At 42.8% G+C, this 72,089-nt stretch overlaps 1 protein-coding gene across 1 annotated transcript; it reads left to right on the forward strand.

Annotated features, from left to right (window-relative positions):
• Positions 1 to 17,719: 17,719 nt before the first annotated feature.
• On the forward strand, positions 17,720 to 48,042 carry RNF144B (ring finger protein 144B; the record flags this gene model as incomplete). The annotated part of the gene is made up of 7 exons (XM_079533754.1): positions 17,720 to 17,905; positions 30,797 to 30,901; positions 37,383 to 37,443; positions 44,902 to 45,103; positions 45,515 to 45,659; positions 47,626 to 47,715; positions 47,902 to 48,042. The coding sequence occupies exons 1-7, from the start codon at positions 17,741 to 17,743 to the stop codon at positions 48,040 to 48,042; spliced, it is 909 nt and encodes a 302-aa protein (XP_079389880.1). The 5' UTR covers positions 17,720 to 17,740.
• Positions 48,043 to 72,089: the final 24,047 nt, after the last annotated feature.

Consider the following 72,089-nt stretch of genomic DNA (forward strand, 5'->3'; position numbering starts at 1 on the left):
GTATTTTGGGGTTTTTTTTCCTCGCGGGCTAATTCTGATTCCTTATCTCCAATTATATGGGTCATTCCAAAAGTAATGCCTCCTGTTTATCTCCATGGAAACTCCAACAGCTACATAGAGCGCAGGAATGCTGTTTGATAAAGCAAATTCTCAGCTACAGAACACTTTTTTCAACATAACCACCACCGTTAGCTGAGTGTTTCCACCAGTGATGAACAAGAGCCTGCATGCTGTGCTAGTAACAATCTGCACCAGCAGAGCTGACCTGCTGTCAGTGTCTCCATGCTGAAATGTGCCACCCACCACCTCACTGTGCTCACATCCACTGTTTGGTCTCCATAAGCATTCAGTAAGCACAGGTGAATGTCAGTAGGTGCCATTTTTTCCCACATGGAGAAATTCAATTCCACACCTTTGCTTCATCTTCACTTCCATTTCAGATGCCTGCTCCTCTGTTGCCGTCTGTCACGTGGTAACAAAATGTAATGGGATACTGGCAGGAAAGTTCAACCTTTACTGCCATACCACCAACGTGAGCCTATGACACTGTGGGCCAACACAATAAAACAGGCATTACTTTTGGAGCAGCCTTCATATAAGGAAACTGTGTTAGTTTTACCCTAACCCAATGTTTTCATTTGCTGTTAATAGTATTCTTTTTGTGGCACGTGGGAGACCATTGCAGGGGTCAAACTATTACTTTTTTACCCAACTATGTCATAAATTAATTAGTAATTTTGTTAACACCAGTGTGGCTTAGTCATTTTGTAAGCATTTCAAGTAGCTGCAAGGATGACACAGCAATGTTAGTAATTAACTTTTCTCTCCGTCTGGCGGTTAAATGCAAATTCACTGTGAGGTTGTGATTTGGCATGTATCATCGCAGAGACTCGTAGATTCCCCCACCTCTCTGCCATAAAAGTGCCTGTTAAAAGCATCCGGAAAATTAATCGGACTCTCTCTGTTTTGTGCCTTGTGCTACTGTTCATTGAGGAAGAAATCAAGCGGTGTGAGGGTTCAGTGTCTGCCACGACTGGCATTGTGAGACATTCCCTACTTGTGTTTTTTTATTGGTTGGCTCAGAAAGGAAATCAGTCAATCTGAGTTAAGAGATGTAGGCATTTCAGCTGGATAGAACTTTTAGCATGACTCATAACACTTTACACAATTAACTTGCCAAGAAAATGTGCTTCTACAAAACTGTGAAGCACTTGGGCTTGAAGTGCAGCTGGAAGAAAAATCATTTTGATAGAAGAGTTCATGACAGTCCAGCTGAGGATTTTCGGCAGCGGTGGCGGAAAGAATCATCAGCATTGATCGTCTCACATCCTTATAGCTTTAGTTGTGGCACAGTGCCATGGCACCTTCAGCTCTCCTTTGCCATAAAGATCCAGGATAGGCAGCATAGAAGCAAATACAGAACTGAAGACAGAAGCTTGGGAATACCAGCTGCCCACAGAGCTTCAGGAAGTGACTGTCCTCCATATAGACACAGGGAGCACTGTTTAGGATTTGCTATTCTCGAAGTGCAATGATTGGTATGATGGCATCTTAACATTTTCCAGAAAATTAAGTGTCTTGAGGAACTCTCCTGATGTTTCTCACCAATTTTGTGAAGTTTAAGGGAAATCTGCAGTAAGCAGTTTTGCATGTTTGTGTAGTCACATAACTTTCATGCAAAGATATACTGAGTAGGAAACCAAATGAAAAATATGATGTGATTTTTGCAACTGAAGCTTTCAGAATTTATCTGCATTTTAATGGACTAATCTAGTTTTGTTAATTTAGAAGAACAGCTCCCCAGATACAAACAGGACTAACCATATATCTGAAAAGATAATTTGTCTTTACTTGCAGTTGTTTTCTTTGGCTGGTAGAGGCTACCGCACTGAAGCTTGGTTAGTTTTACTATGCCAGCAGAGGGTACCAACCAGATGCCACTGTGGGCTGCTCCCCCACTCCACTTCTGGACCCACCACCCTACCATTTTCCTTACACCTGCAAGAATGACTTGCCTTCTTCATCCTCCCTCTCTCTCCACTTTCCTCCTTGAGATAACTGTCCTTTTACTGTTGATGTGCTGTAATGCTGGACACCGGAACTGAGCAAGAAGAGTTTTCTTGCTGCACTTCATCTGTTCATCTGCCTAATGAGTACCTGTGTGATGAGACACAGTAGCAAAGGTAGCAGCTGCAGGAAGAAAATACAGGAGCTGGAAGGGAGAGAGGGAGAAGAGAGGGAATGTAGTGAAAAAGTGGTAGGGGCTTAAGCAATTTCATATTGGAACAGAAGATGGAGGAGAACAAACCACTGTAGAGCACTCCTTTTCAGTTATGAACTTGGACACACACATTTTCATGACTGCTCTGCAGCCCAAAAAGTAGGTCTGAATCCCAAGTGTTTGTTGAGTACTGTCTGGGGTTGGTGACTGCTGAGGATAAGTTGTTACTGCTATAAAGTGCTCTACTTGCTTAAGTGGTGAGGTTCCTGGCTCTAGGCTGCCTGATCCAACTGATGAATACTGTAGGATCAGCGTGGTCCCACATGCTGGAGTGGCTGGATACTATTCCCTTCCTGTACAGAGAAAAGAATTACACTGATGTCAAATTGAGAAAGATTGTGCTCATTCCAAAGGGGAAAGAGTGGATGTAAATTCAAACAAAGCTGTAATGTTGAGGTGTGAGGAAGCTGAATTAGAGCTATGCAATCTTTCTGCCTTCTCCTTAAATTCACCTGATGCAGCATAATTGTCTGAAAACAGGTAAAAGCACAGCTATGAGCTTCTGCAAACCCCTGAAGAAATGCCTGTACCTCAGTCTTCACAGCAAAGTATTGAAGGCAAAATGCCAGCAAGAATTGCATGAAGTACAAAGTAAACTTGTTTCGTAATTTAAAGAAAATTATAGATTAGCATCTCTACTTGCTTCTCCCCCTGTTTTTCTGCACCCGCTGCACTCTGGTGTGTCTGTACTTCTTATTACCTCCTCCTGCTTCATTGCATCCACAGGATCAGAATACAGAACTGCAGTATTTCCCACCCCTCTTGCACATCTTAAAGTGTCAAAATGTAGTCTTGTGAGAATAAACTGAGCACAAGCATCATTGCTAAGCACTCAGATTTGAAATCACACTGGCACTGCTGAGTTTAGATTATTTGCTTGTGAAGAAATCACTTTTAGCCCACATTTTTCACAGGTGGAGATAAGCAGAAGTTGCAGTGTTGAAGGCATCGTCCTCCGGTAGTGGGTACAGATCGTACAGACTGCTATCCTGAAACAGGTTAAATGGCAATTGGGCTGTTGCATCTATTGCGTTCCCTCTTTCAGTTTTATCTCGCTGGGGCACAGATGGGAGTTACAAGCAGCACGGATATCCAGATAAGAACGTAGGATATGCATTGGCTGGAATCTGACAGGGTTGAAGAAATCACCTGCCGCTGAATTGAGACTCAGATGGGAAGTAGGAAGTGCTGTGCTCAAGCTTCCTGTATAAATAAATGCAGCTTTCCCACAGCTACTGCATACAAGCTGTGACGTGCTTTTAAGATATAATGGCAGCATGCTCTTAATAGCAGGGAGGAGATTATTTATCAGAGTGGCAAAGGAACTGAGAGGCAAGTCCTTCTGCAGTCCTACGAAGTGCACAGCTGTCAGATACACGGAGAAGAGAAAGGGCGTGTGAGAGGAATCTGCCTCTGCTTCTGATTGCAAGCTGCAGTGGTTGTGACATGATTCTTGGGAGCGCTGGAGTGTGAGTGAAGCTATTGAAAAGTCAAACAGCTGGGACTGAATACTACTCTCCTTTCAAGGTATGTTGGAATACAGCTTTCTTTCTATTTTTCCATTATAAGCAAAAAATAATTAAAAAAAGCAGAAAACCAAAGATTGCTTATAATGGAAGAGAACAGAAAAGGCTTTGTTAATAGACAAAGTAAGAAACAGAATGATTAAAGGGCTAGAATAAATGTTACTTGTGGTTTGGTTAAAATCTAACCGAGTGGTGCTTAGAACTGAGGCAAAAAGGAAATCTTGGAGTCTGGATGATTAAAGATACAGAAAATCAGACATCAAGTACTTGCCAGAAGGGTGAAATTACTTCTGTCAGTGTAACTTTTAAAGGAATATGTGCATGAGGGGGTTGAAAATGCTGCAGTATTAGAACATACAGCTGTGTGGAAAGCAATTGCCAAGATGGCATGCTATGTCATATATCTGTTCTAGCTTAAACACAAAAACTCACTTCATACTGAAGATACAGCTTGGGCTAGAGGGAGCCTGAATTTAAAATTTAGATTTCCTTCTGCTTTAAAGCCATTTCTTCTGTCCCAGCATTGTGCAGCTGGTGTCAGGAATGAAAAACATTCTGATCTGTGTTCTAAGCATTAACGTACACTTGTAATCTGCTTGGGGTCGTAGTTTTTTAGGTAAGCACTTAGCAAACATGCAATACCTTGTTTCCTAGTAGGCACTATTTCTTCCTCCCCCTTCTCCCCCCTTTTCTCCCCCCCCCGACTAAGAACAGAGAATAGCATTTACTGGTATGGCACTGCTTTCTCTTTCTCTTTGTAGAGCTTTCCCAGTACAAAGCTTCTTCAGTAATGATGTTTCACTGTGACTTACAGTAAGTCTGTATTTTCTGTAGTAAGAAGGCACTCTGCTCCTAACTGTCTGTGACAATATCAAATAATATCCTCCTTCAGAGAGCAGTGTAAGTAGTAAAATATTTAGGATGATGATAGTTAAGGAAACATCGCAGGCTGACTCCCATCCCCTTGGTAAATAGCGAATGCTTCTAAGAAATACATTTCAGCAGATAGAGAGGCTGTGACTGAAATGCCCCTGTGCAGCCTTGCAGCCGGCTGTGAGCAGGCACAGTAACGTGATATGTTTGGCTGCCCTCAGCCTCAAGGGCAAGTGGTCTTGGTTAAGGACAAGCACTGCGTTTGGAACACCAATATTTCTGGAAACAGAAGTTCCAAAATGCTGTCCTTAAATATTTTCCAAAACAAATCAGTCGGCCTGATTCTCCTGCCATTTAGGACTTGTCTGTGCCTGAAAATGAGTGGGTGTACGGGTTGTTGTCATAGCATGAAAGTGGCGGAAGCCCTTCTCGTGGTGAACGTGGGCTATTTTGGAAGAAATACAGTACGTTGATAAGGGGATGGCTGTAGTTATGATACTGAAAGTAGTGCTTTACATTATGGATTAGGAAGAATGTGTTTGCGGAGCATCTAAAGCTCTGGTAAAGCTATGGTAAACTGGGAGGTATTCCTTCAGAATAAACTGGAGCAATTCCATAGCCAAGTCAGTATGATGAGAATCAGACTTGTTTTCTCCCATGCATCTTAACAGTGTTGTCTGCTCATAGAAGTACATGGAAACCTCCCTACACTTCATGTAGGAACAGCATTTGGCAACTAGATCAAGTTTTGTACTATATCCCGTGTGCTCCTTCCTGGCAGTCATTCTTCTTTCCTGCAAATAGTGATATTTTGGTGATTGTGTTTGAGCAGAGCATAAGTCAATAATATAAATAGCCAACAATGTGGAAATGTTCCTCTCTAGCTGGGTTTTTAGGTTATGCTGTATTCTCTAAAAGCTTCAGAAGCTTTCTAAAAACAAATAAACAACATGGAAGAGATTATTTGACCTTTCTTTTTTGCTGGAGGAAGAAAGCATCCACTTGACCTTAATAACATCTTCAGTTTAAAATGCAACTATGGAAAGCAGCAAGTGAATTGACAGAAAAACAAGCAGCACTAATACTTAACCAGGTTCCCAGTTCATTGGTATACTACTGAAAGTATTTATTATATGAGTCTGAGTCTTGTGCCTGTAACCTGCTCTGCCCAGACCTTTCAGGGATTTTTAGTAGTGAGACCCACTGATGGCTATTGCTTTGGTGTGTGGTTTAAAGAAAAAGGCAACAGACTTGCTGTGCCTCTTTGTGAGTGAGTGAGTGAGTTTTCTTGAATATACCTGAAACTATGCAATGCAGATAGATTGCACATATCAGACCCATAAATATCTCCCAGACTGGTAGTATTGTGAAATCTGAGACTGTAATTACATCTCTAGGCCCATGGATCACAAGCACACATGAACAAAATACCATGGCAAGCTGCCAGTGTCACTGTTAACTGAGTCCACTGGACCTCCTTGCATGTACCCAAGCATACACTGCCTTCACGTCTGTGAGGCTGAACCTGTCTTTTTCCTCTGCCTGCTTGCTGAAAGGTGACCACAGTTCTCTTCTCTCCCCTTGGCTTTCCTGTGCCACAGCCCAGTCCTGTGTAATGCACTTCACAAATTCCCTTCGTGACCCAACAGCCAGGAATAGCCTTACATTCATTCCATCTCAAAATTAATCATCTTTGTGTTTGTGAAGGGTAACATGGAACAAAACCAAAAAGATCATAAGGGAAAGATAGCAATGTTAGTCAGCTCAGCCTCTATCATGTTGTATTTCTGCTGAAGCACAGCTGAGCTTCAGTGCTCAACTGTGAGCCTTGACAGAGAGAAGTACAGGTCTGAGGGCCATCGTACACAGCAAATTTACCCAGTCCTCAACAAATATTTACAGAGGTGCTTGTGCCAAATAACATTGTGCTGATCAGTAGAAAAATAGTGTTCAGTAATCTTTCTGTGTCTCTTGTAAATGGTTTCAACTCAGTGGGAATGGAGTGGGCATTGCATTCACAAAGTAGATCATTGCTAGCAGTTCTTAAAACATTAATAATAAAAAAAATAAAGCATCTCAAATTACACTTCCCACTTAAGTTGGACTTCCCCAACTTCTCTTCTTCCAGGGAGGAGCAGAGGTCTGAGTGGAAATTTCAGTACCTGAGATCATGACTTGTTTAACTGCATTGTAAACACACTTTCGAATAAAGGTGGCTATACAAAAAAATATTTTGTTGATGATGTTTCCTAGGTACCTTGGTATGTGTAGATACTTCACACAATGACATTTGTTCTCCATATCTGGTTCCTTTTATTCTATTTTAATAAAGAAATAAGATTATGGATTGCCCCAGATCTATGTGGGTTTTTTTTTACTGTGTTTCTAGGGGAATCTGCTCAGCCACCAAGGGAAAATCCATTGTTTAAGCACAGGAACAAAATGGTGTTTTAGTTAGAAATGCTATCAAGTGGCCTGATTCTTTGAATGTCCTTGGTGCCTATTAGAATGTCCTCGGTGCCTGCAAGTACAGTTCTGACTTTGCTGGAGTTTGGGCCGTTCTGTGAGCATCCTTGTGCCCCTTCTTTCTGATGGGTCAACATCTCTATTGTCCAAACTAGCGCTGGGCACAGCAACTGGGGCCATGGAAGTCAGACTTGAGAGAATGCTTAGCTCCTCTCAAGTGAGGTAGTCTCAGACACGCTTTAGTCAAAAGGCAATTTGTTTAAATTATGTTTGTATGAAACCTAATGAGAAATTTTGTATTCTTCTGACAGACTTCAAAGGCCATAAATAAGGGCAGTTGAATGAGTTGGACTGGGACTGAACTCTAGAACTGTGACTTGATATGTTTAGCTTTTGGTCTGGATGTGCTGATCATGGAAATCACAGTCAGCATTCTACTGTGAAAGATTCCAGCTTGTGCATGTGGTTTTATACGTGATAGAACATATCACTTGTATGGATTTTCTTCTGCATTAGAGGTTGTTATTTAGAGCAGTTATGGGGAGTTGTTCTACGTGCTTTTTGTCTGATGGAGAGACAAGGGGTGCTGATCAAGGGACAAACAGTACAAAATTACTTCTAACTAGAAGGGAAAAAATACCATTTTACTGTTGTGCTCATGTTCCTCCTCTTTAATTGAGAATGTTGCTATTTGTCTGTGTCTGTTGCAAGCTTTTCTGCCTTTCACTTTGCTATAATAATGAGGAGAGAAGGAAGAGCATGAGACATGAGTCATCCAAAGCGTGGACTCTGCCTAGGTCTGCAACAGAAGCTTTGATATTCATGCTTGCGTATACAAAATACTGTATCCTCAGACTGTCAATGAGAAAATGTGCAGATCTGAAAACCTTCACGTGCTCTGTTTGCAAAAAGAAAGAATATATTGCAGTAGAAGAGCTGTCTCCCTATCTTCAGGGGCTTAAAGAGGTCCCCAGTGGCTGCCTACACTTGCACTTTTATGTACTATATATCAGTGTGGCTTAGGGGTGAACTCCTTGCTGATGAATATACAGCTAGAGATCACTCAAAAGTGAATGCTGTAAAACCCCGTGTACGTAGAAGGAAAAACACATTTTATGACAGCTAGCATATAGGCTGATCGTTTGCATGCAAAGAAAATTCTGAGATTGACTAGAAGCTGTGATGTACAGGCTGATACTGGTTATGTTTGAACTGTATATATGAACGTTCATGTGTTCTGGCTCTTCTTAATTTTGGAAGCATTCAGGTGGGTGGATGTGGGGAGAAGGTGAAGGAAAACAAGCTGGTATCCCCTATCCCTTCACCCCCCTCCAAAAAAAAAAAAGGTAACAGGGATGTAGTCAGTGGGGGGGAAAAAAAAAGCTGACCCTCTGGGCTGCCCAGCAGTGCACTCACTTGAAATTTCTCAAGCAGCAAAATCTCAGCTAATCCCTGATCCTGGAACCTGTCCCAGTGGAGTTTCCCCAATTTAGGACTAAGACAACATACAGAGGGCCAGCAATAACTTGCTCCGTGAAGTTTCACGCAATGGAGAAAATGCTATCTTGAGCCCTTCCCACCTCTTCACATTTGTGCTGATGGGTTCAGTGGTGAAGAGTCTCCATCACACTCTCCAGGGAGGGTTTGTGGGAAAGAAAATCATGCCCTTTGCCTAGAGTGGAGTAAGTGTATGTAACATCTATAAATGTATATAACATCTAGCTAATGCTGCTTTAAGGATGTGTGTTTTTTATACTGGCCACTTGCAATAAAAATATTGCAAACACTCAAGTAGTCAACATGGTTTGACCAATTTCAAACCCCTTGCTGACATAGCCTCTCTCTTCTTGGCATATTGGGCCAACAAATGAAAGAAATAGGCACCTATGGGGAGAGGAGTAAAGAAGGAGTTGAGATGTCTTCCCATACTTCCTTTTCTTAATTATTTAACAGAGATGACAAAAGACATTTTGAAGGGCATGGTGTAATTAAGGCCATCCACCAGAAAGGTATCCTTGGAAAGATTTTTAGAAGATTGTCATGCTATAGTATATATAGCAAGGCTATGAGGTCTTTCAGGGCTGTGTTATTAGATGTACATTGTTTGGAGTGTTTGGGAGGTTTTGGAAGGGCAGCTTTTAACTATCACTAGTTGCTTATCTGTGCATTCATGAACAGGCCTTCTGGAGCCATTGGCAGCATTTTCATTGCCGCGGCTTTGACTTTCTGGGTAGGGTAATGTAGGGACCAGCCCGTCAGATACTAAGGTTCTTAAGGCTGAGATCTGTGTTTACAGCTTTCTGTTCTCCTTTGAAGTTATTTCCATAATGAAAGTTGAAATTTGGAATTTAAGTGAGGAATGCAACAAGCAGACTAGAAAAGAGGAAGAGCAAATGTGGACATTGAGAGGACTAGGAGAGAGAAGCTCACACAGGGATTGCCACAGGAGCTTCTTTCCCTTTCTTGCCTCTGCAGATCTGGCTGGAGCTGTACAGCTCTCTGTCCTTCCCTCACCTCCTGTTGCAGCTGACTTTGGTAGGGTTTGATCGTTGAGGACCTGGCAGAGATTTCAGGATACACTGCAATGAGATTGATAACCAGCTATGAGAAGAAGTGTCAGTTACTTCAATAAATGCAGGTGTTCGTTGCAAAACAAGCTGCTTTCATATTAGATTCCCAAACCTCCTCTATTACTTCTTAATGATTCTGAATTATTTCTTATCAAACTATAGCACAGTGAGTACTTTCTCGTGTTGTTTTCTTAAAGTAAAGTGTTGTATTAACTACTGTGACTCCCACAAGGTGTAATCTTTGGACTAGATCTCAGTCTTTGATGCCTGTTACTCTTCCCAATGTTCTATGTCATTGAGACATTCTTTGGTTGAAGGTAGTTTTCAATCCTTTATTGTTTTTATCTTAGTTATCTTGAACAGCATGTTTTATTTAGAATAATACACAGCATATTTGACTGAAAGATTAGATAGAGGGCAAACGAAACCTTCATTGTGTTTAGTTTTACTCGCTGAGCAGGCACACAAAAATTGTAAAAGGAAAACAAACTTGTACTTTGATTGTCCTTTTGATGTAAATCCAAAATTGTGTGGAAGTACTTTTTGATGCTCACAGTAAACAAGATGGCAGGACCATAATCTTTCAAGTTTGCAGATGTCTTGGCCTCACAGAATGAAATGACTGAGACGTTAAAGTTATCATCTTGTTGCAGGCTCTGAAAAGAAAGCATTACTCAGATCATCTCTTCTAAAAATAAATAAGTAAACAGATGCCATTTTCTCAATATATGACGTTCAGTTGATTTCTTCCGTATGCAGCGTTCCTACAGAGCTCAGTGGAAGATCTTTCATTGTTGTGCTCAGCTCAGGTGTTTTTTGCCTACTGGAAAATTCTGCATGCTTGCCTTGGCGCTAAGAAATGTTTTGCTGTCACCTTCAAGGCCTGGCTGTGAGTCGTGTCCCTACTTGCCTTGGATTGCCTGCTTTGCAGTCGGACGCTATTCCCTGCACGCAGCCTTGGCTGCTCTGAAGGAGCAGTCTGCAGCCAGAGGAGCCCAGCAGCTCACTGATTTTCTTCTTAGAAGAGAATTTGCTATGACCAAACAGATGTAGTCGGCCCCTCTGTCAAATACAGTTCTACTGCTTTAACATGAATTTACAAGTACCTTCTGAAAATTCCTTGACCTCAGAATAGGCCAATGTCACAAATATCTTCTGAAAACTATCTGGACTGTAAACATTCCATTTCAAGGATTTAATGTATCCCAAGGTTTTGTTATCAAGTTAACAAAAATAAACCGTGGGTTTTTTTTGTTTGTTTTTTGTTTTTCTCCTGTGTCAAAGTCAAATTGTTGCATTTGACTTCCTATTCCTGTTTTGGCTGAGCCAAACAGCTAGCCAAGTTATCTACCCACTTGACATCCCAAGGGTTCTATTCCTTTTTACTTAGTATGTTGTGGTTTCCAAAAACCCTCACATGGTCAAAAAGGAAGATCTATCATTTGCTTTTGACATTGATGTCATGAAGAGTGGGGGTTTTTTTAGTAGTGGTGTATTACCTCTTGACAACAGGAAATTCAAAATAAAGGACGCCAAACTAGTTAGAATGGAAATTCCTTGTAGCTTAGCATTGGCAGACATTGCATAGTATCATTAAGAATAGGGAGTGTCATTTAGATAAGCTTTGGAGTCTAATCTTGCGTTGGTCGCTAATACTTGAAATTCCAGTTGGCACAATTTTCTTGTTCTGATGTGTTTTGGAAATACTTGGAAATGTTTGATGCCACATTTGCAAGTGCTTTTGTCTAGCTGCAGTTTGTGCTGTTTGAATTCAGCTTCACAGTGTGTAGGGTGAGCGTGAAACATCAGGAGAGTCCTGCTACTAACAAGCTGCAGGACCAGATATATTGCCATGGCTTGCTGTGGGCACCCTGAACCATCATGCTGCTTAGGCAGAGCAAGCTCAGTTCATCTGGGTCACCCTAAATTGCTTGCCTGAAGGCCTCCAGCGCCTGAGTCACAGAATCATATAATATAATGAGTTGGGAGGGACCCACAAAGACTACCAAGTCCTGACTCCACATAAGACCACCCAGAATTCAAACCATATGTTTTACAGTATTGTCCAACATGGAGTGCTTTGACCACTGTCTTGGGGAGTCTGACCACCCTCTGATGAAGAGCTTCTTTCTAGTAGCCAGGCTGAGCCTGCCCTGCTGGCTTAGTCCAGTAGATGTGATGTGGGGAGCTTGCTTCCTAGCCTGGCAGTGTTGATGGAGCTGTCTCCTCAGCATCTGTACCATCCTTGTTCCAGCAGAACACGATGAAGGTGGTGGCTTCTGCAATGCAGTGATCTGACACCATCCCCCCAGAAAGGCTTACTTTTGTCCTCATGGGGTCAGTGAGTTTTGCTGTTGCATGGCTCCTGACTGTAACGAGGAGAGATGAAGATCAGAATTCTGCATTATTTCTTTTTCAGTCTTTAGAAGTGATTGGGAAGTATCACAGTATTACAAAACAGTATTGCAGTAGAGATAGTGTTACTGAACAACTGTGCCCTCAAAGGGTTGTGGAGTGTAATGATTTACATATGCTCTAACGATGTTTTGATTTACTAGAATAATTTGAAACTTTTGGGTTTGCGTGGGATTTGGGAAACTGTTCAATATGTGCTTTAAGCATCCTAAAATCTAGTATAAAAATACCTTACAGGAAGCGGGATGATATTCTGAGTTAGTGCATTCTGTTCCTTACTTTTGTGTGTGTGTATGAAAGGCTTCCCACTCAGTATATCCTTTACAAAATATTTTATATATTTATGTTCTGGTTGCTAGCTTGCTATGATGATACTCTATACAGCCAATACTTCTTGAACAGCAGCTCAAGGGCTTGTTTTTTTCCTGACTTTCCAACAAAAACAAGTGATAGAAACTGCCTTCAGTGTGTTCTCATGCAACATACAGAAATTTACTTAGGCTGCTTGATTTTTAAACAAGCTTATTTTAAAATAGCATTTTACATTGTCTGACGTATTAATCATCTGACTTCTCTCAGTCTCTGCTCAAAGAGTACAGATACTGAAATGTTTTTATTCTCTCTAATACTTCACCTTGGTAGCGTATCATGGTATCCAAAATGGGTTTTCCTTGTGCATGCATGTAATCAAGTCATTGGCTTGCTTGCTTGTATTAAGGCACAGATGTATTATGGGAAATCCAAATACACAAAAAATGTATTTTAAATTAGACCCTACATTCATGGATCTGATTGCTGACTGCAGTTTCAGAAAAAAAATTAAACACTTGTTTGACTTGTTAATAATCACATTTTAATAAGGCAAACACTGAGACTTTTTTTTTTTTTTACATAAAAACACTTAAGCATATGATGAAGCATCCGCCTCGAAGATGATGGCTTTCTGGAAGTAGAGCTTTAATCACATGTTTTATAACCTTCCTTAGCTGGTACTTGATAAGTAGTGCTGTGTGGACTAGATTGGTAGCTCTGTGTAGGCACTGCGTATCAAAAGAGGAGATGATTGCATTGTGGTTTAGCGGCCAGTGTATTAGACCACAGAAGCAATAGCATGGCTTGATTCAGACCAATCTTTGTGCAGAATCACGGAGTTCAAAAAAACTACCCTAAATGCAAATTTTGAATAACACTGCCCTGAGAGAGTTGGGACAGCTAAGGACACACAGCCAGAACTGGTCAGGGTCGCCAACCAGCAGAGCAGGCTGCCCGGAGCCACATCCAGCCTGGCCTTGAATGCCTGCAGGGATGGGGCATCCACAGCCTCCTTGGGCAACCTGTTCCAATATGTCACCACCCTCTGTGTGAAAAACTTCCTCCTGATATCTAACCTAAACCTCCCTGTCTCAGTTTAAAACCATTCCCCCTTGTCCTATCACCATCCACCCTCGTAAACGTGTAACACAAACTGTTTCTGACACCTGTCTTCACATGTCCTAATTTCACAGTGATCTGACTCCATTATCTCAATACTACTGTTAGATTTTTGAAATCTTTTATGATGATTCTTTTTGTAATGGGTGGAGTACCTCAAAAATCTCTAGGGCATGAGAAATGCAGCGCTTGCAAACATTTCTCTAATAAAGTTTGATAAATACCTGGAACACTAAATGGGAATTTTACAGGTGCTGTCAGTTCTGTCATTCTGTTACTGTTTTTTTGCAAAGTGGGGAGGCATTGTTATGTGCTGGGCCCACACCTGACCTTAAGCCGAACCCCAAACCTCTTTGTGATCCCACCTTGTGCATGCACGTCCACCCTTCCTTGGGAGCTGGCTTATGGCAACCTGGGGGCGAAGCTTGGCGTAGACAGCATGTCAGGGTTTTTACCCTGTCTCATCATCTGGGCACACAGCAGCCTGAAAAAAAAAAAGGGCCCTTTTTGTCCTGTGAATATTTCCTGCAGCAGCTTGTTCATTTTGGTACTTTCCTTGGCTTCCTTTAAACTCAGCATTGAGCTAAAAGCATAGAGCTCTGCTAACTTCAGCAGAATTGCTTGTAAACGCAAGGCTTGAAGGAGCTTCTCTAAGAACTCTTGTTGTTATTGGATACAGCGTATGAAAAATGAAAGGGTGATTTATGGCACTGAATACAATCCATTCATTCTCCTCCAGTACCAGTGCGGAAACCTTTCATGTTTTTGCATGATGTTTCTAAGTGGCAGAAGTCACACCCACACACATCTTTTCAGCTAAATAGTGACTTGGTTGCAGGTACACAGATAATGTCCTGATGTTGCAGTTTAGGAGACTGCCTGGCCTGCTTGTGCTATCATTTACACAGAGTAACTTTTGTTTTTCCAGACTGGTAATCTTGCTTTGAGGCAGCTGGGCAGACTTACCTGAGCCTTTGTATGACTGTCACAGGAGTGTTACCCTTTTCAACCTAGGGGTTGCAGACTGTACTCAAGGAAAATCAGTTTATTGACAATTAAAATAGATTCGGGTGGTGAGAAACAAAACCAAAACTTAACACACCACTTTCTCCCTACCCTCCTTTTTTCCCAAGCTTGCTTTCACCCCATCCCCAAGTTCTCTGCCTCCCCCCAGAAAGCGGCACAGGGGCTGAGGGGATTTTTATCATGAGCTGTAATAGCTCTTCTTTGCACCTCCAGTTTGACCAGTTTGAGTCAGTTTGACTGATTTGTGCTGGTGCAGAATTTAGTCTAGTATGTTCCTCTGTTTTAGTGCATCCCTGAGATGTGTTTTTCTTTGCTCCACAAGATTTCATGCAGCCTCTGTTGAGAGAGACTTTCCACTTACTTTTATTTCTGGTAATTTATTTTTATTACTATAACATAATAGAATATATTCATATATATATATTTTTATTAATATAACCACATACAGAATGCTCTTTTTCAACTTTGTCCTCAGCTGACTGCCTCTTCCTCTGCAGGAAAACATACATTCGAGATGTTTTGTTTTCAACCTAAATTCTTTGCAACTTGTAATTACAGTAGGAATTTTAATCCACTATAAGGAGTGCTAATGGATGTGTAGTAAACTAATGACAGTCTACGGAACTGGGCCTAGCAAAGTAAAAGCTATAAAAATTTGGAGGAACTGAGCTGGAACTTCAGAGCTGTTCCACAGTGGATGGAAAAGTCAGTTCTGACAGTGGTGCTAAAGCTGAGGAGGTGGTTTGAGAGCCTGGAAGAGGACGATGCATCCTGAAGTGTTGGAAAAGGAGGAGTAGAGGGTGAGAACAAGAGGAAGACAAGTGATTTTTCTCTCCCCATCATTTCCACCAACTATTCTGATTGTGGAAATGAACTACCCTCACCAGGCCTGGTTTCTCTTCAGAGCCCAGTTGCCGCTGCGTGGGCTGTCCTTTGTGATCTTTCTTTCTGCATGTTTTTTTGTGGCAGCCATAGCAAAAGTAGCAGTTCTGGTGGGCAGAAGCAAACTGATTAATTAGGTTGCTTGGGGAAGAGGAGCAGGTTGTGTACATGCTCTCACTTTGCTGGACATATTTTCAGATACTAACAGGGTAGCTTTGCCTGTGCCAGCCTGACCTGGAGAAGAGCTTATGGATGGGCTGGCATGGAGGGAGAGCAGCTGCTGGTGGCTGTGATGCCTTCCCCAAGATGCTCTGTAAGCAGGCTGCACGGTTGTGCTCATAGCTGCAGTTCTGGCTGCTTCATTTGCTGAACTGTGCTGGGGTTAATGAGGTTGTGGTGAGGTGAGCCAGGGCTGTGCTGGGGGCTGGATGCTCTGATCCTCCAGCTTTGCTTTCAGTCGTTTACTGGAGATTTCCACAGGGTGCTCTGCATGTGGAGGTGAGTAGCTTACCTTTATGGATGCAGCTGAGTAAACGTGTTGCAGTTCTCCCAAACACTGAGATAACGTCTAACACGTAGTTCTAAATAACAGGTAGTTCTTGATCTGCCGTAGCGTTTCCAGTGACTCACTGCTGCTTTTTTTTCCTCCTGTTGCAGTAATTACAGAAGAGTGTTGCAGTTTCTGACTCAGAGGGAAGCTTCATTCCTAGGCTTCTGGCCGTGCAGGAGTTCTAGCTCTGCAGCTGTATGGAGTGTGTTGTGGGGACTGCATGATAGAGACTGCAGGTGGAGACTGAGCCAAAAAAAATGCAGGCACAGCACATATCTTGAGCAGTGATTGCAAGACATTAAAAGGAGGATTTTCTTTGGATTAGTGGACAGAAACTTGGTTGCCAGAATCTTGGCTATGACTCTTGTGTCTCTCAGACAGTCTGCTTACAGGAAAGACATCCCAAGAGATACATCTGATGGCTGCTCTTCCAGACTGGAAACTAAGGAGTGAAAAAGTGTGCTCCACCCAGATCTATTGTGGTTGCATAGCTTTTGAAAGGAAATGGTCTTCCTGCAGACTCATAGGAACTCTGGACAAGAGCCTCATGGGCCAGGCATGGGAATGGGTCTCAAACGTGTGCCATCTTGTGGGATAGGAGCTGTGGGGCAAGGTTTCACATGTGTTGCCTCTTCTAGCTCCATGAGCACCATCGTTTCTTCTTCTGGGGAGAAGTTCTGCAGATATTGCAAGCTAGTGCACTGTGTACACATGGACCAGCTGCAGCTGGCATGACCGCTTGGGGTGCAGCAGCACAGCAGCAGTGACATGCTGCCAAATGTGACCTGACAGCCCTGCCATAGGGACACATGAGGCTGCAGGGGAGGGAAGCACAAGTGGACCACAGGGCTCAAGTCTCCTCTTTGCCTTGTGAGATGTCAGAGCTGACAGGCACATGGACAAGTCTCGGTCCCCTGTTGTTTTCATGTTCACACAGCTTCCATTTGTAAAGTGACCTCCTAGATCTGGTGGTGCTGCATTTTCACTTTGGGCTGCTGCAATTGGCTGTGTGCAGTTGGCTTCCAGCCCTCTGCTTGTCAGAAATGTGTGTGAAGGCCTTCTTGCCATCAGATAAGTGTATTCAGAGGCAAGTCTGTGGAATTCAGATCGTGTTTCTTGGAGGTGGCAGTAAGTGCTCCTCACAAAAATACCATGCTTATGAAACAGGTTTCATTGTATTTAAGCATGATATTTCTGTGAGGTGCACCATTCCATTGGTGCTTCTCTAAGGATAGGAATTTCTTCCCCAAGCTCTGGGGACATGGTTATTCTGAGCATCTCCATGTAAGTGTGCACTTAGTTTAAGGCTCACAAAACTCATTTAGATGCCTAGGAGCCCTGCAGAGTTAAGTGGAAGAGCTGCATGGTCTTGGGTTGGATGTAAAAATACTGTTGTGTGTGATATAAGTAATGTCTAATCTATGTGATTTGTGTTTGAATTTGCTGATAAGTGCCCTGACTGATACATTTGATGCCAACAAGGTAAATCTTCTCTGAGAATGCAGTCCAGTTCAGGTCTTTTGGGGTCCTGGGCTCTCAGGAACCTTCTTGGTAGAATGTCTTGAAGCACGAGACTAGAACCAAGATGACAGTACATTTAGGTGTGTAGGGGCTTTCATGAGATGTAAGTTCTCTCTTCAATGAGAAGTAACTACATGGTCTGTGGGATGCTTCAGCTCTTGATTTCTCTTTCCAGGCAGAGAGGACAACTGATGAGAGAATGGGCTCTGCGGGGAAGCCTAGCCCTGACACCATGACAGCTGACAAGTCAGAAGCTGGAGACTTAGCGCTGGAGCCCCTGCTCACTTGCAAGCTATGTCTCTGTGAATACTCCCTGGATAAGATGACCACTCTGCAGGAATGCCACTGCATCTTTTGTACATCGGTAAGATTTAGCAGCACCTTTAAGTTACGAGAGCAGAGTAATGGAAAATAGACAGAACTTCAAGATGGGACTGCTTACATCCTGCTAGAAGTGTTACCTCTGCTGATAGGGGATGCTTTCCTAGAGCATTTGGTATTAGTCTCTCTTGCTTTGTCTAGAAGATTTCTCTGTTATTCTGCATTTAATAACATGCAGCTCTAACAGATGTTCCTGTAGCATACAATAATAATAAATCCCGGTAGTAAATAGGAAAAAAAGATGCATTTTAAGACTATCAGAGAACATACACATTCATTTCTTCTGAAGCAAAAGTCATCCTATGACTGTGGTTTCGTTTCCCTGTTATTTTCTGGGTAGTCATAGGCCTTTTTTTCCTTTAAGTCTTGAATGTATTTTTTTAAGGGCAGTCAGAAAACCTAAACAAAAATTAAACCTGGCCTATTGAACCTTTGCCTCTGCAGTCCGTGCTGCAGAGAAATTGCCGAGGTCATGCATTGCCTATAGTTGTCAGTGAGGATTTTGCACCCTGCAAATTCAGATCAAATAAAGCTGGTGGAAGTGATAAAGGCTGGGGTTGAGTAAGCTCATAAAAGCCTTGCAGATATTAGTGCTCTTCTGGTTTCTTTGTCAGCATGGGGAAATGAATCCAGTTTCTCTGGCAATAGTGACTTTGATGTACCTGACTAATGAATACTGAAAGCAGGTCAGAAGTCACAGTACAGAAGGTTTTGGTTTTTTTTTAATATCTCCAGAATAAAAGTATTTATTTTTTGACAACAGATTGCAGGTAAGCCTCAAATAAGTACTTCTAAATTTTGCACTTGATTGTTTGAACTCAGAGAAGCAAAGCGATGTTATGAAGCAGGATAAAAATAATAGAATGGCTTATTTTGGAGGGGACCTTAAAAATCATCTTGCTCCAACCCCCTGCCATGGGCAGAGTTGCCACCCACCAGATCAGGCTGCCCATCCAACCTGGCCTTGAATGTTTCCAGGGATGGGGCATCCACAGCTTCTCTGGGCAACATGTGCCAGTGCCTCACCATCCTCTGACCAGCCTCCACCTGGACATAGAGCTGTTGAGAACAGCACTTTGCCTACATCCATCCAACCAATTCTTTGTCCATCTGATAGTCCAGCCTTCAAATCCCTATGTTTCAAGAAACCAGGAGAAGAGTGGTTAATTGCATTTTCAGCCTGAAATTCATGTAGCATCTCTTCCATGCTGACTTCCACAAGACATGCCTAACAGGTAGATACAAAGGAAGATAGAACTTTAAATTTAAAACTTGGAAGTATTGATATTTATAAAGCAGTCTCACTCTTCTCTGAGAATTTACTGACCGATTTACTAACATTAGTAGCAGTTGACTCTAACCTGAGTATTGGCTGAGCAGAGTAATCCTCTGGCCCTAGGAAAGGGAGGTCTGCTGAGTACTGTACCAGACAGAGCTGAGTTCTCCACTGTTCTTAAAGGAGAAATCAGTGACAACTGGGTATGGCTGCTGTTCCTACCCATCCTTTGTTGATGCTGAACCTGCCACCTTGCATGTGTACCTTATACTTGGATGGTAGCATGAAGCATGTCCGCCCTGAACATGGCTTTAGGACTACCATTACAGAGTGCAATCATGGCTGTTTTGCATCTGTGCTGACTCCGTATAAGGCTAGAGTCAGCCTTGGGTGAGTTTTGAATGCAGCTGGGTGAAGCCTTTAGACAAGCTCTGTGTATATGAGTTGGCTTAATATGCCTTTGTTGTGCTTATGCTCTGTGTCTACCCCTTGGCTGTTGTCGCCTGTTCACCTCTGTCTTTCACAGTCACTTCTCACTTGTCCTGTGATCACCTTGTCTGGCTGTGATACCAGGGACAGGTAGAAAAGGAGCATCTTTTATGTGCTCAAGCATTCTGTGATGAGTTGCTGCTCTCTTCTTATTTCTGCACCTGACGGTGCAAAAGATTGGACGTGGGCTGTGTCACTGCCTGCAGAGTGCTCTGTGCTTTCCAGCTGCCTTTCCTTTTGCTCACTACGTGTGCTGAGATGGAAACAAATACAAGCAAATACCAGTATATCTTTGCTCCCAGAGATTCCTGTGTGCCCACAAAGAAATGCCATGCTATGTAATGCAAGGAGGTACACTGAACTTCGGTTCAGAAATGTTCCTGGAGAGATCAAGGGTTTCAAAAAGCACTGAAAGATTTTGTAGTGGTTATAAGGAGAAAGGAAGTTGTAAGGCACTTATATAGAAGCAAGATGTGTAACAGAGGAAGGCTGTTTGATACCTCTAGCACAGATGTGGTTGATAATCTGTGTCTGTATTGATGCAACGGAGACGCATAGATCTTACCTCCTTCAACAAAGAGGTCTCTGTCTTTTAACCTGCTTGTATGCTTTTCCATCTTGAACTCAGCATTTTCTGGCTGTATAAGTGGCAGTGATAGCTTTAGGCAGCCTCCAAAGAACAGTGGCAGAAGCAGCGCCTCACTACAGAGGGCCTCAGTGCAATGCCAGGACTTGTGTAAAACACTGCACTGGGCACAGCCTGCAGTGGCTGCTCTGCTATGCAGTGCTGTAACTTCCCTCCCATCCATGACAAGGCTTTTAGATACCTTCTTAATGCAACATCTGTCTTAAAGGCTGTGTGAATGTTAACCTTGAGCTGTAGGAATCTAGCCCATATTAGTTTTTGAGCTAGCAGAGCTACCTGTCTGCATAGCTTATTTGTATTTTTTATCACTAAGGTTAATTCTGTAGATCCATGAACAGTATTAAATTTGAAATTTAATAGAATACTTCACGTGGGCATAGGATGTTCAATTCTACTAAAATAAAGCCACTAGTTTGGTTAACTTTTGTTCTATTACATATGTAGCTTTTTTTTTTTTTGCCAAGTGCACTGATAGTTCTCTGTCTGTGATTGTTTTTTACTACAACACTTTTGATCTGGGCAGTAATTGGAAATTGTTAATGTATGAGCATCTGCAGGGGAGAGATTATATCTCCTTTTTATTAGACTTTGTACACAGCTATTTTTTTCAGCTTAGATACCCTTGTAGTAAATATTATATCTTAGAGAAGCTGTGTTCTTGCCAAAGTAAGCTTTATTTAAGGAGGTGTATATTTGCATTTTGGAAGAAGGTTGCAATTAAGACAGGAGCTTTTCACCTAGCCATTTTTACTCTGCTTGTTCAGAGAAGAGAAAACAGATGGCTTTGTATGATACAGTCATCTCATTTGGTAGGCCAGTCTGAGAAGACATCAACCTTGGATTTCTTATCATTTCATAGAATGTCTTGGGTTGGAAGGGACCTTAATAAAGATCATTGAGTTCCAACCTGTCTGCTGTGTGCAGGGTTGCCACCCACTAAATCAGACACCAGCTCAGGCTGCCCAGTGCCCCATCCAGCCTGGCCTCGAATGCCTTCTGGATGGGAACCCACAGCTTCTCTGGGCAGCCTGTGCCAGTGCATCACCACTCTCTGAGTAAAGAATTTCCTACAAATGTATAATCACAACCTTCCCTCTTCATGGTTTAAAACCATTGCCCTTTGTTCTGTCATTATCGGGCTTTGTAAAACATCGGTCTGCCTCTTGTTTATACTTGTTTCTTCTTAATATCTAACCTAAATTTCAATCCTTTCATTTTAAAACCATTTCCTTTTGTCTTATCACTATCTGCTCATGTGAAAAGTCGGTCTCCCTCCTGTTTACAAGTTGCTTTCATTATTGGAAGGCTGCAATGAGTTCTCCGCAGAGCCTTCTCTTCTCCACACTGAACAAACCCAGCTCCCTCAGCCTTTCTTTGTGGCACAGACCTTCAGTCATCTTCCTGGCCCTCCTTTGGAAGGCCTCCAACAGCTCCATGTCTTACTGTTGCAATTGGTGTGAGACTCCACTGACATGTAAGATGAAGCACTCCTTTACACACTGCATGCTTTGGAAACAGCTATAATGTACATCGTGGCTTAAAACTACATCGTGCAAAACTTCTGACATCCTTTATATTATTCAGATAACTTCCTGTGCCCATTAAAGCTTTGTGGAGTGCCATGCTGCAAACACACGTTATTATAAATGAATACACACATATAATATTTTGCAATATACATATTGCTTATGCCACATACTTTTTATACTATACGTCCCATTCAGAAAAGGGAGCGTCTCATCTGTTCTCAGTACTGCTTGTCTTTTTATCCATTTTATCTTATCAGTCATCCTTCTTGTGTGTTTGCAGGATATCCTTCCTGTCTACAGCATCTTGTGCTTGCCTTGTCTTGAAGCCTTTTATTCCTTGGAAGCAACCAGCTACAAAGGTCTTTGCTCCTTTGGTCCCACTGCTCACGTATCTACATAAAATGATTATTCACTGTGCCTGGCTTTGCCATCAGACTGTTATGAAATACAGAATTTTACTGTACTTCTGCCTGAATCCAAAGCAAAATAATATTTTTTTGTATCCTGATTAGCTTACAAAATTATACATTGCTGTACTTGGACAAGTGTCAGAAGTGCTCTCACAGTTTGGTTGCTCTTGACAGCACTGCTGTTAGGGAGAATGTGGTTTTGAAGGGGTCTGTTAATGTGTTAGCTTCCTCCGTCCTCGGTTCTGTTTGGTTTTGTCTTTCCTCTTTTTCCTCTCTCTTTCTGAAAACTACAGGTTTCTTATATGAGCCAGGTGAGCAATTCCACACTATAGCTTCACCCTCTTTACATCAGGCAGTGGCTTGTATTCGTCCTGTGTCTTACTTACTGGATCAGGTTTTGAGATGCATAAAACAACATATAACAAACTCTGAAAGCAAAAGATAGTTTTAGATGTTGACAGTACATGTTCTGCAGGTCTAGCATGATTCACCATTCTTTCTCATCCAAGCAAATTCTTTGTTAAGTCTTGTATTTCTGAGAAGTGTGTGAAGTAACTGAATTACAAAATATGCAAAACAAATGCCATGGTGATCACATGTTTGATGTTTTGGTGCACACAATCCAGTCTAATCCAGGTTTAAATCTCCTCCAACCTTAACAGGAAAAGTCAACATGCATTGTTGAATAGAAGCACAGGTAACTTCTACCTCAAATATTCTACAAAGTAGGTGATCTGGCAGTGTTTGGGAGAACCCAATTTTCTGCTGTGTGACAGCAAGGCCAGGGCTCAGGAAAGGTAAAAAAAGGCTCCTCTACAGCTATTGATAGCCTGGTGCCCTGGGCAGCTGCCTGCCTGCCTGGTGAGTCAGGGCCATAGGATTCTGCAGTCTCTGAGAGAGGAGCTGGCATGCTGCTGCCAGCTACATTTTCAAGGGGGGAAGGGAAAATCCTTCCAGAAAGAGAATTTTCACCTTTGTACTTCAACAGCAGGGCACTCTTTTCTTGTGCCTTCTAAGGCAGCTGTGTGCTGCCCTACCTTCTTCTTCTTCAGTTGGCCTCATACTGACCTTTTGTCCTTACTGCTGCAAGCCTTAGACTGCTTTTCTAGGGAAGGACTGGTGAGCTGTAGACAAACTGATGTGAAGGATCAGCATGAACTGCAAAAAGCACGGGAAGAAAAGCTTTGGAGCAGAGCTTTGGAGCTTTGGAGATTGATTCAACCAAAGTCAAGGGAGAAGCAGATGACAAAGAGCATGAGATGTCTGCTGAATTATGCATTATACACAAATACTCCAGTGAAGGACTACTGAGTAAAATTTATCAGTAAGAGAAAATCTGAACACCTAAATCTAGCAAACATTGGATTTTAATGTTTCTTATCTTTCTCTGTGCTAACTTTCATGAGGGGACTTCTTGATCCCCTCTTCTTTCACTTCTTTTCCTCATCCTAGGAGACATCTGCATGTGCTCATGGCTGCACTAGAACACTGTGTTCTCCTGTTCCTAAAGAGCCCTTGTGCTGCAATGACCCACTTACTTTATATAAAACTCACCTCAGATTGTTTTCTGTTTCCACCCACAGGTAAAAGCTGCCAAATTTTGACATTTCAGATTTTTTTTTTTCCCAGCTTGACATTTGAAATGTTTCAGAATAGCTTTTTTTTTTTTTAAAAGTTATAAAAAAGAAAATTCCCACACCTGCTAATATTGGCACTGAACGCTTAGCATTTTTATCATAATTTAGATGGTTTAAGAGCTTCTTGCATGTATCTCTGGATAGAATATCAGAAAGGCACAAATGTACCCTTTTGGTGGATGCTACCATTCAGGAAAGTGGGCAACGTGTTGCTGAAGTCAGCAGGAATGGTAGCACCATGACAGTGGCCGAGAGGAGAATTGGGGAGGACAGAGGAGGAAGAGAGAACCACAATATTTAATCACAGCACTGTGTCACCAAAGTTTGTCATCTCTGTTTAACAAATGAAGAAACAGATGTGAAGTAAGCACATTCTAAGTCAGTGCCTTGGAATAGTGGAGTATCGGAGCCAGTCTGTGACATAAGCCTCGTGGTCACATCTGTTTTGTAGCTGTTGGTAAGGGAGTGTTTGGTTTGACACAGATTTGTTTGCAAACAGTGTTCACAACTGGTTGAGGTTTTTCTAGTCCTGTTCTCTGGTCTTTTTTTTGTTTTGTGGTGCTGCTTTATGTCAAAGATTACCAGGTAGCCATCCTGATTTTAATGAAGTGCTTCCACTTTGTGGAAGGCTTTGTGTAAATTTGTTTTGGACTGTGTGTCTGAGCAGAATCCAGCACCATTGGCAGTGGATTACAGCAGATCCCTGAGACAGATTTGGAAGAGCCCCTGGAAAACCGGGTTTGAGGAGCAGCAGGAGATAATTATCTACTGGTCCATTGTCATCTTTCCTTACTGATGTTTTCACTTAGTTATGACAAAATAAGATGCTTGTCAAATCATATTTTTCCTCTGCTTCCACTAAGCTACAAGATAATATGCCATTAGGGGCTGAAAGGGATCTTTTTTTCTGCTTTCCTTCAAGCATCTTTCTCAATAAAGATTTTTTGTGACCCGATTTATCCATTTAATTATATCCATTTAAAGGTAACTTCATTTATTGCTGCATCTGGTCCTTAGCTAACATACAGATTGAGCGATAAAATAGCTTGTTTTCTTGGTGTACTATTATTGTACTTTTAACAAACTCTTTTTGATTGGAAAAGCCCTGTTGTTTTTTTTGTTGTTGTTGTTTTTTCCAAGCAAAGTGCAGATGCATCCAAGCTAAATGACAACAGGATTAATTCATCTGGCTTTAAGACCTGTTTAGAAGTGCTTGACAGATTCCAGGAGTTTGATCTCTACACACTGGAAGTGGGTGGTTCAGTGTTACAGATTGAATGTGCAGAGGTGCATGTCATGACAATTATGACTGTACTGTTAATTTGTTGGAGTTCTGACAAGTCAATAATACATACAAGCTATGTGACTACAACACTGTCATGTGTATGCACTAAAAAACAGGTAACATATATAAATAAGAAAGAAATGAGAGCTATGTCTTGTTAAGCTGCTTATGCACTTGGAAAGTGCATGAACACTGCATAGAACTGAAGTGGCTGTTATCATAAGGCAAAGATACTCGTGGCCTCTGGAAAGCCAATCAAAAAGTTATGTCCTCTTTCCAGTCTTTTTTATTTCATCCTTCCAATTTTGAGTGTGAAAAAAGACCATGGCTAAAAAACCCAAACTCATTATGGTTTTGGGGACTTAAATCTCGGAAGGAGATTTAACATTTTAGATCAGTCTTGTGGATTGGAACCTGAAGTTTTCTTAAATTTTCTGGAACTGAAATTGTCTTTCAGTTATACATTAGTAGGAAAGACTTTCTTCTTTTTGCAGAATATTTTAAATATTTTTTTTTTCTTGTAAAAGTTTAACATAAGTCATACTCAAGGAGTGGTTACAAAACACTCTAGACCTGCTTTCCCTCTCCCCTCATTTCCAGTGTTATTGTGTTGTTTAATTAAAGAAAAATACCCTTACTTATTCAATGTCAACTGCTGCATGGTGATCAGCAGCATTATCTGTAGCACTTGACAGGGAAATAGGCCAGTGGACTGTTCAGTGGAGGAGAAGCTGCTTGCAAGATCGTACCCAGACAGCAGTGGTCAATGGCTAAACGTCCAGATGGAGATTAGTGATGAGTGGTGTCCCTCAGGGGTCTGTACTGGGACCAATGCTCTTTACTATCTTCATCAGTGACATCAGCAGGGGATTGAGTGCACTCTCAGCAAGTTTGCTGATGACACCAAGCTGTGGGGTGTAGTCAGCACACTCGAGGGATGGGATGTGGAATACTCACTACGGGAGATACACAGACCTGGTGGAGCGCATCCAAAGGAGGGCTGCAGAAATGATCCAAGGGATGACACACCGCCCCTGTGAGAACAGGCTGTGAGAGCTGGGGGTGTTCAGCCTGGAAAAGGCTTTGGGAAGACCTGAGAGCAGCCTTTCAGTGTCTAAAGGGCGAGTACAAGAAAGAAGGGGATAGATTTTTAAGCAGGGTCTGTGGTGGTAACACAAGGGGAAATAATTTCAAATTAGAGGAGTAAGATTTAGATTTGATAAAGGGAAGAAGTTTTTTACAGTAAGGGTAGTGAGGGACTGGAACAGGTTGCCCAGAGATATGGTGGATTGGACAAATCAAGGTCAGGCTGGACCAGGCTCTGGGCAACCTAATCTGGCTGTGGATGTCCCTTTTCATTGCAGGGGAGTTGGACTAGATGATTTTTAAAGATCCTTTCCAACTTAATTCAATTTTTCTTCTTCATGGCCATCCCTCCAACTTTCATAGTGCTACCTGTTCAATTTTGCCATATCACATACACAGTTTCCTTTTATCCTTTAACATCCGAACCAATGATTTAGGCAGCTGGATTGCTGTGTGCAAGTGGGAGAAGAGCAAGGTAATAGAACGTGTCAGGGTACTCGAAAAAGTAGTATTTAGGAATGACTGAGATCTGCCTTTTCTCTCTGGCAGAGATATTATCAGAAAATGGCTTTGAATAGAATCATAAAATTTTGCAGTGAGAAAGATAAAATGCTTTTGGCACATCATTACCTAGAAATGTAATACTGAAATTACACTTTCATCTCATTCTTAAGTTAAAATGTGGAACTGTTATAAAAATAAATGCATCTATGTTGCACGTACTATAATTTGATCTAAGTACTTTACAGGCCTTAACCATCTAGATGTATATCTCATGAGAACCACTTTTTTGAAGTAGGCAAATAGACATTGACCTTATTTTAGTAAATGACAGAATGATAGCCTGAAAAACAATAACATCTTAATGTGAAAAACAACTTTTTCCTCAAAATGCTTAGAGAACAAATTATTTGAAAGAGATAATGTTACATATTATGAGTATCAGGCAGGAAAAAAAAGATTTCTAGAACTATTTTCACTAAAGTTGACAGTCCAGCAGGAGCAAAACTTGATTGGTGAAGTTAGATCAGCACAAAACCTTCTGTTTGGGTGTACCAATTTTTACTAGTGGAGTGGTATTACATTTGAATCAGCCGCTCTTCCTTGATTGCATCCAGACTTTATAACATATCCCAGAACACAAAGGTGCTTGGTGAGCAAAACCTTAGTGAAGATGAGCTTAAACCAATCAGGGTACAATTGCAAGTACAGGAGTTAAAATTCCTTTGATTGCTGTCTGCCATTTATTTGATGGAGCAAATGCAATGGAGCCAGATCTCAGATTTCATCTGTAGGCAGCAAGCTGTAAACCTGTTCTGCAAGAGACCTCAGTGGGTTTTTAATCCTGCTGCCTTGACCATTGTGCCTTGAATACGTGAGGCGTTTGTGGAAGCCTCACTTGCTAGTGGGAAGCCTGCTGAAGGTGACTTGGGCCACAAAGAGTGTAGCTCTCCATGTCAAAAATTCTCACCAAAAGTCTCAGGTTCTCAACCACTGACTGCTCTCTATGCTTGTACATCACTACACAGTGGTAAGTTGGTGAGAGTGTAAGCCCAAGGGTGTTAAGACCTCTTTGAAAGGATCGATAACAGCAGGACAAGGGGAAATGGTTTTAAGTTGAGGGAGGGCAGATTTAGGTTGGATGTCAGGGGGAAGTTTTTTACAGAGAGAGTGGTGAGGTGCTGGAACAGCTGCCCAGAGAGGCTGTGGATGCCCCGTCCATCCCTGGAGGTGTTCAAGGCCAGGTTGGATGGGGCCCTGGGCAGCCTGGTCTGGTATTAAATGGGGAGGTTGGTGGCCCTGCCTGTGGCAGGGGGTTGGAGATTCATGATCCTTGAGGTCCCTTCCAACCCTGGCCATTCTGTGATTCTGTGATTCTGAATCCTTGAGGTGATTTCTTGGCTGTCAAGATGATGATCCTTTCAAGGAACTCTGGTATCACAGAGTACCTTCGTCCTACCTGCATTTTGTAGAGGATTAAATGTATGTAATATAAATATGTAATACGTACAGTTTTTTAGACAAAAAGCATGAAAAAATAGTCTTATATTTTGCATTTATGTAATGAATTCTTCATAGTGTAGGAGAACAGACTGCTGAGAAAATGAATTCATTGTACAAACTGTGAATCCTCTTTTCATCACGTATACAGTTGGTATGTCAATCCAGTTGCTTTGTTTGCCATTTTTCAACTAAGTAGCTAAATTAGTAGATGGACTGTAAATAAAGTAAAACCTCTCTAAAAAACAGTCTTGCTGTTAATGTGGAGATGTATTTTGAAATTTTAGTTATTTTCCACTGTCTGATCTTTGTTTTTGGTTTTTTTTTTTTCTGCTAAAAATGAAAGAGGGCACAGGAAGTTCAAATCTTCACATACAGATTTAGGTAAAAATCATCATCCTGTTAAAAACCTTCCTGTAAGTCCTTCCATCATCAATCATTTTTTGAATTGCTTCCAGAATACATTCTCCAAGCTCAGAAAATTGAGGCGAAAGTTATAATAGCTATAAAACTATTTAAGATGTAGGTTTTGGGTGAAGTTCCATGGCACTGCACAGATCTGTTATGAAATATATCCAAATCACCCTCTTGTAGCACAGCATCCTCTACAAGTATTGCAAGAAGGCTTAACTTGTTATCCTCATCTACAGTCAAGTGGTGAGTGGGTGAAGGAGAATCCCCGTGCATTAACAGTCCCCAGAAACCCCTGTTCTCCTGGTGTGGTGTCCCTAGTGGCTCAGATAGAGGACATAGAAGCTGAATTCAAACCCCATGCTGTTGTTGGAAGTTCCTTAAGCTCTTCCTGGCCATGTTGGCAGGAGAGGTTAAATGTCAGTGCGCTGAGCTTCTGTCCTGGAAGTCTAAATTAAGAACAAGGCTCTGGGCTGCTGGTAGGCCTGCAGGAACTTCTCAGCCTTTGTCCTCGCTCTGTACCCGGCTGACCTGAGCTGCCCCCAAAATACAAATCCACTGCACCATGCTGTCAAAACAAATTACTCAATATCAGGCAGCACCGCAGAGGAGACAGAAGGCAGGATCTCAGTGAAAGTAAAAGGCTGTTCTCTCGTGCTTGCTGAGGAACTAAGGCAGACTAAATGCTTTGACAAGAGGGGAACTTTTCCCCTTCCCCAAATGTTGCCGTAGGTCTTGATGCAGAAGGTAATCAAGTCTCCTATGAGGGCAGAGAGCAAGACATGAAGAGCCCAGGTACCTGAGGAGCCCTGTTCCTAAGGTTGGCAGATCTTAAGAACCTTACACTGTATTTCTTAAAAATGGTCAGGTATTTAATCAGGAAAGCCCAGATTAGAAGCCCTAATGACCCATTAAGTCAGGGGCATCCAGTGCTGCAGCTGGCCTCAGTGGACAGGAGCAGGGAGGGAGAAAAGGAACAAAGCAACAGAGGGAAGAAGCTGGCAGATCTGATGAGGAGGACAGGATTACCATGTGAGCATGTAATAGATCTGTGGAGAACAAAGCTTGCTTAGACCTGCACTCATAAAACAAGTTGGTTTTCATTTACAATAAACCATGCAAGCCGATACCAAAATATGCCAGAAATCCACATTTTGTAATTTTGTTAGCAGTGATTTGCAATTTACTGCATGCTCTTTGATTTTGTTCAAGGAGGTGGTTGTTCTGTTTTATTTAGAAGCAAGTTCACTTACTTGCCTGTGTACTTTGGAGATAAAATTAGAGCCCTGTGCGTCAGTCCATTGCCCCAGTTTTGTTTCGTGACTTCACTGAAGGTGGTCTAATATGCGTTAAATAGGCAAAAGAATTGTGGAGCCCTAAGGTCCAAATTACATGTATTTGAAACTGGCATGCCTAATAAAAGGTGGGGATGCTGACGTTGGAGTGGAGAAGTCTGCCATTTTTGTGTCATCAAACAGTTTGAAACGTTCCTAGGAAGGTGTCTGTGCTGAAAACAGACCTAGAACTCTTTCTGAACGGACCAGAGGCTGATGATAAATCATAGTAAATCCTGGAAGTTACCTGATCTCAGTGGAGCCTTGAGAGGGAGAAGAGAACTGATAACTGCACATCTTGTCGGGCAGATTATAACCTCCTGTAACCTTCTAAGCCTCCCCCTTTTATGGAGCTGAGAACAGTAGCCTCTTTCTTGTAAATGGAGGCTGCTGACTGAGAGTCTGAATTAAGAATGCAAAAGGAAAGACAAAAGAATGAAGCCTGTTTAATTAATATGAAGGATCCTCCTGCATAATCTACCGAACTCGACTGAGCAGAGTGTAGGAGTTCGTGCTCAAGGGTCTGACTTGCTGATTTGGATAAACGCAATGCTCAGCAGATGAAGTCACACGTAATTAATTGTTCTGTGTTGCATTCTTTCCTATGTAATGACCTGTAGCATTCACACTTGCAATAATTGATGCTTTTTGTGTGCTGGAGCTACAGGATAGCCAATTAAGGCAGTGAAAGTGGTAGTTGTGTGGAAGTTCCAGCATTGCTGTGCTACTAACATATAGGCTCTAAGTTCTTTCTCTTTTGTTATTTCTAGTGCCTGAAACAGTACATGCAGCTGGCCATTCAAGAAGGTTGTGGTTCTCCTATCACTTGTCCAGACATGCTCTGTGTGAACCATGGGACCCTACAAGAAGCCGAGGTATTAACAGTTCTTTCTCCTTTTTTAAGCATAAAAACCCCAAAGTTCTTTTCTTCATCTACATAATAAATATGATCATGTACTTTTTCCTCCCTTTAATTACCTTTAATGAGCTTTTGGCAAGAAGCCTGACTGACAGGAACTACTAGAAACAAACAGATGTTTTTCAAGGGTTTTGCTCCTTTTTCCATCTGTGCCTTGAGGAAAGGCTTAATTGGCATCCAGACAACCTCTGAATTATCCGTGCAGGTGACTTAACCAGAATACCTTGTATCCTAGAATTGCTGAGCCTCCATTAGTGCTGTCAGTTAAATTAGATTTGATATGACTACAGACACTACAATTCCAGCACCTCTTCAAACCCAAGAGCAACAACACAATCTGATTATACACAAAGCCAGAACGTTTTCTTCTGTGTTTATAATGAGCAGCAGCAACCAATTTGTGGCCCAATACAAATACATGAGACGGTAAAACTGCATGGAAAGAAAGGTATCTGCACAGCACTGGGTGGAGACTTTTCTCTTAGGTCTTAAGAGAAAAGTCTCTTGTTTCCCAGGGCAGAGATGGTAGAAATGGAGAGCTCAGAAGCTAAATGAGGTTTGGGCACAGCTGTTTGCACATCTGGCACACGCACAATCCCCCGAGTGACATGAAGGTTCAGTTTGGAAGTTGGAGGCAGAAAAGTGGAGGGAAAATGTAGCTTTAGACCTTGCACGCCTTGGGGCAGAGGGATTCAAGGGGCTGTAAATGGCCCCTAGAAGGCTTCCTAATGGCCTCCCAGCAGCACTCAAACAGCCTTCTGGCTCACTTAGAGCTTGTGCGAAGTTTCTGAATTGGGCTTAGTGCCGAGCCTGTAACATGGGAAGGAGCTGCTGACTGTGTGTCTGGAACCACATATGCCAGCTATTCTGCTCGTCTAGAAAGCAGTATAAAACTGTGGGTAAATCTGATGCTGCCCTGCAGCTAATCTTGCTTGCTCTGTGAGCCAGGTAAACCCCTGCTGGGCAGAGGAATACAAGCAGAAAAGAAAGACTAAAGTCTTTTGGCTTGTTTGGTGCATTCTCTCTGCAGTTGTGCACAGGAACAAAATCAAGGAGAATCAGGCCTCCATCTCAGAACTAAAGAAAGGCAGTTTATTATTTTCTGCATTCCTTTAAGCTCTGTTTGTACAGGTGGCATAACTGTATTAGAGATGTATAATTCTGTTCAAATGCAATCAGTGACAGCACAGTTCCTTGATGAATTTGACCTGTGGTCTTTTCTTTCAAAAATTTTTGTGCTGTGCAGTAAAAGCTGCAAGATCAGATCATAGTAGCTAAGCTATTTCTCACAAATATTTGAGATGTGATTACTTTCTGACGGGAATGTGATATTAAGTAGCAAACTCAATTCCATTAACCATGGGATGAGATTTTCCTTTGGCCAAACCCAGCTACTGTGGAAAGAAATCAGCTGCTGCCATTCCTCCTTTTTCTTTCTTTCTTTTTTCAATAAATGCAGAAAGGGCATAGCAATGTCATTCCTACCTATTGCACCACACTGAAGGCAACCAATGTTTACTGAAAACGCTGCTTTTAAGGAAAATGAACAAATGCTAGGAAGAATTCTGCACTGATAAACTAGGGCTATGATGCTATAGGAATTATAAGAATGTATTTCCCATTAATAAGCAGAAGGGCACTCCAGGGTAAGTATTAACGGACCATTAGCTTAATCCTTGAGTGCTTTTTAGGACTAAGGTAGAATGACCAAACTACCTGAGACATGCGTTGATGTCTGGTGGATGAATTAATATTCTAACAGTCCCTCTTGCCAGCTCTCTTGAAGCACAAACCCTCTGCTTGAAAAGCAAACAAGTCCCCAGTCTGGTTAAAGCAAACTGCTCATGTATGAGGACTGCTGCAAAAGTAATGCTTCCTGTTTTATTATGTTGGCACATGACATCAGAGGTGAATGTTGGTGGTGTGGCAATAGAGGTTGAACCTTCCCACAAATATTCTGATGCATTTCGTTGTCTTATGTGAGATAACTGCAGAGGGGCAGCCTGGCAAAATGGCATCTGACATGGAAGTGCATCCAAAGTGAAGGTGTGTCATTTCCCTCGTGTGGAAAGAGCAGCACCTACTGACATTTATTGATGCTTGCTGAATGTTTCTGGAGACTGAATTGTGGATACAAGCGCAGTGAGGCGGTAGTGATCTTGTTCATCACTGGTGAAAATGCATAGCTAACAGTGGTGGCTATGCTGAAAAAGAGCGTTTTGTAGCTGAGAATTCGCTCTATTAAATACTGTTATTGTGCTCTTTGTAGTTGTTGGAGTTTCCATGAAAATAAATAAAAGGCGTTACTTTTGGAGTGACCTACATATTTTACTAAATACTTCAGTAAAGAAAACCTTAGGAACCAATAAAGCGAGAACAATTGAAATAATAGATTGTGAATAATCTGCATGATCAGACTGCAAATTATGCATGAGCATTCTGTGTTCTTTTCTGTAAAGACTGTGAAAATGTGGCCTTTAAAAGCTGTTAGTTACACAAATCCTTATTCAGGTGGTGCAGAATATCTGTAAGTGTGGCTGCTGTTTGGCACAGAAGTGCAGAATACAGTCACACTCTGAAACTTCAGGCATGAAGGTATCAGTCTCCTTGTCTCCAGAAGGTCTGGATGTTTGCTCTCTGGCAGGTAAAAGTTCCACAGCAGGACAATGCCTTGAGAAAAGACACAACCCTGGCAACCACTTTCTCACCTGTCCAGTAGCGTATGCTTTGAAGCCACTTACATTTGTGCATTTCAAAGTTTCTCTTTTGGTAAATGTTAGTGTATGGAAGTAGGCATTCTTCTGAAATTGTTGTAGCTGTTGCCTGTACTAGCAGGTGCTGCTACAGTGTAAGGAAAAAATAGATTATCCCTTTAACAGACACGTTGTTAAATTGGTTCCATACTTTGGGCTAAACTGTGTCAAATTATGTTGGTCAACACAGTTGTCTTGTTTGTTTTTCAAATGCCTTTTGCCCTATCCTGCATAAGGGAGATAAGGTGAACTTAGGCATAATTTTAAGTGAGGAAAAGCCTTTCCATTGATATCAATGGGCTGAGTCCTCTTCACTAAGGAAGCTGAACAATTTGTAATAAAGCTTATAAGCAACTTATAATATGTAGTAGTTATGGAAGATTATTTACTACTTTCTGTCAAGGTGTGTAGTGTTTCTTTAGTGTTTTCTGTTTACCTACTTTAATACCTTCACTGTGAATTAAGTATGCTTTGTCCTTTGAGCAAAATTCTTGCATTCCTGTTGTTCAGTACTAAATTATTTGAGCATTTGGATTGCTCTGGACTTGATTCTGACACACGTGCTTGTTGTGTTGCTTTTGACAGGTGAGGGCAAAAGCTCTGGGTAACATTTTAAATGTGTAATACAATTTCTTCCCATATTTCTCATGAAGAAATGAGCAAGTCTGAAGAACTGGAATGCGACTTTGTAGAACAGCTAAAGACTTCATCAGCGTTTAGGGAGTAAACTACTCATTTGCAGAATATGAGATGCTGGGAGTTAAGGCTCAGCTTTTGGTGAACAAGAGCACTGTGTCTCTGGATCTCGGAAGAAAACATTTCAGGTTTTTTATTCTTAAAAAACTTAAGTCATTTGAACTGGAAAATTGTACCTTTAGGTGCTTAAAAAATATGTTTTCTGAACCCCCTGATTTGGTTTGTGTTTATAATAACAAAATCTAGCTGAAACTGGTATGTTCCCTGCCAGTTTTTTGTTCTGACAAACAGTACATTCAAATAGAAGGAACTGTTCCATGGGAGTGCTTGAAATCAAGTCTAATCTTAGATCATATCTTGGCCTGTTACATTAAGGTAGCAGCTGCTTGTAGTGTAGCTTGTTTTAAAGTAGAAATAAATAGGTTTTGATGGTGGTAAGGCAATGGTTTTGCCACCAGACTCTTTCAAATTAACTGGTTACATGAAAAAAAGAAAGTTTAAAAGCAATCTTGTTGGACAAGATGTTTGTCCTTTTGCACTCTAAAAAGTACAATAAATGAAACTGCTTTGGATTTGTTCCCAGAAGTAGGAGGTGGAAGGAGCATCTGATGCTGATGCAGTCCTCTTCAACTGTGCACACTTCTTCCATCTCGAATACTCCTGTCTCTCTTGGGAATTCACTCAGTTGATTTAATTGGAACAGTTAATATCCCTAATCTAAAGAAAGGGTAATTTATCACAATTTGAAATGGTTTTACTTGGTACAAATGCAATCACCAGCGTAAGCTGGGAATCAGTACTATGAATCAGGTCTTGAGTGCATTCGACAGCTTCCAATGTAGTACTCACTGGGATAATTTCTAGTGATTGTGCTTCTGATGCCTGTACTGTTTTGCAGCTCATAGGGCCGATGCCAGTGACCCATGTATGTGTAATTCTAATTGGATTAATACTGTGAAGCAGGCAGTTGGGTTTTCCCCTTGCCTCATGAGTTCAGTGAGGAGAATAGTACCTTTGCAGTTAGTACAGTTTCTATTTCTTGTCCCTCCATCTGTGTGAATACCTGGTCTACACCAGTGCTAATCTGGCAGAGGGTTGTCAGCACTTTGCAAAGAGATACAGAAATGGGATGGTGACCCAAATCTTAGAGTTCTTTACTGTTGTATTCCATACACAGCTGAGCAAAAATGCCATCGAGTGTCAGTTTAAAATACTGGTTTTATTTTTAATTTGAAAATTGGTTTGCATTTTGCAAGAGGTGATTGAAATGGTAAAATGAGGAGGAAGGTGAGAAAATGTTGACCTATCTTTTTCAGGGTCAAAATTAAAATTGTTGTACGTGTTATTTACTTATATCAATCCGAGAGAAGTAAATGAGAGAGTCATTTTGTATGTATTTATCATTAAATGAGCTCCTTGGTGGAGAAAACAAATTAATATTTCACGATTAAGTTATTGAATATGGTAGCTGAAAAAGAAAGGAGTGAGCATAATTTCTAGCAATGAGATTGAACCTCCATACAATCTCCCTGCAAACCACAGCCCAGCTTAGATCTGTTTTGCACTGTTAGCAAAATTAGATGCTGCCTCTATGAGTGCAACTTCAGCAGAGATGGGCAGTGCAGCCCTTTGCAAGTGGCTCTTGGTGCTGCTGGTTCAGGATCTTTCCTTGCTGTGTGTCTGCTAACGTGGAAAAGGGAGAAGCACTTGCCCTGATGAACTCTCCTCTTGTGGCATTATCAAGGCTTGATTCATATGGGTGTGAAAGGAAGGAAGATCTTTAAAGTTCTATTTATTGCCTCCTTGCATATCCTTTGGAAGCCTGAGAATAGACGCATGGAATTCTGTTTACCACTGTGATAACCAGCATTCAAAAGCAGGGAACTTGTTCTGCCTTGGCTCTTGCTTATAGCACTGCCCAAGTTACAAGGAACAGTCTGCCCCTGTGTAAACAGAACTCCGTTCCAGTGCTTTCCTTCTCCTTCCTTTGCTCTGTTTCTTGCATAGTAATAGCACCTCTCGTTATTGTACCATACTGGGCAGTCTTTTGGGACACTCGGCAAGGGTCCAACTGGAGACTTTAGTGGTAGTGACCTTTCCAAGTTTTCCTTTTTACCCTGGATGTTCTTATTTCAGGTGGGAGCTGCCATTTCTCATGAGAACTGTCAGTATTCTGATGCTCTGACAAGAGAATTTTATCTGTTGCTTACATAGAGAAACAAGAAAACTTATTTCAACTCCTGCCATTCCAATAAGTCTCACATCAAGATCTTTTCAGAAGAGTCCTAGCCTCTCATTTTCTTCATAGGTTTTTATTGTAACTTTAACTTAGCTTTAAAAAAAAGATTGTTGTAAAACCTGTCAGTGTAGCAATGAATAATTGATTAATTTCTTAGTCTGGAAGAGGAGACATCTGGATGCGCTCACATTCTTTCCGCACTTTGCCACCTGCTGTGTGGGCAGTTTGCTTCTGTTCAAGCTCCTTATCTGTTGAATGCAGTGTTCGAGGCAAGGCAGGGGAAGGGGTGTTTGAATGGATTCCTGAGTAGGGCTGAGACTGTTTCTGAGTCTGGTCTGACCCCTGCCATAAAGACTGGGAGACATGCATGAGCAGCCATTCGTTTGGCCTGTGTTCTTGTCCATGAACAACGGTTTTCGATTTCCAAGTCACCTTCAGATGCATTAAACAAACACAAAATAAAACTTTATAGTAAACATAGAATCCATCCACAAAGAAGGCTTTCCTGTGCATGGTTAGAAGGACGTGGGTGAACTACTGGGCTATGGGGCTGAAGTAGGAGAGATCAATTACTCCTTTACGCTTTGGAGAAGGAAGTCTGGGTATGGATGGGTGTGGTGGTAAAATGCAAGAAGGAAAAGAAGGTGAATTTGAGAGCTGGCTCAGGAGAGCAGAAAAGTAGAACAGGGTGTTTATTTTTCTCAAGTCTCTAATTGTTTCTAATGCTTTTTCTTTGTTTCTCATTGCAGATTGCCTATTTGGTACCAGTTGACCAGTTTCAGCTATTCAAGAGGCTGAAATTTGAACGTGGTATGAAACTTTTCAGTTTCTGTTACCTTGGTTTTTAAAATGTCAGTGGAAGCAGTAATATAACAAACTCTAAAGCACTCTGCCTTAAGACAAAGTCCACTGGGTAAATTAAGGAAGAGGTGGAGAAAATATCATTATTTTGAAATTGATTAACTGCAATCATAAAGTCCACAGGCCAATTTGAAATGATTTTGGTAAAACAAAATCAACAGTGGCACTTTACTGAAATATCATCCTTTTACTCAAACTTGCGGGCAGCACTCAGAGATTGTGTGCCCGAAACACTGTCACCCTTCCTGCAATGTGTTCAGCCTGGGTCCCTGAGGCAGTGGTTGTACAGGGAGAAAAGTGATAGTAGAGTGAGACAGGGCGCCAGAGACTGATGCTCTGGTGCAGGGCACACATGATCCTTTACTAGGGGATCTTCCAGTTTGGGGATCTTCAAAACTGTGAGAGATGGACCCTGTTGTCTGATAGGAACTTCTGCAAACACCCCTAGAAAAGGATTTTTTCTCAGGAGAAGCCTTGTGAGTGTTCCTCTAGTATTTTTAAATTTTTCTGATGGATCATTGGTCCCCTCATTACTGAGCAACGGCATATTAATAACACAGTTTGTAATTGAAGGTCAGAGGTACGCCAGCAGTCAGCATTCTGATTCAGGAGGCAGGTCCGAGCCAAGGCTGAAAAAGATGCTTGCCAGTCAGAAAGATGAAGTCCCACAATGATTTTAAAGACTGACTCCAACTGGAAAGCCCCAGTTGGAAGTTGCAGTATTTTTGTAAGTTCTCATGCCCTGGTAGCTTGTAGAGTAGTGTATTTGGGACTGGTCTGCCCTGACTCCGCTTGTCTTTCCTCTAAAGACTGTATTTTTATCATCCTATAGATGCATGCTTAGATGCAGATGAATTGGGAATATCTTTGAAATTGCAGAGTTTTACATTAATGTACATTAATGCACTTTAAAAGATGGTCAAATAGAAGAATGTGTGGGTTTTTACTGAATCTCATCTAGCCTGAAGTTCAGTGAGATGACCATGAAGCACAAAACCAGCAAAACGAGTACACGCAAATGTACCCCGCAGTTCATGGGCAGATGCAGATTGTAGCTGTGGTTTGCACGTATATTGAATACTTTTGAAAAAATCCCAAGAGCAGCTTTCAATTTTTTAATTCTATCTCAAATTCTACCTTCTTCTCTTCTACTCTTAATTTGTTAGGAAGTTCCACCTGTTCATAAGCAAAGCACTCACTTGCCTACAAAGCTGAACAGAAAAATTCAGAGCTTGTTACATCATCGTATTAAAGAAAGAGAGGCATTCTTGAAATGCATTTATCTGTTTTATATAAAATCTTTTGTGTTAAGAGACTGAAGACTGTGAAACTAAGGATTTCCTGGTATCTCTTCCTCTACAACCAGACAAAGCTGAACTCATGATCTTTTGTCCAATTCCCTGTTACATCTTGTTTTTGTTTCTTTTTTTTTCATTGCCTCCCACTCATAGAAACCTGAAACTTGCGTGTTTTTTTAAATCCTCCTTCCCTTTTCTTTCTTGCCTAAGTCTTACAAATCTCCTCTACACCTCTACTTCCTCTCTTCATGATGTTTCTAAGATCTGTCCTTTCTCCTCTGTGATGAGTAAAACTCATCAGCAAGTTTAAAGTGAGCCTTTTGGCCTTGTGTGTTCTTAGCAATGAAGCCAGCTTACTGATAACTTAAACTGTAACCTGGCCACCAGCATTAATGCCACCCCAGCAAGGTCCTTTTGTACATCCCAGGTTTAGCACTGCCCCTAGGACTGGCCTTTCTATAGTCATCAGTTGAGCCTGGCTGATTTGCTTCTGCTTGCCTGAAGCTGTCTTCTCAGACTTGACCCCAGCTCAGTAATGCTGCCCTGATTATCTTTTTCTGAATCTTGCAATAAGCATTGCTGATGGCACTGCTGGCACTGATTTCTGACTCTGGGACTCCTGACAGATGAGATCTGATCTGTGGCTTGTGTTTTCATCAGCGTTTGTACAACCTAGCCATTCTCAAATCTCATGATATGCAAAAGCTGGGTCGCTGCTGTCTAGCCCTAATCTCCCTCATGGTCTCCTAACAGCCACAACCACTAGGTACCTTTGTGAGCCATTCTGACACCAGGCCTAAGGCAAACTCAGTGTGGCTCCTGGAACTGACAGCAAATGTAGTCCCTTGGTATTTGTGTTCAGCCAGAGGCTTTCATGAACTTCAGTCATTATGCAACCAGATGGCCAGAGCTGATGTCAGCCAGAAGCCAAGCGAAGTATATCTTCAGAGGTCCATTAAATCATTGGAATTGCTTAATGACATAGAACGTTTCAAAGAGCTGCAAGATGGTGTATTAGTAGCATTGCTCTCATCAGCCTTTTAGGGTTTCTTAAATAAAGAGAAAATTTACTTGTGAAATATTTTGAGCTCCGTTTTCTTCCTAGTTTTCAGTTTTTCTTCTGACATGGCACTGGAAACAGCCAGTTCGAGTTAGCTAGGGATTTTCTTTTCTCTCTTTTTTTTCTTCTGTCTTTCTGAGAAGTCAGTGTGGTAAGGGAAAGAAATCTAAAGCAATATGTTCTCCAGATGTTGCTCTTTAAAGTACAGTAGGCCAAATTCTGATTCTTAGAATAGACAGGTACTACACTGTCCTGCATTAATTTTGTTCTGATCAACAAAACCCTGTCTTCAAACCCTACAAGTTCCTGTATATAGTCTCTTCTACTCTCAACTTCTGCTCTCAGCTTTTCTTGCAATAAGGGCTTTCTGTGCTCCATCTTGCTTCAGCACCCCGTTTGCTTTCTTAGAAGTGTTCGAAATAACCAAATTCTTGGTGAAGTCAGGAGAGGGGGCAGTAAAACTGCTACCTTGGACTTCTGGAGGGCGTACTTCAAAATATTTAGGACGCTGGTAGGGAGGGTTCCTTGGGATTCAGTCATGAAGAGTAAAGGGCTCCAGGAAGGCTGCTCTCTCCTCAAGAATGAAGTCTTAGAGGTGCAGGAGAAGGCAGTTCCCCTGTGCCATAAGATGAGCTGGTGAGGAAGAAGATCAGTGTGGATGAACAGAGAAATTTTTCTGAGACTCCAGGAGAAAAAAAAGAGTCTACCTTCTGTGGAAAAAGGGATGGGCAGAGTACAAAGAAGTTGTTAGGATATGCAGGGAGAAAGTTAGAAGGGAAAAACCCAGCTTGAATTCAACATGCCCACTGTAGTAAAAGAGAACAGAGCTCTGTGGCCAACAAAAGAACCTTAGCAGTGCTTAACCATGTAGAAAAGATGAGAATGCCACTATGAAACATCTCCAAACTCTCCTGTTGGTTTCTTCATACCCCTCCTGCCTATTGCCTCTGGAAACCCCAACGCTGTTCCACAAAGAAAGGCCTTTCCTTCGTAAGCAATCTGCGCTCTGAACATGATTCTCAGTTCCAAACATTTGACACATTCACAGACTGGACATAAAAATAACCCAGGGCTGAACATGAGCCTTACGGTGGAAAGTTCAGAAATTTCAATCCTTTCAGTTTGTCATGGAGAGTGGGTTCTGTGGTTCAGGGTAGGCTCTTAAATATGAAAAAAGAGCAAAGTTCTGGGGAACGAGGATTGTTTTTAAGGGAAGTTGCGATGGCTGGGATGCTGATGTGAGCTACATCTTGATGGAGCTTCCAATGACTAAGCCACATTTAAGCATTGTTAGCAACTATCAGCAAGGGAGCTGAATCTTCTGTAAGACTGAGTTTCTTGGAGGAGATGAGCTAGCTTCTTAGGAGAGCTTCAGTCCAGCTCCTGGGTGAGAGCCTGCAGACCCTGCTGTAGCAGGAGGTTGGACGTGATGATCCCTAGAGGTCCCTTCCAACCCCTATGATTCTGTGATTCTGAGATGAATTTTGATGACCTGAAGAATTTATACATCCCAAAGCTGTTTTACTCGCCTCCTATGTTTGCTACCTATTTTAATGTATCTTTCCTCTTTATTACCTTATCTATAGTAGACAGATAATATTGGGTTAAAAGTTTGTGGGAAATAATTGGTATACAATTTTATACCTATATGCTCTTTCTTCATCTGATAATGAATGTACTCAAAGCATCCAGTCTTCTTGTGCTGTGTTCTTAGAACACAGATGTTTTCAGATTTAAATCAGCTTTCTTACATATCTTTAACTTACTTGCTGGCAGTCATGACCTAGCCACAGGGCTTCTATGTAATTTATCTTAATAGAAGAAATCAGGAATTACTGCATGTATTTTTATGATGGAGTTGATGTGGCCATCAGAAATAACAAAACAGAAGAATAGGATGTGGTTAAAACATATGCCTCATATTTCTATGACAGTTGCCCAATAGTGAAAGATGATGTGAAACTCCACTTTATGCCTACTGGAAAAACAGTCCATCAAAAGGGAAATATTCCTAATATTCTGTGGAAGGCATGGGCTCATCTTTTCAGTAGGCACCTCTTGGAAGCCAGATATTCTCTCTTCTTCAGGATGCTACATTTCCCATCTTTGCCTCCCACATCTTGCTTGCTTGTATGTTTTGTGAAAACTGTCCAGATCTCTGCCTGTCACAGGCGCTGTTTGGGAAAGCGTTCTTCCTGAAAGTGGGCTGAGTGTGGCTGTGGGGAGACAAGGAAAAGGCTTAAGAGAGAAACAGCCCTAACCAAAAGATTGAACATCTCATCAGAGTAAAATAATAAATTCTTTCCTTGTTTTGACTGCTCCTTTGTGTTTATTTATTTATTTTTCTGGTTTCACTTGTGCTCCATGGTAAAGCAAACAGCATGAGACAGCATGGATTGCAAAATACCATCTGTAGGTTCTTTGTGAAAATGGAGGAAGTGGGAGAGGACGGAATTTCATTTCATGCATCACATCTTGCTGCAACCAATCTGTAAAAATCAGTAAGATTTACAACCCTTCTTGCATTGAATGTCAAAACCAGACATCTTGTCTTTCATCCAAAAACAGGATAGGTGAATTTGTGTTTCCAAAATTGAGCATACTGCAGGCACTGGAGTTTTTCTTCCTTTAGCTGCTCTTTATCATCAGAAATACTGTGTGAAGACTGAAATGCAACAGTCAGTAGTAGGGCATGGTCCTACCCAGCTCAGAGCATCATCTCTGAAAGAAGCTTGGATGGCTTGCCCATCACTGTGTCTCTTTTCTCCCCGCAAATGAAAGTACAAGCTGTTTTTGGCAAAATATTTGTTTGCTTTTGAGAGTAGAGGAAGCATGTGTAAGAGAATAAGGAGAAAGAAGAGAACTCAATTCACGAGTGGCTTACAAATAAGGTAGTATGGGTGTTTTTGCTGGCACATTCTAAATTATAGGTTAAAGCCTTTGCCGTGGATATGTGAAGTCTCCACATCTGTCAGAGGACAGACTAAAATATTACCTTTAGTTGGAGTAAGTACTTGTGTGCCCTTCAGGCAGCAGATCAGCTGGTTATCCTTACTAGGTTCCTCACTGTAAGTGTCATGCAGAACTGGACAGGAAAGGTGGAAGATAAATGAGCACAGCGAAGCTATGTTATCCCATACCACAGGGACTCATCGTGCCAACTTTAAATCTGGGAGACTGAGCGCTAGTCTTTGTTGGAACAGGTTCAAAATTTGGTCTCTCTCATTTCATGTTGAAGTTCTACTTTTGGAATAACCTGAATTAGGTCTTCCTGCAGAGCCCTTTTGGAAATATTCTGCACAAAAGGGTGAGGTAGGTTTTAAGATAGAAACGGTCAATGACTGCTTTGCTGTATTCACCTCATCTCTCAGGTATTCTCCCTGCCACTGCTATGCATATAGGTTGGAAAAGCATCCATGGAAATGAAAATCCAAACATGGGACTGTCTGATATCCTCAAAAAAGAATGAGGCTCAACTTGCCTTGAGCAGAGGAGCTCTCTCCTACGTGTTTGCTCTCAACTATTAGAACTGTTAGTATTCCATCTGCTTTGTGGCTTTGCTAGTATGATTGTTGAGAACTTACTCTCCATTTGTCAAAAATCACCCCAAATATTTGAACAGTTTTACAGACGGTGGTTTTGTCTCTTTCTTTTGTTTCCTAGCTACTAATGGATTAATTTGAAGTTGATTTGTTTCAGTTAGGGACAGATTTTGCCTGTTAGAGGGCTTTTTTTTTTCTTCCTAGCTTTAAAGAAGCAGAACACAGATGTTTGACACAGTAGAAGATAACTCAGTTTCAGTGGATTATGAAGGCTGTGGGATGTCCTTCTCCTAAGTGTTTATGCATATGTATCTACTTTTATCTATCTACTGATAATGTTTTATCTATGTACTGATTGTGTATCTACTGTTCTCCTTATTTGAACACATTTGTAGTTGTACAGTTTCTACTTTGTGGATATCTGGATCTGAATTGATATAGTTGTTTATCATGCCGACTGGAGCTTGTGCTGGATATCCATCCAGCAGCCCCTTTCAGTGTGAGTTGCCAGCAATGTCCTGCAGAGGAGCAGTGCAGAAAGGGGTGTGCATGGAAGGAAATGAGTTCAACTGTTTCAGCAAAATCTGCCAAAGAACATATTTCAGAGGTCATTGTGTAGCCTATCGTTACAAGTGGGACAATATTTTATCAGCTGAAAGTACAGAGTAATTCTGTAATGGCTATTGACATCTCACACTCAGGTATTTCTATGCATTGCTGTTTTCAAGGCTGGTATCAGAGAGCTTCCAGGGCAAGAGGAGATGCAGATAGCTCCTTACAGCATGACAGCCCTTTTCTAGGGAGGCTCTGTGGGTTGGGAGCATTTGGCTTCACTGCAGGGACTTGAGCAGTGTAAAGCAGTACATAGTAGACAACCCAGCAGTGAATGTGATTTGTCTGGGTTTCTCTTGTAAGCCCACATTCCTTTAGTAAAGATTGGAAAGTGAGAGAAATAATTGACGTTTATTATTCACTGCCATGTGCCACTGTATGTAACTCATGGTTTCCACCCACTGTCTTACCTTGACTATTGTAATTTGAGACCTGACCAATAATGCTTATATTAATCAGTCTGTAGATGGTGGGGGGAAGTAAGTCACAGGAAGAGACCTGGCATTAATTTAATGACAGTCCTTCTGCTGTTAACATGAGAGATATGGCATGGCTTGCACATGCGAAAGATGTAATGTCCTAGCATTACAAAAGACACGTGCATTTTTTTCATAGCAACAGTTACCTTCATCGTTTTTGTCTCCCTATAAAAGCAACAAAAAGTCCTGTGTAGTCTATTGCCATTATTGTGATGCATCCAATGCAGCAGCTGTTGAAGAATTCAGCTCTACACTTGCATGAGGAAGAGAAATAGCCTCAAACCTCCACAGACACAAATTCAGAAGGTTTCACTTTCCATGTGCACATTCAGAACAGGGTCTTGCATACCTCAACATGCCACCAGAATGAGAACAGGGCCGTATAAGTAGTTTTATGTCTGTTTCTTTTGTTTCAGAAGTCCATTTGGACCCTCAGAGAACATGGTGTCCTGCAGCAGACTGCCAAACGGTGTGCTGCATTGCACCAAATGAGTCGGGAGCGCCGGTGCCGGTGGAGTGCCCAGCCTGCCACATGATGTTCTGCTCCTCTTGTAAAGAGGCATGGCACCCACAGCGCCCGTGCCCAGAAAACCAAGCTCTGGTAACAACAGAGCAGGGGTAAGAGTAAAACCCACAATGGCTGTGCTAGTTCTTCTTGGCATAGGCTGCTTGTTCTGTGTCTAACTTCAATTTCATGGAACTGTTTTCTTAATGGCATCACTGATACTGTCCATCTCTGCTGGCGTTTCCTAAATAGAATTCCAGTCTAATTTCTATTTTAAATTATGCATGTTGGTTTTATATAGCATTAAAGACCAAGAGAATGGAGTTTCACTTTCATATGATGTAAAATCCTACATCTAGTAGTGGATATACTTCAGTGTATTCTATTGAATATAATAAGCTTCACACATTGTGTTAAGACAATAACATTAGATGCTCCAGAAAATAAGTAGAATCTACATTAGGAGCTGAGTATCAGCAGTAACTATATTTAAATTTCACTTTAATGTTTCCTTTCTCTTCTAGATCACTTATTGGAACTGAGACAGAAGCACCAATTAAGCAGTGCCCAGTTTGTCGGATCTATATTGAGAGAAATGAGGGCTGTGCTCAGATGATGTGCAAGAACTGCAAGCACACGTTTTGCTGGTACTGCCTACAGAACTTGGATGTAAGTGCCATGGAGAAAAAAAAATCTAGATGAAGGCTTAGTGGGGGCTGAGGTTAATCTGAAGCTCCACCCAAAGTTCTTCACCAACCTAGGAAGTCTAGTTCTAGGAATCATAGAATCATAGAATCACCAAGGTTGGAAAAGACCTCAAAGCTCATCCAGTCCAACCGTTCACCTATTCCCAATAGCTCCCACTAAACCATGTCCCTCAACACAACATCCAGCCTTTCCTTGAACACCCCCAGGCTCGGTGACTCCACCACCTCCCTTGGCAGTCCATTCCAGTGCCTGACCACCCTTTCTGAAAAGTAATACTTCCTCATGTCCAGCCTCAATCTCCCCTGAATAACTTGACTTATTTCAGATGCTAATTTAATTCCTTTTTCTCATCCAGTGCTTTTATTTATTTCAACATTCTTTTTTTCATAAGGGATTATAGCCATATCCAGAGGTCCCATGGCAGTTCTTTGAGGGAAATGAGATGTACTGGTTGCTTTCTGAAAGCTGATTACTGCATTACCTTTCTCCAATATCTCCTTTCAGTGCAGTAGCTACGAATGGTTTGGTTGAGAGTAAGAGAGATGGTAAGATCTACCTTCTCCAACCACATGGATCACAGCCTGTCCAAAAAGGGCATGGTACTGGGAAAAAAACGTTTTCATGGGAAGATCTGTTAAGAGCTCATATAAACTAGGTCTTCTTTACAAGTCCATTTCTAGTGCTGTGTTCATTGAAGAGAATGATAGATCAGTTGATATGACAATAAAGCTGTGGGATTATGGATGTGGATTATGAAGTGCAAGTAGCTAGTTGTTTCTCCAATGATACCAGCTAGTCTCAGCTTTTGTGGACTTCAGTCTTTCTGACAGGATTAAGAATACAAAAAGTAATGAACTCTGGTACGTGAGTTTCTCTTTCTTGCACAGTCACTAGTAACAAATGTGGGAGTGTGAAAATAACATTTCTAGCACTTGACATAAAATATTGAAAGATGCACAGCTTTTTTTCTTCTTTCTTGTACTCCATAGCCAGCAAACAATGAGACTTCCTCATTCTTCAATCTTTGTTTTCTGAGAATGCATGTTTAACTTAACATCATGCCCTATTTTTGGATGTGGGAGTGCAACTTTTCAACATCTGTCTTCTGGCTTGCCTCAGAGTACAGACAGTACACAGTGATTGCTTAACACCATGCTGAGCTGGAAGACCATCAGATTCACAGTTTTGGTAGACACATCCTCACTAAGTTTCAGCCTGTTCTGGAGGAAAAAAAAAAACACAACAAAACTGTATCTATGTGGTTCAAATACAGTTTTTCTAAATGAGCAAGGTTACAGGAACACCAGGTTTAGATGTAGCTAACAGCTCCAGAGCTGAAGAATAAAGCTGAAGAGTAAAAGAGGAGGCAACATCATGTTACAATGCAGCTGGCAAGGGAAGAGTAATGTAGAGCATTCGTCACATTCTGAATTAAAAATGGTTAATTCAGTATTGCTGGGAAAAGAAAAAAAAGTTATTTCCTTTTTTTTCTTCTTATAATTATTTTCTTGTTAAGTCTACGAAGAAAATGCAGGCACAGCAGAACAGAAGGTAGAAGTACCTCAGAAGATAATACCTGAGATTGCAAACTTCCTGAAATATCTTCTCCAGAAGCCCCGTTAGCATCACCAAATAACAGACTAGGTACCTGTGCAGTAAGTGCAGTGCACATACTTAATGTTTTTTAAAAGCATGTGAGGGAAGGAGCTATAAAGTAGGGGAAGGAGCTATAAAGTAGCTTGGGTCCTAAATATACTGCACTGATTGGGACTGCAAGAAGTTTCTCTGGATGAATATTTGGAAGACAGATGAGTTTGCCTGTCAGCAGCTGGTGGTTTTATGGCAGTGTCAGGAAAGTTGTATTTCCAGTCCAGTTCCCAGACTGTAACCTCCTCTTACAGCTTCTTCTTTTCATTTTTTTTTTCAGAATGACATCTTCTTAAGGCATTACGACAAAGGCCCTTGCAGAAACAAGCTTGGCCACTCGCGTGCTTCGGTGATGTGGAACAGGACGCAGGTGTGTTCCTAGTCAGCTAAGCAGAACAATCATGCATGTGTGAAGCAAAGACATTTTACCCTTCAGCAGAGAACCAAGATTGTTTTTCATGCTTTCATTTTTTAGCTTAATCCATGCTTATGCATGCACATGCATTTTATTTTTCACGTTAGCTAAATATGTATTTTTCCCCACTATGTCTTGCAGGTTGTAGGGATCCTCGTTGGACTAGGTATCATAGCACTGGTGACCTCTCCCTTGCTGCTTGTGGCATCTCCATGCATCATCTGCTGCATTTGCAAATCTTGCCGAAGCAAAAAGAAAAAGCACAGCCTACCTACAACCTAAAAGTCTGTGTCTGTTTGAGCCTGTATCTGTACAGTATACATTTGTGAGAAAGCACAACGGTTGGATTTTGGTGCCATACCTATCAAATAATGCTCCCCTTTTTTCCTTTTTTTTTGGCCAATTTTTGGGATAAGTGCCTATTCTCTACAGGCTACTCTATCGGTAACAAGTGACAGGGTGGAAGAAGTCTAGATAATTGTAGAGTACATACGGTATATGGTTTTGCTTTCTGACAGAAAAACATAACGCCATTCAGGAGCTCATACTCTCAAGTGTGAGCCACCTCTTGAGGCTGCTAGAACTTTACCATCTTCTGTCAGCCACACATGAATCAACTCTGCAGTATTCATCTGCTTTTGCAGGCCCAGTTGTTACTGTCATGCTTTCCGTTGGTTCTTGGTGAAAGTCTCTGAAATTTTTGAGTGTGTTTTAAAAGGGGAAGAGAGGAGGCTTGATGTTTTTCTGTCTGCCAGCTCATCCCATTAGAGGTAACAAACTGTTAAAAAACGTATTTGACAGTTTTCTGTCAACTGGCAACCGTGGCATTTCTTTCAGCATTGAAATCGATGGGTTTTATATTACTGATTCCAATGACAATTAAAAGCCAACAAAACTATTTCGAAGACAGAGCTGCCTTTTAAGAGACTGGACTAGCTTGAGAAAGCTGTATTTTTTTCTGATCAGACATGCTGTATCTACTTAGAAATATAAGGAGTTTGTATATTTCCCTGCTATTGGGCATACCTTTTGTCAGTAGCATGGGAATAATTTCACCTTGAATCTAATAATTTAGGAAAGGCAGTGATACAGCTCCTATTCTTTCAGTACTGCATTCTTGGTTGTGTGTGTATCCAGTGACCTCATGTCCGTGGATGTACCGAGTGCATAATGCACAATTTATTTTCTAGGTAGTCAGTATATTTTTTCAACAGTTTACCTGGAATAGCAGCAAGAACCCTGTAATGTTACTCAGAAAAGGATAAGGAAAACCCTCTCTTGGACCTTCTGGACCTGCTGATGTAAATACTTGAGAAATGCTGTGCAACCATCAGTCCACAGGTGGATATTTCTTCTGTCCTGCTCAAGGTTAACAAACTGTTATATATATATCATTTTTTAGTTATTCTGGATCTGTCATTTAATACAGCCTTCATTTTCATTTGGTGCCTCACCGTCAAACTGATTCAGACCCTACTATCAGTTACACCTATATAAATTCACTGAAAGCTCCCTGAAGAGCTGAAGTTACTTCGGGCTCACTCAGGAGTAGCTGAGATCAGACTCTGCTCCCCCGAGTTTATTTCCTTAATGGCTGGTGCTCCTCATAACCCTGGTCAGCAGCGGCTTTTGTTCTGGGCTCCCAGTGCATTTTATATCTGTGGGAACTGATATGAGTTTGCACTATGTGATCAGTTGTAATTCCATACCCCTTGTGATAAGGGCTGCAATATTTAAATGAGATGCTTGACCTGAGCATTGTCTCAGGCTCTTCCTCCTCTTGTCTACCCTCCTGCATGCACACGGTGCAAGGCACCAGAAGGATGTTGTGAAGAGCATCTCTTCTGTTGCATTTGGCTGAACCTCAGGAACTTTGCCTTCTTGGCAGTCATAAATGTGACCTTTCTTTGTTTAACGTCGCCCTCTGGTTCCTGTAACAGAAGTGGTAGATGTTCTTATTTTAAGAAAGTGCAGTCTGTTGAGCAGACTAGCATGGACAAAGGCCTTAAATGATACTGTCTGTTTTACTTTTACATTGATTTATTTTATAAATGCTGTCTGATTTTGTTACCAGTGGCGGTGCTCGCCAGTTGGAAAGGCTGTATTTATTCTTCATCCGTAGCCTCTAAGGGAAGCAGAAAAATAGTCAGTACATTTTAAATGTAAAGTGCAATGCAGGCAACTACAATTTATAATAAGTGGAGAATGTTTTCTGTATGGTTGTTGTTTTTCTTTTTTAAGAATAGTAATGGTTGTGCTTGGGGGCAGTTATGGCATATTAAAGTATCCAGCCCTTGGCTTTGCACTATTTTTCTATCGACGTTTTTATGGCACTGCTGTCATCTTCAGCTTATTTGCAAACTTGCAGTTAAAAGTCTTACTGTAAGAAAGCATCAAGAACAAAGGTGTAAGAGCTGTACAGTGACCAAACAGCTATACAGCTGTACACTGACCATAACCAGCACTGTGAGGTACTGGGAGTCTTTGTGTGTTGAACTTAGTTGTTTTTTCATGTTTTGTGATCATATTTCTGCTAGCCAGTTTCTTTCTTTGCCTGCTTCCTCTTTCCCTTGCAGATGCTCAATGAAATGAATGTTTCTCCTGATTTTTCATTAATACTGCCATGTTAATGAAATTACCAAGTTCTTCCCTCTGTTAAAGGAATGCAACTGGAGGCAGTATCTTACTTGGAGTACAGTAGGAGGATTATTTTACTTAAAAGGCTTTGCACAGTGTACTGCATTTTCATTGCATAGGGATTCCTGAGTATGCTTTAAGTAGACTGTGACCTTGCTAGTTCATAAGGCTCAACTAACTCAGCTGTGCAGAAGTTCTGGGAGCAGTCGGGCCCTACCCCTTGTTTTCCAGTAGACAAATATTTTGCACCAACTCATCACTCTTAAAGGCTTCCAAAGAACTATATGAGCAAGAGACTTTTTACAGTGTTTCTTTCTTTCAAAAACAAAAATTATAAGAGAAACCATAGAATCATAGAATGGTTTTTGTTGGAGGGGACCTTAAAGATCTTCTAGTTCCAACCCCTCAACCACAGCCAGGGTTATCAGCCACCAACTCAGGATGCCAAGAACCCATCCAACCTGGTCTTGAATGCCTCGAGGGATGAGTTACCCACAGCTTCTCTGGGCAGCCTGAGCCAGTGCCTCACCACCCTCTGAGTAAAGAATTTAATCCTAACATCTAACCTAAATCTCCATTCTCAGCCATTCCCCCCTGTTTTATCACTGTCAAACCATCTAAAAAGTTGGTTCCCCTCCTGCTTGTAAGTTCCCTCCAAGTACTGGAAAGCTGCAGTGATGTCTCCCTGGAGCCTTCTCTTCTCCAAGCTAAACAAGCCCAACTCTTTCAACCTTTCTGCCATAGAAGAGGTTCTCCAGCCCCTCTGATCATCTTCATGGTTCTCCCCTGGGCTTGCTACAGCAGCTCTATGCCTTTCTTGTGCTGGGAGCCTCAGGCTTGAACACAGTACTCCAGATGGGGCCTCAAAAGGGCCAAGTAGAGGCGAGACAACCACCTCCCTCTCCCTTCTTCCACTGCTCTTCTGATGCAGCCCAGGATGCAGCCGGCCTCCTGAGCTGCAAGAGCACACTGCTGGCTCATGTCCACCTTTGTGATGTTTCCCCTTTTCCAATCACCAGGGACTTTGCCAGACAGCCACGATTTTTTAAATATATGTGGAGATTGACTTGGCAACCACATCAGCTAATTCCTTCAGAACCCTGGGACGCACGTCATCAGGCCCCATTGATTTGTATACGTTCTGCCTCATGAAATGGTCTCCGACTTGCTCTGCTCTTACACTGGGATTGATTTTGCTCCCTCAATCCCCACTTAGAATTTCCAGGACACAAGTGGTGTGAGGAGCCTGACTGGCTTTGAAGACTGAGGCAAAGAACTCATTAAGTACCTCTCCGTGTCTGAGGCGGCCAAAAATAAAATAAAATAAAGAAATGATCATCATTTTATAAAAAAATTATTGCAAACGTGGCAAATAGTGATTAAAAAGTTTGAGTAGAGAAGGAAGAGCTCTAGCTGCTTTTAGCTCTGCTAAATCAATGTGAGTCCACCCTCTTGAGCTCCGTCTATGAGATGTGGTGCACATTACTGCCAGCCTTCCCACTCGCTATCCTTGCCATCCATCCTTCTTCCTTCTGGCTTGGGGCATGTGTGTGGGTAACACACAGGGGACAGAGCTCAGAGCTGGGTGCTGTGTAGGAGCTGGGATCTATGGCATATGGCCTGGCCTGGCTCCATCACCTGAAGCAAATGCTTCTCATGCTATAGCATAAGCACTTCTCCACAGTATTTGTTGTATTATTGTAGACCTACGGGAGGTGGTCAGTGTGGACATTCAATAGTTGGTTATTTTTCAGTGGTGCATGAGGTTACTCTAAGAAGAACATGAGGGCTTACGGTAAATGGTGTTTATACGGTGTTTTTATGATGTTAAGTTCTAGGTACTCTTACCTGTCCAGTAACATAGCATAAAGTATAGGTCCAAAGAAAAGTTTTAAGTATACGTAATTTTTACCTGAATTAACTAAGAGAAACTGGATACTATCGTCATATTTGCTTGGAGATATGCAAGTGGGCAGCAATCAACTCCATTTCCACAAACTAACAGCAAAGTAAACTTTCAGCTGCTCTGTTTGTGGTACTGCAGCAGGCAGCTGTGTTGCAGTGCCTGCAGCTTTAGCGGTCTGAAATCTGTTTTGCACTGTGTTTTCCTTTTCACAGTCACTTTTTTCTTCCTCAGAGCAGATTCCCTTTAAGATCCTATTTTTCATCCCCAGTCTCAGGCCAAAGATTTTTAGAGTGAAATTAGTAGATTTCCTCATGTGAAAATAAAAGCCTTCTGATAATTTTCTTGCAAATTTTATTAAGAAATTTGATGCTGAGGCAGTGACCAAAGAAAGAAAATTCCAGCTTGGCTTGTTCAGAAAAACTTCATTTAAACTCGAGAGGTGGTCTTGGAATACGTAAATAAGGACTGCTTTGTTAGAGCCCTACAACTTTTAAGCCTCGTGTTTCTAGGAAATATGCTGTGAAAAAAAAATCACAGCTTCGATTATCTACATCAAAAGAGATTCTCCTGTAGGCATTCAACACCCTTCCCCATCCCCTAGAATCCTTCTAGAGTGAACTTGTACAATAAGATAATTTGAAATATACAGTAGAACAGATTAACTCATACAGCAGTGGTAAGATATCTTTCTCACATGTAAGACCAGGCCCTAATTTTTGTGGGTTGCAATAAAAACACAAAGATGTACCTTTCCTGGAATAAAAAGAATTGATTCTTCTGCATTCTGCTAGCAACTGCTAAGAAGTGAACTTACTGCTAAGATTATGAAACCCTTCCATCCCTTTTTTTCTTCGTCCTCTTGTTAGTTAAGTAATGTAGCAAGAACATAATGCTTTTGCAGAACAAGAATCCCAAAGGTCTGTTTTGTCACTATGCTCAGTTACACAGATCCAATGCACTTTTGAAAATTCATTATTTATATAATTCATACATAATTTATGTTTTGTAATTATAAAATACAGATTTTGAGGGCTGTGATACGTTTTACTGTATGATACATTTATTTGAGTTGCATTCAGATTGGAAATCTTTCCTCTTCTTCCTGGGGAGAAAGTCATTGTATTCCTGGCAGGGTAAATTCCTATGGTTTGCTGCTGTCCACAGTAAGTGTTTTGTGCTATGTTTTACTTGTGCTTTGTTATGTCTTGTTATGATCTCTCAAGTTAGTTCTCTCTATCAAGTAAATACTATGGTTAGGGAAAGTATTTTCCTAGCAGTGCATTTTGGTGACTGCCACAATTTGGACTATACAAGATGATGATGATTGACAAGATCCACCAGCTTTTTACAGGACATGACCTCATTCTTTCCCTTTCTCTTACCCCTTCTGCCCAAGGAGGTTTCTCTTTTCCTAACTGAGAATTAGGGACTTCTCTCATTAGTCTGTGCCTTCTGAATGTCCAGGATGGAGCAGCTGCTTCTGGTGGCTACGTGCTGGGAGATCCCAGACAAGTTGAATGTGCAGTGCTTGCAGCGTTAGTGCAGTGAATTTCTTACATTTCAGGAAGGCGCCTGGTGGCTTACAGCTGGCTGGGACATGTGCTGCAGATGTGGTTGGTGGAACAGGGACTTTGTCCAAGCAGCTTCATGAGTGCCCCCAGCTGTAGGGCGACCAGCTGCAGGACACATGTGTGGTGCTGAGCCACTGCAGCGCTGCAGCTGTGATGCTGGGCCATGTCACCATGCATGCATGTCTCCTGGAGTGCTGGAAGGGCCGCCGTCATCTCTACCTTACCCAGATTCCACAGCAAACCTCTGTTCTTCAGTTTTCCAGTATCTGCTACTTGCCCGTTTCTATTGCAGAGAAACCTCAGATCAGATGAGTTATTTGGGGCTGGGCTGGTCTAGGCATTCATTTTGCTGAAGGTCTAGAAGGAAAAGCAAACTGCTATATGCCCTGCTGATACCAGCATCAGGGGCACCGAGTGTCAATTTGTGAGAACTCTTCATCTGCCACAGTGTTGCATATTTTTCAGGAAAAAAAATATTTAAAAGTGTGGTTTTTTTTTTGTTTGTTTGTTTTAAGGCATACTTTGAGGTGTCTGAGCCCAGCACCTGATCCTGAGTGCAACATGGACTGGCATCAGTCACAGACCCTGCTGGGTGGCAGCGCTGGGCTCAGCCAAGCTGTGGTCTCCCAGCTCTTGCTGGCAGGAGCAGGACACAGGGCTTCTATTGCTGTGCTGGGCAGATGGTGTGGAAGGGAATGATTAAATTGCAACAGGAGGAAGCAGTCCCTGAGCAGAGGGCCAGCTCCTGCTGTTCAGAGGGACTTGTCTCCTGCACTGTGCTGCACAGCGCTGAAATCCTCTTCAGCGTTCAGAGGTCGCTTACCTGGTACTTGGTTAAACTTAGGTTTTATTTATCCGGGTTTCTTCCTTTCTTCCAGGTAATACACTTTCTTCACCACTCTTACCCTGGTGAAGGGCGAAAGGGTTTGATCTTTGTAAGATTTGTTAAAATATTTCTGTGTTTATAAGAAAACTGACGTATAAAGAAATAAGTGCTTTTGTAAGATTTTGTTGTATGATTCAGCATTTAAACATTTTACAGATGCAATTTTTTGCACTCTCTCTGCGTACATTCATAAAAGTATATATTTATTTTCTGTCTTTGAGGTTTACTTTGGTTTTTTTTTCTTCTAATGTTACAAAATGCAATATGTGCGACATTAAATAACAGTGAAAACATCACGTTTTGTTGCAGTTCTCTATTAAACTGTCTTCCAAAACATGAATGTTTGGTTAAAAAAAAAAAACTACAAGAATAATTCAAATCTGGGGTGCTTACTGGAAATGCACAGGATAAAAGGGGCTCCAATAGTTGGAAGTAAAATCTTGACTCTTACTTTCTGAAAAATGAATGAAATCAAACTGCATGCAGTACCTCCCCTGGGCTCCTTAACAGCGTTTGAGATTTGCACTCACCCATTTACAGAGTGGGACGAGCTCTGGCACAGCTCCCACGTGCTGTTGCAGATTTCCCTCTGCAGATGGGGCGTGGGACCCCTGTAAACCCGGTCCTGTGCACACCGGTGGGGACCACATGTAGAAGGCTGCAGGAGGCCAAGTCTGCTGCTTTCAAGCCCTTTCTCATCCTTGTCCTCCCCCAGTCCTTGTGGCAGATCTAGGTTTTGTGTTTTGTGTTGCCAAAGGATATAATGAAGCATTACACGGCCACATAATTCCAGATAAACACGCTCCTCAGTTTTCTCACACGCACATATCCGACTGTATTTGTAAGGGACAGTCACAGCTATGTTCTTGAGCATCAAATATTTAAGGTGTGTTTACTATTAAGTATTTCTAGCTTAGCTACAATTACTCAGCACCCAGAGTCAGGATTTTCCAGCTGAGTGACACATCCTTGAAAACCCAACCTGCCACATGGGGGGCTTTTCACCTCAGCAGATTATCTGATAGATCTGGAGAGTTTGGGCTTTTAGGACACATTTTTTGAGTATGGGGGTCGAGGGAAACGATGGAGAAAGCTGTTTTCCCCTGTCATTGCCTTCGTAACCATGTCACCATTGTCACCTACTGCTTAAAGTTTCAGTCACACCCAGGCATTTTTTCCCACCAGTTTGCTCAGAGTAAATTCAGCACCAATATTATTTTTATTTAAATGCACTCATTTTTATCGACTTATTTTTGCAGGCTCAAGTTTTGTTCTGTCAGTGTGCAACAACACAATGGCAGCACATCAGTCCATACAGAAACATACCTGACATGTTACAGCAGAGCAAACACTTCCAGCACAGCAGTTTTCCATCAGAGGAGCCTGCTGATGATAGAAGAACCAATATTGTGGTGGGAATGTATAAATTCCATCAAACTCAGGGTGGAAACCAGCCGTTGGCAGCCCGTGTGCCTGGTGCCCTGCCAGCTACCAGCTGCCGATGGTGGGCAAGCTGCCTGGCTCCCACCTGGTGGACAAGTGAGCTGCTGGCTCCTCACCTGCCAGCTTGGGGCAAAAAACATTATCCATGAAAAATTCAACATTTCTAAACTTTTCTCCTATTGTTAACATTCCAGACTGAATCAGCACTAAAGATTTTCAGCTGAGAAGCAATTGCGGATGCCTCGATGCGGTCACACCTTCTTCCATGCGCGCGTGTTCTTCAGTAGAAACAGGAACTAATTACCACATTCAATTCACTGACACACACCGTTACTCCTTCCAACCCAAATATCTGGCCAGCTTTGGAAAGAAAAGAAAGAAGAAAATGTATGTCCCGAAGTTTGGTTTGCTCCCTATTTCAACATGCCATTCTCCCCAGTTCCTTTACTCATCATGAAGGCTAGTATTCTTCAACAAACAGAAGTTTATCTCAGGGTTATTTATGAATAAACCCCTGGATTTTAAACTCCTTGTATTTGTTAAGTTCCAAAAGATGTCATCTTCTTAGCTTGTCTGTATGTATATAGCAGCTATCTGCTTGCATGCCCACGCTCCCTTCTTCACAGGGATGAGGGCTGACTTCAGCACTACCTTCAGCTTTATTTTTCCCTCTGCTGGGACAAACGTTACCCACATCATCCTTGTAAAACACCTCCTCTGATCTCCCAGTGAGCAAGCTGATGTTTTGCTCTGGTGTGAGCCTACAGACAACACCTGCACACCCTACAGTAGTTCTGTCATGCTCCTTTGCATGGCTCACGGCCTTCATGTGGATGTTTCCCCCTCAGCAGTCAATGACATCCAAGAAAGCCTCCAGGAAGGCCTCCAAGAAGGCCTGCAGGGCTGTGTTTAAGAGATACCTTCAATGGTTGCACCATGAGTTGGCCAAGCTCTGCTCCACGTTGAGTTGTCCACCCCTGAGAGGTGACCCAGAGGTGACAGGTCCTTTAGAGGTGCCTCCTCCTCCCTTACACAGAGGACACCCCAAGTGTCTGCTCCCATTCCCCATGTTTCAGCAGTGCTGCAGTCAATTGTGGCCACTGTGTGGAGACACACTGAGCCTCGCAGGTGCCTTGCATGCAAGCTCAAGGCAGCAAGTCTGTACTGTGATTTTCAGCAATAATATTCTTTCTTGTCATTCTTTTTCCTAAACTGAGCTTTCGCGGCTTTGCAATTAGAGCAGCTGTGCTTTAAAGTTAAGTGGGAATGATGGAATTGTTGCTGGGTATCAGAGCTTCTGAGGAACAGTGTGGTGTTTACACCTGCCCAAAAATGTGCCTGGCTTTTATCAAAAAGGGAAAACTGCCAGAACCACGGCTTCTCAAACTGAGGCTGTGGGAAGTTTACCCAGAAGAGTAGTAGTGAGGCCTCCAGGCAGGAGAATCCCTAGCTGTCTTAAGGTTGAAACTGGCTGGTTTCTTTTTCCTTAGGACTATCATGTATTACAGAAACAATAATTTGTTCCTGATACTGAGCTCCTGTTAGCATGAGTAGGTACAATCCTGCCTTACCAAGAGCTTTGTCAATGTCGAAATATCAAACTTGGAGAAAGCCTGAAGGATTGGTCAGTTAGCGAATGATTAAATTTTCTGTCTTGGCTAATGAACTGAATTCAAGGCCAGGTGCGTGGCTGTGCCTACAGTGGCCTGTGCTGCTGCCTGTCGCTGGAGATCCTGCTGCAGGCTGTCCTGGAAGTGGCAGCAGCTGGTGGGAAGCTGTTCTGGGAGCAGTGGCTTTCACTGTGGCAGTGTGCCTGAGCGTCTCGCTGCTTGGCTGGGCCTGCAGGTGGGCTCCTGGAACAAGGCTGTGTGGAGCAACCTGTGATGGTGCCCAGGGGAAGTGCTAAATATGGGGGGAGGTACATCAGGATCTTGGGGCTTGCTCAGCTGAATGTCTTTTGGGAACAATTTGTTTTTAATGATACCTTTTCCCATTTTGAGAGTGTTTGCCTAGTCTTCCTGGGAGCGTTGCCTTAATAGTTAAGGTAGAAATGCTTCAAGGCACAGTACGACCCGAGGAGGGAAGGACAGCAGATACGATGTTGTTGTGGTAGCCCACCATCATCCCGTGTCTCCCCAGTGTGTGTTCTGAGGTGCTCAGCTGCCGGGAACTTCTGGTAAGGGCATGGGATAGCTGTGGAAAAATGTGGAAGCATATGGGATCAATGAAAAATAAGTAAAAGGGAGAGTGCTGTGTGTGCCACTGCAGGAATTTGGGTTTTTTGACTGTGGGGTGGTTTACTGGGCACCTGCCCTGATGGCTGCTGATGAAATCCCCCTGGGATGGCTGCTGGATGAAATCCCCCCCAGAGAGAAAAGAAAGAATTCTCCAGTCCCTGAGCTGTCTGGGCTCATTGACAGGGCTTTAAGCTAGGTTTGAAGGGGGAAAAGGATGATAGCGAGCCTGCTGACTACAAGGTGTGGGGTAGTATAGCCAAGTCAGAGGGACAGGATGCTAGTGGAGGCCCTCAGCCTGCTGCATCTTACTACGTACTAGGCAGCAAGCTGTCAGGACTCATCTCCAGGGCTTTAAACTAGATTTGATGGGCAAAGGGGATGTACTGCTGAGGAACAGAGAAGAGCCAGGGAACTCTCTTGCTTTAGGAAGCAGTGAGGGAAAACCTCAAATTTGTTCCAGACATTTTTGGGAGGGCTCCTCCAAGGAGGCAATGCAGCCCAGCTGATGTGCCTCTATACTGATACACTCAGCAAAAGAAGTAAGTAGGAGGGGATGGAAACTGTGGTGCAATTGGAAAAGTATGACCTTATTGCTATCACAGAAATGCATTGGGATGACTCGCATAACTGGAATACCATTATTGAGGGCTATGAGCTCTTTAGAAGGGATAAGCAAAGTAGGAGGGGTTGAGGTGTTACCCTCTTATGTGAAGAAGTGGATAGACTGTGAAGAGCTCTCTGAGAAACAGTCATGAACAGGTTGAGAGCTTGTGGTTTAAAATTAGGGGCCAGACCAATAAAGCACACCTGGTGGTCAGCGTCTACCACAGGTCATCTGATAAAGGGAAGCCTGTTAAGGCTTTCTTGCTATAGCTGCAAGAGGCATCATGTTTGCAGGCTGTCATCCTGGTGGGGGGCAATTTCAACCACGTGGACATCTGCTGGGAAAACAGCATGGTGACGTGCAAGCAATCCAGGGGACTCCTGGAGTCCATTGACAATAACTTTCTAGTTCAGTTACAGGATAGACCCACAAGAAATGAAGTGTTGCTGGACCTGGTGCTCACCAACGTGGAAGAGATCATAGAAGAGGTTAAGATCAGAGGCAGCCTGGGCTGGAGCAGCCATGCTCTGGTCATGTTCATGATCTAAAGGAATGTAGGCCTAGCAAAGACTGGAATCAGGACCCTAAAATTCAGGAGAGCAAACTTCAGGCTGTCTGAAGTATTGTTGGATGAGATCCCCTGGGAAACCGTCCCTAGGGACAGAGGGGAGAGGAGATTTCCATCCCTCAGAATAAGAAAGCAGGCAGAGAAAGCAGGAAACCAGCATGACTGAGCAAGAACCTGCTGTTCAGGCTGAGGAGAAAAAAGGAAAGGCATAAGCAGCGGAAGGGGGGGTGGGTGGCCTCGGAAGAATATAGGGATGCTGTCCAGATGTACAGGAATGGGATCAGGAAAGCCAAAGTGCAGATGGAATTGAACTTGGCAAGGGTGCACTTAGATCAAGGCAAACCCAGATATGAGTACAGACTGGGAGAAGAACTCACTGACAGCAGCTCCGAGGAGAAGGACTTGGGGTTCCTGATGGACGATAAGCTGGACGTGAGCCAGCAGTGTGCTCCTGCAGCCTGGAAGGCCAACTGTGTCCTGGGTTGCATCAAAAAAGGGGGAGCAAGAGGGAGAGGGTGATTGTACCCCTCTACTCTGCCCCTGTGAGGCACCATTAGGAGCACTGTGTTCAAGCCTGGGACCCTCACCACAGAAGGTTGGAGGGGCCACAGAGATAATCAAAGGGCTAAAGCACCTCTCCTCTGCAGAAAGGTTGAGGGAGCTGGGCTTGTTTAGCTTGGAGAAGGCACTGGGGAGACCTTATTGTGGCCTTCCAGTACTTGAAGAGAACTCACAAAGAGGAGGAGGACTGACTTTTTACATGGTTTGGTAGTGATAGGACAAGGGGGAGTGATTTTAAATCGTTAAGAGGAGAGAATTGGATTAGATGTTAGGATGAAATTCTTTTCTCAGAGGGTGATCACCAACATCATTTATGACAAATTTAAATTACAGAATCATAGAATCACAGATCTGAAGGGGCTGGAAAGGGCCTCCAGAAATCATCAAGTCCAGCCCACCTGCAAAGCAGGCCCCAATAACAGGCATTACAATTTTGCATTGCTTAGTTAGCCTTTCCAATGGATCATCATTTGACCTTTGCCTCTTGTTTGCAAAGTATGGGAACTGTCAAACTCATTGCAATTTTCATATTTTAGACTGTTCTAAGTTGTTTTGTTTAAATACACCATTCTCCTTGGATTCTACTTTAGTTACTGCATGCAAGATGAAAACAATCTGACAGCCAATCATATCCTGTTTTGCAGGGGTAAAATAGGTACTTTGGAAATCTGCCTTGCCTTATTTGTTTCATCTCAATTCCTACCGAATCAAACCTTCTCTATGCAACTAAATAGCGGCATTTAAAACCCATTTGGATCATGTAAATATAAGTTGATATGGCAAGCAGCTGAGTACTTGTGAGGCACTGGAACACGTTACCCAGAGAAGCTGTGAATGCCCCATCCCTGGAGGTGCTCAGGGTCAGGTAGGATGGGGCCCTGAGCACCTGATCTGGTGGCTGGCAGTTCTGCCCACAGCAAGGGGGTTGGAACAAGATGATCTTTAAGTTCTCCTTCAACATAAGCTATTCTATGGCTCTGTGTGTGTAAAGAATGGGGTAATTCATCAAGAAATAAGCTTGTGTCAGCTAATTAAAAGCAAGATCCTAATTCTAAATTTCTGGTGGCCCACGATCCTCATTGTCATTTTCATCACTCTTCCTAAATGAGGCCTAGGTTTGGGCAGCCTCAGGCCCGCTTTATGGCCATGCTTCATGTTCACATGCTTCCAAGGGTGACCAGCATGCAGTGGGACAGACCTGTGGGCTGGTAACTCTGCAGGAGATGAGCTCTGCATGGTGGTGGGCTCTGAGACTGGGCACCACCTCCTCCCTTCAGCAGCTGATGCCACCCAAGGCAGTGTGCTGGTGATGCCCGTCCCTTCCCATGCATTGTATGTCTTCTCTTGGTCGCACGCTGGTGTCTTTTGGGCACCTCTGATGTATGGCCAGACCCAGCCTTACGGTCCAAAAAGAATGCTGATGGTGGCTTTGCCATCTCCGTGTCCTGAGATCCCACCTCACCTCCTTTGGGAAGGCAACTGTCCGAGGCTCAGGGATTTGTATGGGTGTGTATCTGTGTTTTTCATTAAGCTGATATCACATGGGAAGTGCTGGCGCCGGGGGCGGTCAGAGCTACTTAGCTTTGGCACTGAGGTATTATTATAAAACCCATTATTCACAAACTATCATTATGCAATCACAGATAATGACTGTTATATAAATGATACTGTATTATCTATCTGTTTATTTATGTGCTCATTATGACCTAAAAGCACCTGAGATCATAGAATCTTAGGGGTTGGAAAGAACCTCTGGAGACCATCAAGTCCAGCCCCTCTGCTTAAGCAGGTTCCCTGCAGAAGGTCATACAGGAAAATGTCCAGACAGGATGACCAGTTTCTTCCCAGAAATGATTACTTTTCAGCATGTGCCAAACTAAAATGCAGAGCAGCCATCCACGCACTGATGGACTCTGCCTCTGCTCATGGGCCTGGAGGAATTTCTGGATTTTGGAGGAGGATGTTTGTGCCTCACATTAGGGTCTGGCAGGCCGTGTTCACCACAGCATTACCCCCTGGTTGTCACCACATGGGACAGGCGTGAGACTGGCACAACACCCCTACAGGTGTGCCTCTTGTTCCCCACTGCCACGGGCAGCCTCCAAGGACTGTGCCAGGTGAGCCTCTCCCCCCTGCCCTGTGGATCCAGCACAAGGGTTGGATGAAGAGCCCTGCTCCGATACCTTGCATGTCAGTATCCAACCTTTTCTCCCTTCTCCAGCATCTTCAAGGGGATTTTAGAGCCTATGTCAAGGTAGGTGCATCTTCCCTAAGCTGACCTTCTAGAGAGGGGTCCTGGTTGCTGAACACCTTCTGATAAGTCAGGTTTGTAGACTCCTGGCTTGGGCATCACTTGTGATTTCTTGAGGGATTGTGGGAAGCCCTCCCTGTTTGCATCCTCCTCTCCCAAAAACCTCTCATACATGGTTTGGGAGGAGGGTGATGCTGAGCCACCAGCTGGAGCTAATTCCCTCCCCAGAAAGTAGGACTCTTGTCCTCGGTGACGGGATGCCCTGTATCACGCAGTCAGTCACCTCTGGAAACCATCAGCAGTGAGTGTGCACGACCTGCCAGAGGACTGAGGCACGCAGGGCAGGGCAGTGCAGCCGTGGCAGCAAAGCAGCTGGTTACAGGTGGGTTACATTCTCCAGATGCCTTACCTCCTGACGTGTTCAAAAATGGCTGAGGTTGCTGGGGTGATGTCGCACTGGTGTGAATGTCGCATGAGCTGAAATAAAAAGGCTTTCGCCATAGATTGCTGGTGTGTGAAATTCTGTGGGAGCAAAGCAGGGGTCATTCTTTTTCACTGAAGTTTAAGGAAGTCTATGAAATATTTCAGGCATCGCTGCATGGGCGCTTTCACTATTACTTGCAGAAACAGAACCTTTACAAGTTTGGAAATAACCTCGCTGTCCTTTGTGCACCCAGGGGCTTTGTGGGGACTTTCCTTGGCTCCTTTCCCCTTCTCTGCAGGCACAGCCCAGGGTGAGGGGCAGGCTGGGAGAACTGCCTGCCAGGCATATGGCTTCCATGCAGGGCAGAGGATTTCAGCCAAGAACCATGCTAAACCAAAGCCTCACCTGTGTCCTGTAGATGGAGGAACAGCCATTGTGATGAGGGCTGGGGGTTGACATTCCTGCAGATGCTGAGCAGAACTGATGGAGGCAAACAGCACTTTCAGGAAAGTATTACCAATTTATCTCCGACAAGACATCAAAAAACTGAAGTTATAGCTTTCTTTCTGAAAGTGTGGATAACTTTCCTGTTAATGTGAGCTACAAAGGGTCTGGAAATGCTGATGACTTTCTCCTACAGCCCATGGCTGCCATTGGATGGAGCTGGACAGCTTGGTGTGGGGGAAAGCTGCTCATTACCAGAACATCAGTATGGCTGTGCTGGAGCAGGTGGATTAAATGTTATGAAGAGGTCAGATGGGTGAAATCATGGACCTGAAAGAAACAAAGTGCCCTGAACAAAATAATCTGATAATATCAGATAAGGAGTATAAACACAGGCCAGCTGGGGCTGGAGGAACCAGAAACATCACCAGGGCATGTTTTGAAGGAGAGTCTTTACCAGAGAGAAAGCAACCGTAACGAGGAAGAAGAAACACATGTAGACTTCATGATGAGAGGACTGCCCATTTCCATTTAACTAAGTAAATTTTTCCCCCTCATCTGCTCCTATAAATGCAGTGTTTAAAATGAGCTTTGAACAAAGGAGAGAGAAGGGAGCTGGGGGCAGCCTGACATGGCTGTGCAGCTTTACAGCACAAAGTATGGCTAGATGATGTCTGAATGTTTTAGCTTCTCCTGCTGTTGGTCAGGGATTTGGGAAGTGGGCTTTACAGTTATGAGACTGTAGAGAATAGCATTTGTGTATTTCTGTTCACTTTCTGTGGCTGAGTGCAGTAAGGATATGAGATCAGTGCTAGCAGGTTTCAGGCCCTGTGAGCCAAGGCTGGTGGGGAAAAAGGATGATCAGCTTTCCTGGAGCTGAGACCAGCTCTCTGCCTCTTGGGAGGTGACAGCAATGTGGTGGGATGGGCCTGATAGAGCACCTGGAGCTTGTTGTTGTGGAGAACACAGCTTTTCAGGTGTTGTTGAGCAGTGCTGGCAGAGTTTTGGAGATGTGGGAGAGCTCTCATAGAGATGGCTTGGTGATAAAAGGGATCAAAGACGCAGAGCATCCTGAGATTTGGAGAAGGATTTGGAAATAGATAGGATGGTGTATAGCAGTAAACTTGGATGGCAGTGGTTTACACTGTAAGAAATATCCTACTGTCATGTAGCACCAAAACAGACTGATGTTAGAAAGCCGGGATCTGGGTCTGCTGATGGCCCATGTAAACGCAGTAAAACTGGGGCAAGCAATTTCAGCCTCCTGACTCCAGACAAACGAGGTTGTTCTGCAGTGGTTTAAAGCAGAAGCATTCAGGACTTCCTCAAGCTGTCAATGAAACTATATTAGATACCTTCACAGACTGCATGAGGGTGCAGGGCTTGTACTGGAGCTGTGCTTGGCCATAAGTTGGGCGCAGGCTGCCAGAAGAGAGGTTTGTATTTTGTTATGGCTAAGTCTATTAATAAGTGGTAGAGTACATGATGATTATTTTTTCTAATGTCCTGGCTCTGGAGTATGCAATCACATATGATACCTTCATTTAGGGGAAAAAAAGAAGGTATCTTTAGCCCTTGACATGCAGCAGTGTAACTTGACTCAAGAAGATCAAGAACCATAAAGGTGAGGAAACACTTCTAAAAATCTCAGGAGTGCAAAGCCAGTCTCGTTGCCCAGGGAGGCCTGACTCTGAGCCACCTGCATGTATGGAGTAAGCACCACTGCTCTGTGCGCGGCACCTCACGTGTTCTTCCTTCTGCATGCACATATTTTGTCCTCCCTCTTCTAAGCACTGACAAAATTCTCTGCCTCTCCTTCCCTATCACTTTCATTATTTTCATTACCAGGCCATGTGTCATCCAAATCCCTACTCATTTACACAGCCTCCTGCCTTTCTCCTTCCCCATGACTGCTCTGTGCATGCAAGGTGTAACCCTGTGCCACACCTGTGCGTGTTCCTGCTCTCTTCTTGCTTGGCCTCTCTGCCCTAGCTCTTGTAGGCACACAGAAATGATAGGGAGGAGGTAGGCAGCTTGAAGAGATGAATAAAGGGAATTGGTGTTTTATATTTTATGGCTTGAATAGAAGGACCTTGTTGCTGTAAGGCAAGGGTTCACCTCCATCTTGTCCTGCCATGATTGCTTAAAGGCAGAGCATAAGTAGAGAGTGACAGGAAAGAAGGAATTGGTGCCATTCAAAGGACCTGGACAAGCTTGAAAAGTGGGACCATGGGAATCTAATGAAGCTCAACGAGGAACGAAGAGAAGCGTTGCACTTGGGTCAAGGCAAACCCAGATAGGAGTATAGCCTGGGAGAAGTACTCACTGACAGCAGCTCTGCAGAGAAGGACTTGAGGTTCCTGATGGCCAAAAAGCTGGACACGAGCCAGCAGCGTGCTCTTGCAGCTCGGAAGGCTGCATCAAAAGAGGTGGGGGCAGCAAGGAGAGAGAGGTGATCGTCCCCCTCTACTCAGCTCTTGTGAGGCCCCATCTGGAGTACTGCATCCAGGCCTGGGGCCCCCAGCACAAGAAATACAGAAAGCTGTTGGAGCGAGTCCAGAGAAGGGCCACAGAGATGATCAAAGGGCTGAAACACCTCTGTTATAAAGAAAGGCTGAGCAAGCTGGGCTTGTTCAGCCTGTAGAAGGGAAGGCTCTGAGGAGAACTTTAAGACTTTTTACAAACAAGAGAGAGATCAACTTTGTTTAAAAAAATCTGCTAATGTTAGGAGGGGGGGAGTGGTTTAAACAGTAACGAGAAGAGATTTAGATCAGATGTTAGAAGGATTTTTTTATTCGGGACTGTGAGGCACTGGAATAGATTGTTTGGAGAAGCTGTGGATGCCCCATCCTTGGAGGCATTCAAGGTCAGGTTGGATGGGGCCCTGGGCAGCGTGTGGGTGGCAGCCCTGCCCACTGCAGGGGGTTGGAACTGGGTGATCTTTAAGGTCGGTTCCAACCCAAGCCATTCTATGATACTAAGACAGATGATGACGTATCCCAGTATAACTGCCTTGGCTTCACTCAGGGAGAGCTTGAGAGCCCCAGATTATCTCTCCAGGTAGCCAATATGTTGTCATTAGTTTGAGTGGCTTGTGAAGGGTGCAAGATCTGGTGTGGGCAGCACAGCTTGTGCAGAGAACAGGGCTGGGGAAAGCAAACCTTTGAGCAGCCTAATTGCACCTCACACTTGTGCTACAAGGTATTGTTCAGCCTGTTGCCATACATTTTAAACACCCTAGTCCTTGTTGCTATTCCTGCACCAAATACATCAGCAACAGTGGGATATGTGGGAGGGCTTGCTGTGCTGCGGTCATCCTCCTGGGAAGCGATCTGTCATGGGATATTGCATGGGGAAATGCTGCATAATGCATGGCCTGTGGGGTGACAAAAGGCATCCGTGGCCTGTAAGCAAATACTGAAAACAGAATGAAATGAAAGGAACTGTCTGTCTGCCTGCATGTTCTACTTTGGCATTCCACCATCCAGCAGTGGTTCAGGTGGGCACTCCTCTCCATATTCAGGTGAAGATGGAGCTTGACAGGTGGTTATAAAAATAAGTAAGTAAATAAATAAAGGCTGGTAGAAGAAATAGAAGCCTCTGAACTGATGGAGATACGAGTGCATGAGGAAGCCCCCCTGAAAGGCTGCCTGTGATTAGTGCTGGGAGAGAGCAGTCTAAGTGGAGTGGAAGAGACTGAGGCAGTGGTTCGTGGCTGGGGATGAGGGGAGGCTGAAGGCCCTGGGAAGGGTCTGGGCTGAGCAGGCAGCAAAGCTCTGGTTGGTAACTGTGGCAAGTTTGCAGAGCGCACAGGCCAGAGCACTCTGCCATCTTAACACCGAATGTGCGTGGCCCTGATGTTCTACTTGCAGCTGAGAAAACCAACTGCTAAAGAAACCACAGGCTGATGGTGCAAAGATGATCCAAGAAGGTATTTCCTGCAGGAGAAACTGATTTGAGATGGGCTGGAAGCTCTTCCAGCAGGATCCTTCCCAGCACCTGGGTTTGTGCCTTCCCCTTCTGGGAATACGAGAAAGGACAGCGAACTTCAAGGGTCTCAGGTTGGAAGTGGCCGTCAGGCTTTGAAGTGTGGGTTCTTGCTGCCATCTAGTGAGTCGAGGAGGTAACTAAAAATGTCAAAATGACGGACTGTCAACAGAGCTGCTAAACTCGCAGCAGTGGGAAAATAATCCTGAAATATCGTCGCCTTTGTGTTCTTTGTCTCCTGCAAAACATCCGTGGGAAGCTTTGGCACTCTAAGGAAAATTTCAATGGGTAATTAGTCGTGAAGCATATTTGTCATTTGAATGAGGTTATTCCCAAATTAGAGACAAAATTAGAGCTGTTTTTCCCTCTGTAGCAGTGCTGCTCCAGGTCAGAGCGGGCTTGCTTCACCTCTGTTTGCTGCTTTCCTCTACAGGTGTCCTTGCAATGTCCAGACAAACACAGTGAGAAGCATATGATACAAACAGTAAGGCAGTTATCCCTGGAAAGGGACAAAAAAGGTCTTTTTATTCTGAAACTTTCAGGTCCTTGAAGCTGACCTAATAACAATGGAGTATGACCCATAGGATTATTTTTCTTCTCTGTGTGCGTATGTAGAGAAGACCTAACAGTGAAATTAAATGGGGCACGATCAACTGTGTATGTGTCTGTTATTGTCATCAGAGACTTCATGGCCCTTCTGACTCTAGGAATCTTACAGGGTCGTAGTTACTCTTAGGTTCTCAACCTGTACTCTTTTGACACTTTCAGGTAGAAGTTGGTGAGGATTTTCTGCAGAAAAACATATGGACTGTGATTAGGCCAAGAGTTCACTGTAATACTGGGTAGTCTGTTTACGACCTCTGAAATAATAACACAGAGAATGTTTTTACCTTAAAAACAAGTTTGGGAAAGTTTCCTGGAGCTTCTTCACTTGTGCTGCAGCCGTGACCCGTTCTTCCCTGAGCATGTTGTAGGTATGCAGATGTTTTTCTATCTCTGTAAATATCCTCAGCAGGAACAAACACCTTTGCATCCTGCTAGCTCCATCAAGCTTCTTCCCACTGCCTCTGAACTGCCTGTGAGAGCAGTGATGGAAGTGGGGTATCACAAAATAATGACTCTTGCTCCCCCTCTCTCTGAACCTTCCTCCAGCCTGAAGTTTCCCAGGGAACACTGCAAAAAGGGCTATTGCTGCTGAGAGCAGGAGGCCTAGAAATACTGCAGGTATCCCATTAGCATTACTTCAGCCTTCCTTGCTCCCTGGCACCTCAGGGAACTGTGATGCCAGTGGTGATAAATCATGTTAGCTGCTCGTGTCCTTGGGGGCGGCTGCCGTAATTACTTGGAGTGACCCCTGCTTTTAGCCGTCATAAAAACCTTGCCATAATCCCAGCAGAGCTTAAATCCTTGATAGGATGTAAACTGCTGGCATCAAGGGCAGTGTGTGTAGCCAAACAGGAATACAGTGCTCAAACAACTGCCCTCCAACCTGTGCTTTTTTAAAAAAAAACAAGGTTAATAATCTCTTGTTAAAAGGAGAACAAAGGTGCAGTGGTCTTAAAAGGTGGTGGCTGTCTGTACATCCATCTGTAGTCCTTTGAAGACTGGGAAACAGCAATCATGGTCCTCTGATTGGATACTGTAGGCGTGCTCCACACTGGTAACTGTGTGGGATCGAGGGGAGCTGATGCTCTGTGTGGGTGGGATGGAGCGATGACTTTGTGACGGACGACCTAATGAGAATGTGGTGGTGTAATTCTTCTCTCTGAAGGTCAGTCTGTCTTTGCCATAAGATTGCAGCCTTTTTAAACACTGGGGAGATGCAAAATCAGTGGGAGGCAAAGTCAAGAAGCTACTGGAACTTTGCAGACCACTCTCAGATGGTAAGAAGACACACAGCAAGGAGAGCCATCAGTATGTGCTCAGGGACGTGACTCAGCGGAGGGTTGTTAGGTAGTATGGTTAGGTCATGGTTGGACTCGATGATCTTTAAGGCCTTTTCCAATCTGAGCAATTCTGTGATTCTATGATTAGTGGGCTCACTCCAACAAACAGTGCACATCCACAGAGTTGAATGGCTTTCCCACCCTGCAGCAACCGTCCAGCTGGGGAACATGATAAATTCTCCACCCCTGGAGTGGAGATAGATGCCTAAAATCATGGTGTAACTAAGCCATGAGTAGTTGGAGTTAGAGCATAGCAAGAGCACCAGTATCTGCTTCAGGCTTACTAGCCAATGGTTCACAACTCTCAGATGTAGATGATGTTAAATCTCAGTTTTTGCAATATCTTCCTCAAGCAAAGCATTCAGATGTTTTACATTTCCAAAGAAGATTTATGTTACCTCTTACCTTTCCTTAAGATAGAGGCTAGGAAGCAGATCCTAGCAGAGGTCCTTGCCTTTAATCTCCATTGATGTGTCCGAGAATATCAGATTGATCAACTGGTTTCAAAGATTTCCCAAAAAGAATCAAAAGCTGATTCCAGCGAAGTCATGTCTGAGGCAGAGGAAGGCTGGAAGGAAGGAATAAAAAAAAGAATGATTCTTCTCGTGTGAACTTTCACTCACAGCTTTTCATTCTGCTAAGAACCAAACATGACAAACATGCAGATTGGCTTTCTAGCCAGCTGTGCCAGGGCAAAAGCAGGGACTTTGAAACTCCATGTAAAACCAATCCAAAACATCTCAGAAAACTCTTTGATTCACTTGTGTGACAAGCCGAAGACTCTGTGTATCCTTCAGTATTTGGGCATGTTCATTTAAGCACACAGGTAAATTACAGTCCACTGAAATTGCTTGAATTAAGTGGATAGTTTAAAAAATAAACAACCAAAAATAAAAACAGGCTTTGTCTTGAAAAGATGCCAGAAGATAAGCTGGATGAGAAAACTAAGCTAGATTGCTGAAGGGAACACCTTTGTGTATAAATCCTAAAGCCCCAGGCTATATGTTGGATGCTAAGAAAAGAAAAATCATGAGCTTAAAATTTCTGTCAGTCGCCTCTTATCAGTCATTCAGGTTGGAACTCCTCAAGCAGAGAGTTTGATTTAAAAGCATATAATATTTTTGTGTTGTGCTCAGCACCCAGGGTTTAACTGAGGGCAGCCTTCCTGGAGTTGGAAATAGGCTCTGACCTTTAGAGGCGGATACATATGAAAATAGACTCAATAGTTTTGGCATTGTAATAGATTTATTCCTTGCTGGAGTGTTTGAGTGGCACAAATGACAGCCACCAGCATCTGCAAATGCTTGTGTGCAGTGGCTGGGTTGTGGTGGGTACCTGTGGGTGCAGCCCTGGCCAAACAGTGCTGCATGGTGCACGTGTGTGCTGGGACTGGATGTAGAACCAGGTTCTTTTGGCTGCGGTGCCATTCAGGTGTGCTCTGAGCACAAAGGTTGGAAAAGACAGAGCTAACCCAAATTGTTGTGGGTTTGGGCTGCAACAGGGATTTGGTTCAAATTCATCAGAGTGGGAGTATCAGCTTATTGTGGGTTATCTTTGTCCTACCTGAAATGGCTTTTTCAGAGTTTATTATCTGATACCTGTGGGATCTACCCGAGCAGGCAGATCAGGATTAGTCGATCAAAAAATGTCTGTAGAAAATGTTCATATTCCAAGGCTCCTCATTTTGCAGTTTAAACTTTGAAGCCTGTTCTCACTGAAATCTTATTTTATTTATTTATATTGTAGTTAATATTGCATGTATTCAGATTAAATATATAAATATTCATTGTCAATTAAGTTTACCTTTTTAATTTATTACAGAGATGCTTGAGAAATATTGCTTTCATCTGCACCTTGATTCCCAACAAAGCTTTCTGGTGTGAAAGTATTCTGAGTCCCATCACACTTTTGATTGATGCACAGCTGAATGAGGGTCTCATGCATCTTGTGTCATCTCACTGTCACACCAGAGATCGCTGCTGTGCTGGCCTCTGCTGGTTGGAATAAAACCTCCTCTGTGAAACCAGACTTCCCTTGCTCTCCCTTCTGGACAAATACACCTCCTTCCATTTCCTTGCCAGCACTTGGTGTGCTGAAGGTGACAAACATAGGTCATTGCACCCTTGGCTCATTCTACTGAGTGACCCAGTGGCCTTGGCTGCCCTGACAGCAGTGGGTATCTAATCTCTGTGTTCATCCACAACCATGTCCTCAGGACAACATGAGTCTCCCCCTAACCCTTCCTGACTGATGTGCTGATGTTGCTTTCTTCAGCTGAAGATGCCTACAGTGTAGACACCTGTGCTTCATCATGCTAATCCCATCCCTGTTGATTTACCTGTTCTTCCCCTCAGTAAAGTAGTGTTGAAGGACATCTGTTCCTTTTCTTCAGCGTGAACACCAGGTTTTCTTAGACAAAAAATTTTTCATTCTCAAAAAGTCCTTTTCTTTCTTCTGTTTCCTCTCCTCTGAATAAACTGGCATTATTTAACATCATGTTTCTCAAAGCAATCCCTTCTCGACCTCTGATTGTTCATGTGGTGTCTTGCTAAATACTTTCCTGTTAGTCCTCATCTTCCATGCAGTGTGGTGCCCAAAACTGGAGGCAGCACTCCAGCTCAGGCTTTACTCATGCTGAACAGAGGCAACAGATCTTCTCACAGATCTTCTCCTCAAAAACCACATGGAAACTTCAGTAAATCCATGTTTTGGTTTAGTTTTGTTTTGTTTTTGCATTAAATCGTGACTGCTCCCCCTATTGTGCCAATTTGTGAGGATGCAGAATGGCATATCCTGTGAGTGGTGTTTATGTGTGCAATTACTGCATATGCTGCAGCATTCTGCTGCAACAGTGCACAGGAACC

Source organism: Tetrao urogallus (genome assembly GCF_951394365.1).
Source record: "Tetrao urogallus genome assembly, chromosome: 3".
In the NCBI taxonomy this organism is placed as follows: domain Eukaryota; kingdom Metazoa; phylum Chordata; class Aves; order Galliformes; family Phasianidae; genus Tetrao; species Tetrao urogallus.